Source organism: Rhinopithecus roxellana, chromosome 17 (assembly GCF_007565055.1).
Source record: "Rhinopithecus roxellana isolate Shanxi Qingling chromosome 17, ASM756505v1, whole genome shotgun sequence".
Taxonomy (NCBI): domain Eukaryota; kingdom Metazoa; phylum Chordata; class Mammalia; order Primates; family Cercopithecidae; genus Rhinopithecus; species Rhinopithecus roxellana.
In genome coordinates this window covers 58,660,361-58,732,449 of record NC_044565.1, presented here as the reverse complement: position 1 = coordinate 58,732,449, position 72,089 = coordinate 58,660,361, and positions in this window count along the sequence as shown.

Genomic DNA, 72,089 nt, shown 5'->3' with positions numbered 1-72,089 from the left:
ATATAACAGGTGGTGAAGACATCGCTAGAGGCATGCACACAGACAACGCCCAAAGGGACAGAAACATCACACCTGAGTCATATGAATACTAGGCAGCTTCCAGTGAAATTTTTTTATAAACGGACCAAAGAAGTACACATACACAGACACATACATGTATGTCACTACTTGGCATTTAATGTAGGGAAAAATTACTCCATATTCCTCAGTAGTATCTAAGGTTATCCACGACATTACAACTCAAAATTATATTGATCAGCAAAAATACATTGGCCACGAAGAAAAATATTCAGTATATTTTAGAAGGCCGGAAAAGTTATAATATATTCTGTTAAGTATATTTCATGCTATAGCAGTCCCTCAAAACTGAATGAAAATAAGATGGTTTTATGCCCAGATGAGGTTTTACAATACTGCATTCTATGAAAGCTTTAGGAGATTTACACTGCGTACTAGCACTAGGAGTGCTTGTGTCACCCCACCCCCAGCTCCAGGCAGCTCAGAAGAGATAGATTTTTTTGTTGTTGTTTAAAAGAAATACTTCCTTTTTTCCTATTTGAATACACTTTATTTCTTTCTCTTGCCTAATTGCCCTGGCCAGAACTTCCAATACTATGTTGAATAGGAGTGGTGAGAGGGGGCATCTTTGTCTTGTGCTGGTTTTCAAAGGGAATGGTTCAAGATTTTGCCCATTCAGTATGATATTGGCTATGGGTTTGTCAATAACAGCTCTTGTCATTTTGAGATATATTCCATCAATAACCAGTTTATAGAGAGTTTTTAACATGAAGGGATGTTGAATTTTATCAAAGGCCTTTTCTGCATCTATTGAGGTAATCATGTGGTTTTTGGGATTGGTTCTGTTTATGCAATGGATTATGTTTATTAATTTGCACATGTTCAACCAGGCTTTTGTCTCTGTTTGCAGATGATGTGATTGTATATTTACAAAACCCCATTGTCTCAGCCCCCAAACTCCTTAAGCTGATAAGGAACTTCAGCAAAGTCTCAGGATACATGTGCAAAAATTGCAAGCATTACTATACACCAACAATAGACAAGCAGAGAGACAAATCATGAGTGAATTCCCATTCACAATTGCTACAAAGAGAATAAAATACCTAGGAATACAACTTACAAGGTATGTAAAGGACTTCTTCAGAGAGAACTGAAAACCACTGCTCAAGGAAACAAGAAAGGATACAAACAAATGGAAAAACATCCCATGCTCATGGATAGGAAAAATAAATATCATGAAAATGGCCATACTGCCCAAAGTAATTTACAGATTCAATGCTATTCCCATCAAGCCACCATTGGCTTTCTTCACACAATTAGAAAAGAAAATTACTTTAAAGTTCATATGGAACCAAAAAAGAGCCTGCATAGCCAAGACAATCCTAAGCAAAAAGAACAAAGCTGGAGGCATCATACTACCTGACTTCAAACTATACTACAAAGCTACAGTTACCAAAACAGCATGGTACTGGTACCAAAATGGGCATATAGACCAATGGAATGGAACAGAGGTCTCAAAAATAACACCACACATCTACAACCATCTGATCTTTGACAAACCTGACAAAAACAAGTAATGGGGAAAGGAGTCCCTATTTAATAAATGGTGCTGGGAAAACTGGCTAGCCATATGCAGAAAAGAGAAACTGGACCCCTTCCTTACGCATTATACAAAAATTAACCCAAGATGGATTAAAGACTTAAGTGTAAAACCTAAAACCATAAAAACCCTAGAAGAAAACCTAGGCAATACCGTTCAGGTCATAGGCGTTAGCAAAGACTTCCTGACTAAAACACCAAAAGCAATTGCAACACAAGTCAAAATTGACAAATGGAATCTAATCAAACTAAAGAGCTTCCACTCAGCAAAAGAAACCATCATCAGAGTGAACAGGCATGAGAGAAAATTTTTGCAATCTTCCCATCTGACAAAGGTTTAATATTCAGAATCTACAAGGAACTTAAACAAATTTACAAGAAAAAAACAAACAACCCCATCAAAAAGTGGGCAAAGGATATGAACAGACACTTCTCAAAAGAAGACATTTATGCATTTATGCAGCCAATAAACATGAAAAAAAGCTTATCATCACTGATCATTAGAGAAAGGCAAATCAAAGCCACAATGAGCTACCATCTCACACCAGTCAGAATGGTGGTTATTAAAAAGCTAGGAAACAACAGATGCTGGTGGAGCTGTGGAGAAATAGGAATGCTTTTCACTGTTGGTGGGAGTGTAAATTAATTCAACTGTTGTGGAAGACAGTGTGACGATTCCTCAAGGATCTAGAACTAGAAATGCCATTTGACCCAGCAATCCCGTTAGTGAGTATATACCCAAAGGATTATAAATCATTTTACTATAAAGACACATGCACACGTATGTTTAATGCAGCACTATTTGCGACAGCAAAAACTTGGATCCAGCCCAAATGCCTGTCAATGATAGGCTAGATAAAGAAAATGTGGCATGTATACACCATGGAAATTATACAGCCATAAAAAAGAAAGAGTTCATGTCCTTCACAGGGACATGGATGAAGCTGGAAGACATCATCCTCAGCAAACTAACACAGGAACAGAAAACCAAATACCATCTGTTCTCAATCATAGTTGGGAGTTGAACAATGAGACTACATGGACACAGGGAGGGGAACATCACACACCAGGGCCTGTCGGGAGGTGGGGGAATAGGGGAGAGATGGCATTAGGACAAATACCTAATGCATGTGGGACTTAAAAACTAGATGATAGGTTGATAGGCGCAGCATACATGGCACATGTATACCTATGTAACAAACCTGGGTGTTCTGCACATGTATCCATAACTTAAAGAAAAATTAAAAGAAAAAAAAGGAAAGAAAGAGACTAAGAGTCTCTGACCGGAAATACAGAAAATCCTTCTGTATCTTATCCAAGAACATCAAAGTGATACTTCTAGAGTCTGCAAGAACCATAGTATTACTGGACTTGGGGTGCCCCTAATACATATATAGCTTAGATCACAGTACCCAAGTCATTTTGAATATCTGGAGAACTTTCCCAAGGAAGACAGGTACAAACAAGCCTAGACTGCAAAGACTAAAATAAATACCTAACTCTTCAATGCCCAGACACCAAAGAATGTGTACTAGCATCAATGTCATCCAGCAAATATGATCTCATCAAATCAAGTAAGTAAGGCACTCCATTCGGGACCAATCCTGGACAGAGTTATGTGACCTTTCAGTCAGAGAATTCAAAATAGCTGTTTTAAGGAAACTCAAAGAAATTCAAGATAACACAGGAAAGGAATTCAATGTAACAATTCTATCAATGTGACTTTTCAGTGGAAACTTTACAGGCCAGAAGACAGTGGCATGACATATTTAAAGTACTGATGGAAAAAAGCAAACTTTTACCCCAAAATTGTATATCTGGTGAAATTATTCTCCAAATATGAAAGAGAAATAAAGACTTTCCCAGACAAACAAAATCTAAGGTACTTCATCAATACCAGACTTGCCCTACAAGAAATGCTAAAAACAGTACTTCAATCAGAGAGAAAAGAGCAATAAGAAATCATCTGAAGGTACAAAACACACTGATAATAGTCAGTATACAGAAAAACCAGAATATTATAGCACTGTAACTGTGGTGTATTAACTACTATCATATTAAGTAGAAAGACTAAAAGATGAACCAATTAAATATAATAACTACAATACCTTTTCAAGACAGTACAATAAGGTACAAACAGAAACAGCAAAAAGTTGAAAAGCAGGGGGGATCAAGTTAAGGTGTTTTTATTGTTTATTTGTTTGTGAAAAGAACGTTGTTATCAGCTTAAAATAATAGGTTGTAAGATAATATTTGCAAGTCTCATGGAAACCTCAAATCACAAACTATACAGCAGATACACAAAAAATAAACAGCAAGAAATTAAATTATACCACCAGAGAAAATCACCTTCAATAATAACGTAGAATATAAATGGACTAAACTCTCCAATGAAAAGACGTAGAGTGACTGAATGGATATATATGCACCCAACCCTGGAGTACCCAGATATATAAAGCAAATATTCTTAGAGCTAAAGAAAGAGATAGATTTCAATACAACAATAGCTGAAGACTTCAACACCTCACTTTTAGCACTGGACAGATCTTCCAGACACAAAATCAACAAAGAAACATCAGATTAATCTGACCTGTAGGCAAAATGAACCTAAGAGATATTAACAGAATATTTCATCCAATGGCTGCAGAGTACACATTCTTCTCCTCAGCATATGGATCATTTTCAAGGACAGACCATCTGTTAGATTATAAAACAAGTGTTAAAACATTAAAAAAATGACATAATACAAAATGTCTTCTCTGATTACATTGGAATAAAACTAGAAATCAATAACAAGAGGAATTTGGGAAACTATACAAACATATGGGAATCAAATAATATATTTCTGAATGACCAGTGGGTCAATGAAGAAAGTAAGAAGCAAAATGAAAATTTCTTGAAACAGATGATAATGGAAACACAACATACCAAAAGCTATTGGATACAGTGCGAGTAGTACTAAAAGGGAAGTTTATAGCTGTAACTGCCTACATCTAAAAAGGAGAAAATCTTCAAAGGAGCAACCTAACAATGCATCCTAAAGAACTAGAAAAGCAGCAGCAAACCAAACCCAAAATTAGTAGAGAGGAAATAATAAGGATCAGAGCAGATATAAATTGAAATGAAGAAAACAATACAATATATCAATGAAACAAAAACTCTTTTTTGAAAAGACAAGCAAAAATGACAAATCTTTAGCCAGAGTAATTAAGCAAAAAAGAAAGAAGACCCAAATAAATAAAATCAGAGATGAAAAAGGAGACATCACAACTGATAATTGCAGAAGTTGAAAGGATCATGAGTGATTAGGTTGAGCAACTATATGCCAATAAATTGGAAAATCCAGAAGAAATGGACAGATTACTAGACACATACAACTTACCAAGATTGAACCCTGAAGAAATCCAGAACGTGAACAAACCAATATCAAAGATCACAGCTGTAAAAAAAAGTCTCCTAGCACAGAGAAGCCTGGAATCTGATGGCTTCACTGCTGAATTCTACCAAACCTTTCAAGAAGAACTGATACCAAACCCACTCCAACTGTTCTAAAAAGAGAGGAGGAGGGATTACTTCTAAATTCATTCTACAAAGCCAGTATTACTCTGATGCCAAAACCAGACAAAGACACATCAATCAAAGAAAACTACAGGCCAGTATCACTGATGAGTATTGACGTAAAAATCATTAACAAAATACTAGCAAACCAAATTCAACAACATTAAAAAAGGTCATTCATCATGACCAAGTGGGATTTATCTCAGGGATGCAAGGATGGCTCAATATATGTAAGTCAATTAATGTGATATTTCAACAGAATGAAAGACAAAACCATATGATCATTTCAATTGATGCTGAAAAAGATTTGATAAAATTCAACATGACTTTATGATAAAACACCCTCAAATAAAGTGGTATAGAAGAAATATACCTGAACATAACAAAAGCCATATATGACAGATGTATAACTCAAATAATACTAAATAGGGATAAACTGAAACTGAAGTCCTTCCCTCTAAGATTGGGAACACGACAATTATTCCCACTTTCACCAATGTTATTCAACATAGTACTGAAAGTCCTACCTAAGGAAATAAGACAAGAGAAAGAAATAAAGGGCATTCAAATTGGAAAGGAAGAAGTCAAATTATCCTTGCTTACAGATGATATGATCTTATATTTGGAAAAACCTAAAGACTCCACAAAAAACTGTTAGAACTAATAAGCAAATTCAGTAAGGTTATGGGATATAAAAGCAACATACAAAAATCAGTAGCATTTCTATATGCCAACAGAAAGCAATGTGAAAAAAAAAAATCAAAAAAGTAATCCCATTTACAATAGCTAAAAATAAAATAAAATACCTGGGAATTAACCAAAGAAGCAAAATATGTCTACAATGAAAACTATAAAACATTAATGCAAGAAATTAAAGAAGACACACAAAAATGGAAATACATTTCATTCTCATGGATCGAAAGAATAAATGTTGTTAAAATGTCCATACTACCGAAAGCAATCTACAGGTTTAATGCAATTCCTATCCAAATACCAATGGCATTCTTCACAGAAATAGAAAAAAAGTCTTAAAATTTATATGGAGCCACAAAAGACCCAGAATAGCCAAAGTTATCCTAGGCAAAAAGATCAAAATTGGAGGAATCGCGTTACGTGACTTCATACTACAGAGCTATAGTAACCAAAATGGCATGGTACTGACATAAAAAAACAGACACATAGATCAGTGGAACAGAATACAGAATGAAGCAATAAATCCATACAACTATTCATTTTTGAAAGTGAACTCATTTAGCAAAGCTTCCAAGAACATACAGTTGGGAAAAGAACAATCTTTTCAATAAATAGTGCTGGGAAAACTGGATATCCAAATGCAAAAGAATGAAGACAGACTTCTATTTCACTATATACAAAAATAAAATCAAATAAAATGGTTTAGATTTAAGTCTAAGACCTCAAACTGTGAAACTCATAAAAGAAAACATTGGAGAAACTCTCCATGAAATTGTACTGGGTGAAAATTTCTTGCATAATACCACATAAGCATAGGCAATCAAAGAAAAAATGGACAAATAGAAACACATCAAGTTAAACGACATCTGCACAGCAAAGGAAACAATCAACAAAGTAAAGAAACAAACCACAGAATGGGAGAAAATATTTGCAAATGACCCATCTAACAAGGGATTAATAACCAGAATATATAAGAAAATCAAACAACTCTATAGGAAAAAAAATCTAACAATCTGATTTAAAAATGGGTGAAATATCTGAATAGACATTTCTCAAAAGAAGATGTACAAATGGCAACAGGTATATGAAAAAGTTCCCAACATCATTGATCATCAGAGAAATGCAAATCAAAACCACAAGGAGCTATCATCTCACCTCAGTTAAAATGGTTTTTATCCAAAAATCAGGCAACAACAAAAGCTGACAAGGATGTTGAGTAAAGGAAACCTTCATACACCATTAACAGGAATCTAAATTAATACAATCACAAAGGAGGACAATTTGGAGATTCCTCAAAAAACTATAAAAAGAGCTACCATACGATTCAACAATCTTATTCCAAGTTTATACCCAAAAGAAAGGAAATCGGTATACTGAAGAGATATCTGTATTCCCATGTTTGCTGCAGCACTATTCACAATAGCCAAGATTTGGAAGCAACCTAAGTGTCCATCAACAGATGAAAAGATAAAGAAAATGTGGTCCATATGCACAATGAAGTGCTTTCCGGCCATAAAAAAGAATGGGATCTCATCACTTGCAACAACGTAGTTAGAACTAGAGGTCATTATGTTAAGAGAAATAAGCCAGGCACAGGAAGACAAATGTCACATGCTTTCACTTATTTGTGGGAGCTAAAAATTAAAACAATTGAACTCATGGAACTAGAGAGTAGAAGGACAGTTACCAGAGGCTGGGAAGGGTAGCTGGGGGGTGGGGATTTGGTGGGGTGGAGATAAGTGGGAATGGTTAATCAGCACAAAAATAATAGTTAGAAAGAATAAATAAAACTTAGTATTTGCTAGCACACAAGGTGACTACAATCAAAAATACTTTTCTTTCTTGTTTTTTTTTTTTTAGATGGAGTAACACCCTTTCGCCCAGGCTGGTGTGCAATGGCACAATGTTGGTTCACTGCAATCTCCACCTCCTGGGTTCAAATGATTCTCCTACCTCAGCCTCTGGAGTAGCTGGGATTACAGGCACCCGCCACCATGCCCAGCTAATTTTTGTGTTTTTAGTACAGACGGTCTCTGCCCACCTAGGCCTCCCAAAGTGCTGGGATTGCAGGCATGAGCCACCGTGCCTGGCCCAAAAATACTTTAATTGTACATTTTAAACTAAGAGTATAATTGCATTGTTTGTAACACAGAGGATAAATGCCCATTTACCCTGATGTGATGATTTTGCATTGCATGCCTGTATCAAAATGTCTCATGTAACCCATAAATATATACACCTACTGTGTACCCACAGACACCCAAAAAAGTCATGGGACCTAATGGGGTAAATTCTACTCCCTAGATGACATGGTTCATTCAGTGAATAAACTGAGCTTTACTTTATTATCCTACAGGATTGTCAGAACAATTCAAATATTTTTAAGATGAAATTATTGTTTTGGGTCTAAAGGTTGAATTGATCTATTTGCCAATAATCCTACAACCAAGTACAAGATTTCAGAAAATTCTAGAGCTTTTCCTTATCAAGATAACCAAATGTGATCAATGATTAAAATACAATTGATTTTGCAGTAATTGATCCAGAGCCTCATAAACTTGACCTTAGATTAACTTAAACCTGCTTACTCAGAGAGAATACTTTTTACCCCTTCGAAGTATTATTTTTTAAAATTGAGTCACTCACAGGAAATGGCACATTTCTTCTTAGGCTAGTTGAAAATAAGACCTGCAACTATTTTACCATCTCACTTTCAGGAGGAAAACAGACAAAAGAAACACAAATTATGATGAACAATAGCATTGATCACTTCATGCATCTTGTATTTTCTCATTGACTCCCAGATAAAATTCTTATAGAAACCATCTTTATTATACATGTCTGTCTGTTCTTTCTTTCAAAATACGTATGTTTAGCCTCGGTGCTCTGACCTGCTCCTCAGACATAGGAGGACTGACTGACTTGCCTGATGTGGTAATTATCATGTCAAAAACAAAGAAAAAAAAGAACTTGAAGTCCAAACCACAGTGAAATTCAATCAGAAAACAGACGCTATTTTCTGCATTTTAAACCAATTCCACATCAGGAAATCTAATAGGCCATCACAAGCTCAGCAATCAAGGAACAGGTACCTTTTTGTAAGATAGATTCAGTCCTCTCTGTTGTGAATGGATGCAATGAAGCATTTAAAACTGCCAAAGGACAATACAGAGAATACTTGAAGTCTTTTTTATTTCTCTCTACAGCAAATCAACGGACTATGTCCTCCTCTTCTACATCCTTCATGACAAACCGCATTTTTATATAAAAGACTGATAAATGAATACATGAAAGCTGTACAGTACAGTACACATAGTTACCTGCTGGCTATTTTGGGACTAGGGAGAAATCAAATAGTCAGGATATGAGTAGTCCTTAAAACTCCTGAGGGTTTTGAAATTGTAACTATTGTTTTATGTCTGATAGCAGAAGATCTCAGTGATTCTTCATTGTTAACAAATGGCAGTAACCCCTGAATAAACCTATGAAAGAACTACCAAGCCCCTTGTGACTGGGACTTTTTCTCCTACAGGACACTAAAGTCTGGTGGGGAGTCCTGCCTCTGGCCTCCGGGACGTAGATGGCATTGTGCATAGGCTGGAGTTAGAGCCCATCAGACACTTGCCGATGTACTTGTTCCTGCCATGCCTTATCTCAGGACTGAATTCTTTTCTTATTTTTCTATGTCCTATTTTAGACGAATTTTCTAGGGCATCTCAACTCTCTCTCTGACACCTCCACCACTCTGCATTTCTAAAATTGTCACTGGTCTGTTACCTGGGGATCCTTTGATTCTTCATCCCTGGCCCAGAGCTTGGAAAAATCTGATACAGTGTATGGTAAGATCTGATGTACTTCCCCAGGGCCTGCAATTCTGTGCCTATGATTTGTCAACATCTTCTTCCCCCGAGTATGACACTGAATTGATGGTACACTGTATGGTGTCCCAACCTCCTGAGACAAGCCAGTGCAGAGAGCTGGGGGAGGAGGACAGAGAGAGCAAGACTGGGATTGGGCACTGAATATAGAGATCAGATCACGGTATAGGAAAGCAAACTTTTCAGGTAACGTTCAAAAGGAGGTGTGAGAGGGGGTAAAATCCTGAGATCAGCAACTAAGAGGAGGTCACAGCCAAATAGATGTAGGCTATGATTAGACTAAGGGAGTGTTGGGGAATTATATAGAGTGGTCCTGGTGTACTGAGATTTATTGGCCAGTTGAAATCATACTTGCACCATGTACTGGCTTTAAGATATAATGCCCATAGTACACTTATCAAACAAAGATTAAAAGACAAGAATGATATTCTGGGAAGCCGTGAAAAGATGATACAGCACAGGAAAGTTAATAATCTGAAGAACTCAGGATAAAGAATGACCCAAAAAAATACCTGTTCCCTAGGACCTGAGCATCTAGATGGAATGTCAGCAACTGTACAAGTTATTTCAATACTGTGGGATAAACCCTACACTAGAAATCAGTCAAGTGTCTGAGAGAACACAACTAAGTGGGTGAAAGGACCTAAGAAGATCTCAGAAAGGAAGCAACAATTAGGGTAGTTCTTTGAGCAGAGATTGAGGCTCGCACCGGGTTATAAAAGAAGGGAGGCATTACTGGCCGAGGCATCAGTATGCTAAGAACAGAGATGTGCAAGATATGGTCAAGGAATGACAGAATTTGGACAAGAATTAATAGCTCAGCATGTTTGCAATAACAGAAAAAGTGGAAATCATACAAGTATCCTTTAATAGTAAATGGGAAATATTTTGTAGTATTAAAATAATAAAATATTCAATAATTAAACACTTCTAGGATGCCAGAGTGAAGACTTGTAAAAATCCACTCCTGTATAAAAGCAACTAGCATATTGACCCCAAAATGCCAATATCATCTTTGTCATTATTCTGTAAATAAACTAAAAGCTGCCATTAATCCAAAAAGTGTTTATCCAAGAAAAACAACTGGATCTCCATAAGAACAGTGAGCTTTTTGGTGATTTAACTTATCCTATTCCTGCCCACGCTATGACTTCTTCAGCTCTGTGGTAGCCTTAAAAACCAACGACCTCAAAACTTCAATAGCTGTGAAAAACAGCAGCATGTCAGCCGCTGAAATGGACAGGACAGAACCTGAAAGCCAGATCCCCAGAGGATGGTCACTTCTTGGCCAGAAAAACATCTCCCTGAAAGTCTCCATTCTCAGGGCATGTCTTTCCTCCATTCTCAGGAAAGTCTCCATTCTCAGGGCATTTGCCCTGTGAAAATAGCTGTATTCCTAGGGTCTTTATTGAAAACATTCAGTGTAAATTTAACATTGCAGACACTCAATGACCATAACAGTGGGGACCAACAAGAGACTAACCAAAAAACTTAAAGGAAAAAGTAGGGAATGAGATGTCCATAGGGGGTGTTGGAAAGCTCTGCTATTGTTGGGAATATTAGGCATTCCTGAGAATATCAGATTCCAGGGAATCTGGAAATATATGTGTATGTAAAGGACTGTGTACGCGCCCAGAAACAACACAAAATTGCCTTTATCTCTCACTTCTTGTTGACCTGGAAGATTTGCAGAAGCAGGAAGTGAATGCTAAAGCAGAGCTAGAAACTGCTTGCTGAAGCTTTGAAGACACGTCCCAACACACACAGAGCCTTTAGGAGAAGACTGTTAGATTTATTGGCCAAAGAAATATAAGGAAATCTCTGCCCAATTATTAGCTGCCCACTAAGCTGAGCAAAGACTTCAGTTGTCACATCCATCAAACAATATAGGCACTAAGCACAGCAACAACAACAGAAACAAAAGCAACAACAACAAAAACAACAAATAAATAAAAATAAACATTCCAGGGGGAAGAAGATGTCTGATTTACAGTATATTTTTAAATGTCCAAATTTTTAACAAAATTTACATTATAAGACATTCAAAAATAGGAGCCGGTAACAGTGGCTCACACCTGTAATCCCAGAATTTTGGGAGGTTGAGGTGGGCAGATCACTTGAGGTCAGGAGTTTGAGACCAGCCTGGCCAACATGGTGAAACCCCATCTCTACTAAAAATGCAAAAATTAGCCAGGCATGGTGACAAGCACCTGTAATTCCAGCTACTCAGGAGGCTAAGGCACAAGAATCACTTGAACCCTGGAGGCAGAGGTTGCAGTGAGCCGAGATCATGCCACTGCCCTCCAGCCTGGGCGACAGAGCGAGATTCTGTCTCTAAATAAATAAATAAATGGAATATGCAACCCATATACAAGAAAAAAATTCACACAAATCTGTCCCTGAGGTAACCTAGATGCTGGGCTTAGTAGAAAAAAGATTAATTTATGTAATATAAATATATTCAAATAACTAAAATAAAGCATGCTAGAGAACTAAAGAAAAGTATGGGTTCAATATCTTACCAAATAAAGAATATCATGGAAGTGATAGAAATTATAAAATAAGATGTAATAGAAGTTATCTATTTGAAGAATGTAATTACTGAAACAAAAATTTAGAGAACTCAACAGCAAATTTGACCAGGAGCAGGGAAAAAAAAGAACTTGGAGATAGTTTAATTGAGATTTTCCACTCTGAGGAACAGAAAGAAAGAAAAAAATGGAGAATGAATGGAAACCTATGGAACATCATCAAGCATACACTTAATAGGAGTCCCAGAAGGAGAAAAGAAAGAAAAATGAAGAGAAAGAATGAAGAAATGATGTCCAGAATCTTTCATATGCATTTATGAAATGTAGAAAGTTTCCAGCATATGTGTGTGTTCATATTTTATATATATATAATCTATATCTATATCTATATGCTCTGAATGTGCAAGAGACTCAACAAACTCCAAGTAGGATAAATTCAAAAATAGTCACAGTAGACATATCACAAGTGATTGCCAAACTGCCAAACACATAATATAAACAGAAAACCTGCAAAACAGCAAGACAAAAATGATTCATAATGTGAAAGTGTTCTTCAGTCTCTTCAATGGGACTAATAGCCTACTTCTCATCAGAAATCATAAAGTCCAGAAGGTAGTGTGATTACATAGTCAAAATGCTGAAAGAGAAATATACTGACCAAAAATTCTATATAAAGAAAAACTATTTCTCAAGATTGAAGACAGTAACAGTTTGACAAAATCTAAGAGAGTTGATTGCAAGCAGAGCTGTCCCACAGAAATAAGGAGTCTTTCAGACTGAAGGAAGGTATCAGACAGAAACTCCAATCCACATCAAGAAATAAAGATCAATGGTAAAGTAACTACATAAGTAAATGTATTTTTTTTAAAAGGTACAAATACATTTCTTTTGTTATCAGATTTGAAATAAATTTGAATAAAGCAATAATTATAAAATAACATTGATCTGATTATAAAGATATAATATGTATGAAACAATAGCACAAAGAAGGGGAGAAGGATTGAAGCTATATCAAAATAAAAGTTTTGTATAATTTTGAAATATAGTTTGTTTTAACTAAATTGTTTTAAAGATATTAGTTGTAATCTTCAGATAAAGACTAAGAAATAAATATAAAAATATAGTGAAATGGTAATACACTAAAATATCTAACACAAAAACAGATAGTAATGGAGAAACAGAAAAAGAAATAAAATATAAAGAAAATAAATAGGAAAATGGCAAGTATATATCTTACCTTATCAATAATGTATGTAGACAAAATAGATTTTAAATCAAAATATATTACTACAGATGAATAGAAACCTAGAAAGGTCAACACATTAGGAAGACATAACAATTTTAAACACACACACATGCACACACACACACACACACACACACATAAATCTCCAATAACAAGTCACCAAAATACACGAAACAAAAACTGACAGATATTAAAAGAGAGATACAAAATTCAACAATAATAGTCAGAGATGTCAATATCCCACTTTCAAGAATGGCTAGAACAACTAGGCAGATCAACAGTGGAGTGGAAAAGTTGAGTAACATTGTAAACTAAGCAGATCTAGCAGATTTCTACAGTATATGACAAACAACTGTGTGGTGCATATTTTTCTCAATCACAGATGATACATTCTCCAGGATCAAACATGCAGGGTTACAAAACAAGCTTCATTGCATTTAAAAAGATTCATATCATACAAGGTGTGCTATCCAAACACAATGGAATAAAATTAAAATTAAATAACAGGAAAATTTAGAAAATGTATGAATACATATATGTTGTACAACACACTTCAGAATTAGTCAAAAAATAAACCTCAGGAAAAATTCAAAAATCTTTTGAGAAGAAACAGAAGGGAAGCTCAACAAATCAAAATGTATGGGATTCTGCTAAAGCAGTACTTAGAGAAAAGTTTGTGGATCTAAATGCCCATATTAAGAAAAAAAGTTTGAAATTAATAATCTATCTTTACACCTTAAAAAAAAGATCAAAAGGCCGGGCGTGGTGGCTCACGCCTTTAATCTCAGCACTTTGGGAGTCCGAGATAGACGGATCACCTGAGGTCAGGCGTTCGAGACCATCCTGGCCAACACGGTGAAACCCTGTCTCTACTAAAAATACAAAAAATTAGCTGGGCATGGGGGTGCATGCCTGTAATCCCAGCTACTCAGGAGGCTGAAGTAGGAGAATCAGTTGAACCCAGGAGGCTGAGGTTCAAGTGAGAGGAGATCATGCCATTGCACTCCAGCCTGGGAACCAGGGCGAGACTCCATCTCAAATACAAAGACCAAAAGAAGGAAACGAAAGCCAAATTAAGAAGAAGGAAGGAAATAATAAAGATTAGAGTGGAAATATGCAAAATAGACACTGGCTAAGGAAAAGAGAAGTCTCAAATGTTTAACATCAGGAATAAAAGAGGTGACATCAATATTGAAATCATAAAAATAAGAAGAATTTGAATAGCATACTATGAACAATTATAAGCCAACAAATTAGTAGCCTATAGGAAATGGACAAATTCTTAGAAAGACACAAACTACTGAAGGAGTCTCAAAAAAAAAAAAAAAAAAAAAGAACGTCTTAGAAGACCCACAACAAGAAAGGAGATTAAATTGGGAATCAAAAAACTTCCCAAATACAAAAGCATTGACCCAAATGACCTCTGGTAAATTCCATCAAATGTTTAAAGAATTAGCATAAATTCTTCACAAACCCTTCCAAAAATCAAAAGATGAAAGAATACTTCACAACTCATTTTATGAGATCATTATTTACCTGATATCAAAACCGGGCAAAGACATCACAAGAAACGAAAACTCCACACTAATATCTCTTACAAATATTGACACAATTTACTCAACACAAATTGTATCAGTAACATGTAAAAAGTGTTATATCTTTAATCCTTTTTATATGTTACTGATATGTAAAAATGTATCAGTAGAAATTTATATTCTGTATTTCTATATATCTAAGTAGAAATTTATATAAATTCCTATATTTCTACAGATACACTTAAATGTATCAGTAACATATAGAAAGGATAGAAATTTATAAAAAAGGATAGTAACATAAAAATATAGAAATTTATATCTATAGATATAAATTTATCAATAGAAATAGCTAGAATTTCTCTCAAGAATGCAAGTTTGTTTAACATCTGAAAGTCAGTGAATGTAGCGTACCATATTAGTAGAATAAATGACAAAATCTACATGATCATCTCGATAGACACAACGTTACTAAATGAGTTAAGCAAGATGACAAGATACGAGATCAATATAAATGAACCAATTATAGTTTAATATATTAGCAACAAGCAACCTGAAAATAAAACGGAAAATGGTTTCTATTTACTACAGCAGTGAAATGAATGAAATTGCTAGTAATCAGTTTAACAAAAGTAGGACAAGACATATATACTTGTACAATGAAAACTGTAAAACATTATTTAAAGGAATTAAGGAAAACCTAAATAATAGAAAAGACATTCCATATTCATGAATCAAAACATAAGTTTAAACAAAACTTTTGTTGAATATTCATTGTAGCATTATTCATAGTAGCCAAGAAGTGGAAACAACCCAAATGTCCAGTAACAAATGAATAAACAAAATGTAGTATATCCACATAAATAAATACTATATGGCCACAAAAAGGAAGAAGTCATGATGTATGCTATACCATTGATGAACCCTGCAGGCATCATAGTAAGTGCAAGAAGTGAGACACAAAAGTCACAGATTATTTGACTCTATTTACAAGAACTTTCAGAATAGGAAAATTCATAGACAAACAGTAAATTAGTAGGTGCCTGGGACAGAGAAGGGGAAATGGTAAATGACAGCTAATTGGCATATGGTTTCTTTTTGAGGTGAAGAAAATGTTGTAAAATTAGATAGTTGTGGTGATGGCACAGATTCTATGACTGAAAAATACCACTGAATTCTCCACTTTAAACTGGTAAATGTTACAGTATTCAAGTTATATCTCAATAAGGCTATCATTAATAATATTCAGCAGGTAATACGAAAACAAATTTACATGTGTCAATAAATATATTTTTAAATATATAATTAAGCAAGTTGAAGAGTGATACTGTATTAGTCGAGTCCTCTACAGGGACAGAAATAATAGGATAGACATATATGTGAAGGGGAGTTTATTAAGGAGTATTGAGTCACACAATCACAAGATAAAGTCCCACAAAAGGCAATCTGTAATCTGAGGAGCAGAAAAGCCAGTCTGAGTTCCAAAACCTCAGAAGTAGGAAAGCCGACAGCGCAGCCTTCAGTCTGTGGTCTAAGGCCTGAGAGCACCTGGCAAACCACTGGTGTAAGTCCAAGAGTCCAAAAGCTGAAGAACTTGGAGTCTGATGTTTGAGGGCAGGGAGAATCCAGCACAGGAGAATGATGAAGGTCGGAAGACTCAGCAAGTCAGCTCCTCCCCATTCTTCTGCTTGCTTTATTCTAGCAGTGCTGGCAGCTGATTAGACGGTACCCACCCAGATCAAGGGTGGGACAGCCTGTCCCAGTTCACTGATTCAAATGTTAATATCCTTTGGCAACACCCTCACAAACATACCTAGGCACAATACTTCGCGTCCTTCAGTCCAACCAAGTTGACGCTCAACATTAACCATCAGAGATATGTATTTGATGATAATGTATAAATATATTTAAAACACACATATTTTTATGTATACATTCATAAAGACTAAAAATATAAATAAAGAAAAACTACTGATCAATTTAGGATAGTGGTTGCCTCATGGGAAGGGGAAGGATAGATGTCACCAGGGAGTGGAAAAAAGGGGGCCTTCCACTGTTTTAATTCTTGTAACCAAAAGTTGTGAGTCATATTAATCAGGTTTATATTGATTTAGCGAATTCATATATGTTCATTTTTTTAAATGTTGTATGTTTGAAAGATTTAATCTTTTAAAAACTAAAGCTAACCTGCCATCATGCATGCTAATTTTCACATGACTGCCCCTTCCCCCATGTTCCTTGTGGGGCTGTACTTGTCCCACACTTTACCCATTCCAATTCACTAGTCCTTTGGGGTAGTGCAGTCCACCTGGAGACTGACTTCAGCTACACTAAAATTCTCATGTGATCCTTTGGTACTGGGCATATCTTGCCTTGTAACACTGCCTAGACAATAAATCTTGGATGATGGATCCACATTTATTGATTTTTGTTACCCTGGCATGTTTGCATGGTGACAAACACATAGTGCAATCTAAATTGTTATTTGTTAAAGTGCCAAGTTGGTATGAATAAGTTGGTATAACCTCTTGCCAAAGTTTAGATTGAGTTTTGGGGTATATGGAAATTTTTCTTGTTAGATACACTACACAGAGGACCAGAATCAGAATTGCAACCATGGAATAAACATGTTTGCTGAAGACAAGGCCTTGTCATGGTTACAAATTACCTTAAGCACATTTTTGGGGGGAGTCTCATCTAACAATATCAACGGGAATAATAATGATAATAAATCAAATATTTAATATTTATTTTGCTGGCACCAAGTCCTATGGTAAATATTTTACATACATTTTATCCCCGTAAAAATTCTTTGAGCTACATTTATCTAAGTATCAATGAGAAAATGGAGACCCAGAAGGATTAAGTAATTTGCCCCTTGCTTCAGAACCCATGCTCTTGGTGTCTCTACGTATACACCTCTCTGTGTAATTGTGAAATTGCTGTCATCGAGGAAACCTCATTTCCACTTCCCAAGGTCCCCATTTCCCCACTTGGCTATTTCTGAGCTTCTCTTGTTTTCTTCATTTGGTTTATTCTTCAGGCAAATTGGAAATAACTTCTCTACTGTCCCAATGTAGCCAAGAATGTTTTTTTTGAATCCTGGAGTTTCTTGTGTTTCTGAATGAATTTTCCTGTGTGTGGAGACAAATTCTGAAAATGTGGGGTGAAAAGTAGCTGCTTGGCTCACATGGAGGGACTTCTTAAGTACTTTGTCAGGGGAGGAGAAATGTAGAATGACATTTCTAGGCAGGCCGTGCAGAACATCTATAAGCCTTTTAGATTTTCATTTCCAGATTGGAAAATGATTCAAGTTAGCTGTTAAGGCTATCGACATAAAATGGGTTTCAAAGACCTGGTTTTATTTTAAAATATCAGACTCTGGAAACTAATTTGTGAAAGGAAATTGGTGTGAATGACAAACTCTAATCTTATCAGCATCTGGATGAGGTATGCCTTCATCTCGCCCTCCTCACTGTTTTCTATTAAAGTCTGTTGACAAATGTCTTGCTCTGCATTCATGCACACATATTTCACATTGCTTTGGTAAGAAATGCCATGGCTTTTTATAAATCTCTTCTTTATGAGACCTGAATTCACTTAAGCCTCAATGTGGTAGTCTGGGCTACCCTAATGTACTGTGTCGAAAGAGGTAATATTTGTTTTTTGTCATCGTTGTTGTTTTTGAGGTGGAGTTTTTACTCTTGTTGCCCAGGCTGGAGTGCAATGGCGAGATCTCAGCTTACTGCAACCTCCGCCTCCTGGGTTCAAGCGGTTCTCCTGCCTCAGCCTCCTGAGTAGCTGGGATTACATGTGCCCGCCACCACACCTGGCTAATTTTTGTATTTTTAATAGAGATGAGGTTTCACCATGTTGGCCAGGCTGGTCTTGAACTGTTGACTTCAGGTGATCCATCTGTCTCAGCCTCTAGAAGTCCAAGGATTACAAGCGTGAGCCACTGCTCCTGGCCAAGGGGTAATATTTGACCAATACAATATTACTGGGCCTCCAGCTTCTCCATGTAAAAGCATACAAAGAACTGGGAACACAGTTTTGTGCTTTCAGGCTTTTTTGTTTTGTTTTGTTTTGTTTTGTTTGAGACAGGGTCTTGCTGTATCGCCCAGGATAGAGTACAGTACCATGATCATGGCTCACTGCAGCCTTGACCTCCTGGCCTCAAGCAATCCTACCATCTCTCAGACTCCAGAGTAGCTGGGACTACAGACATGCACCACCACACCTGGCTGGCTTATTCTTTGATGTTTTATAGAGACAGGGTTTCACTATGTTGCCCAGGGTAGTCTTGAACTCCTAGGCTCAAACAACTTGCCCATCTCTGCCTCCCAAAGTATTGAGATTACAGGTGTGAACCACCATGTCCAACCACTTTTAGGCTTTTTGTGAACAGGAAAGGGAAACTGCATCAGCACTGTTTACTGTGCAGACTCTTGAGATTCCAGAGAGACTTTTCTGGTGGGCCAACTATCCTGGGCATTTTGGACATTGAAGGAAAGGATTGCAAGTTCCTTGTCATTTCTGTGTTCCACACTCATGACATCATAACAGCTGTGAGGTCACCTTTCCTGATGTTAGCCTCGATTATGAGAGGAAAACATTGCTCCTCTCCTATGGCTGTAACTCCTGACCCTTTCCTCTCATCTCTTACTCTCATCCTCCCCTATTTCCAGTGGCCAAGACTGTCCCTTGAAAAGCAGCTGCAACATGTCCAATTTTCTGGTTTTCCAACATTTTTCCTGCTATATCTATGACAGTCTTGAGTATTCTCTTTCCAGGAGGAATATTTATAGCTTTTGTTTCTGCCCCACTGGTATTTTTCCAGTCTTGGAACCATTCCATTTATTTAGTTGAATGAATTGTCTTTTTCAACTCTTGGAATGTTTCCTTTGATTCTGAGTCTGTTTGTGTTGCTAAAATTTCTTAACAACCTGTTGGCCAAGGCCTCTTCTTTCTCTTCTGCAGAGGGAACCTGAAGCTGTCCTCTATGAGAAAGAAATGACCATGGAATTCATTCTTTTGGTCTTCCGGCTGGGTCATCTCTGCTTATCAATCCACACAGTGGAATGGACTAGACGTGACTCCTTCATACCAGAGTAGAAGTGACCTTATTTTCCATTATAAACTTATCATCTTTACTAGACTGAAAACATACTGACCTTGGATAGAAATTAACCAAAATCATCATCATCTCCTCCTCCTCCTCCTCCATCTCATTCTTCCTCTCCTTCTTCCTCTCCCTCTCCCTCTCCCCATCCCTCTTCCCCTCCATCTCCCTGCCATCTCCCCCTCCCCCTCCTCCTTCTCCTTAATTTTTGAGACAGAGCCTTGCTCTGTTACTCAGGCTGGAGTGCAGTGATGCAATCTCGGCTCACTGCAACCTCCGCCTCCCGGATTCAAGCTATTCTCCTGCCTCAGCCTCCTGAGTAGCCGGTATTACAGGTGCCTGCCACCATGTCCTACTGATTTTTGTGTTTTTAGTAAAGACAGTGTTTCACTATATTGGCCAGGCTGGTCTCGAACTCCTGTCCTCAAGTGATCCTCCCGCCTCAGTCTCTCAACGTGCTGGGATTATAGGCGTTAGCCAATGTGCCCAGCTCTTTTTATTTTTCTTGGTGGGTTTGTTTGTTTGTTACTGTAAGTTAAAGTAAGAGTCTTCAGAGAATGTGAAACAATCCAGTGATTAATGGAATTAATTGTTTAGCAGTGATCCAGTTGTAGCTAAAAGAATAAAGTGTGGAATCCCTTTTTGCATCTTATAAACTCTGCCACTGTATATTCATATGCCATTAAATTCTCATCTGTTCTAACCTTGCAGCCAATGTGGGAAGTGGGCTCTGATCTGTGGGAGGTCAAGGGTCAGGATCGGTGCTGTTTCAGCCTACTTTAGAATCTCTTCAGCAGTGTTACAGCAAGGTTTTATCCTAAAACATGCTTCACCATTAAAAAACAGTAAAGAATCATTTGGGTCTTTATTTTTCTTCCAGTATACCATAGTGCAATCTTCATGAGTAATACTTCATCTTTTGAGCATGAAGAGAATATACTTCTTCCACAATACAATGTTTTGACTCCTCAGAAAATTATAACTTTTTCTTGGTTTGTTGTTTTTAACTTTGTCATTCTCAAGGGTCACTAAGTGATGCTTCTTCCAAAGGTGGCACTCTTCCCCCAGATACCTGCATGCAACCATCACTCCCTTAATTCACATCTCTGCTCAGATCCTACCTTATCAGAGAGACTTCCCAAGACCCAGTAATTGAAGCTGCCATCTCCAAGTGTCACCTGTTCCTTTGATAATAGTAGGTGACCCAAGAGAGAAGAGTAGATGGATGACGATAAGGGTAAAGCTGTTTTCCCTTTTGTGTTTTTTTGAAATTTTTGAACGATGTAAACATATTACACATTCTAAAAAATTTTTTTTAGTTAATAAAAAACTAGATCTAATGTGGATTGCCTGTGTTCCCATAGTTTTTTTTTTTTCTTTTTTTTTCTAGTTTCCATTTTCTCTTGTGTTAATGAGATGGGGCAGTCTCACTTCGTTCTACAGCTAAGCCTTGCAGAACTGCCTAACTCCATTCTAGAGGAGGTTGCACAGCCCAAGCTCTAAGGGCAGGTGATCTGGTGACTGCAGTTTGCGTTTGGTTGTGTTGTAGGAAGAGGGAAAGAGGCTGTCTAGGCTAAGAGTGTACTGGTTTCCTACCGCCCACTTTAACAAACTAATCCAAATATAGTGGCTAACAACAACAGAAATTTCCCTTATAGTTCTGGAAAACAAAAATCCAAAATGGGTCTCACTGGGTTAAAATCAAAGTGTCAGCAGGGATGTGTCCCTTTAGAGGCTCCTGGGAGACTACGTATTATTATTAGCACACAAGCTAACATATCACACCCAGAATCTCAGGTTCATGCACCGATGTCAATCAATTCAACCCAATTCAATGATATATCCCTCTTAGTTTAAAATCCTTAGAATTCCCATGTATATCACTTAGTTTTCTGCCAATACAAATTTTAGAATCTTGCATGTCCTTAGGAGAATGAGTCTTCTCCCAGGCCAGCCTCTGCCTTTATTCCCCTGAGTATGTTGAGATCCAACTCTATTTTAATCTTTAGATGTCTGCAGGGATGGGTGTAGATCTTGAGAAAAGTAAAATCCTCCTCACAAAGCTATTGGCTTAAGTGACCTTATTACAAGCAAGAGAAGACTGGTCTATTCTGTTATGGAAGAAAGGGCTGCATCTGCTGGTAAGAAAGCTTCCGAAAGATGTGGGGATTTGGCCAGGCGCAGTGGCTCACGCCTGTAATCCCAGCACTTTGGGAGGCCGAGGCTGGAGGGTCTCGAGGTCAGGAGTTTGAGGCCAGCCTGGCCAACATGGTGAAACCCCGTCTCTCCTAAAGATAGAAAAAATTACCTGGGCATGGTGGCACACACCAGTAATCCCAGCTGCTCGGGAGGCTGAGGCAGGAGAATCGCTTGAACCCGGGAGGCGAAGGTTGCAGTGAGCCGAGATTGTGCCATTGCACTCCAGCCTGGGAGACAGGGTAAGACCCTGTCTCAAAAAAAAAAAAAAAAAAAAAAATGTGGAAATCAGTATTCTCAGCTTCACTCAGGTTTATCTAGATACCCCATTCAAAGTCTCAGGAACCCAATCTTTTCACAGAAGTTCTGGGTTTCATTTGTAAAATATAATGAATCTCTAAATCCAGGGGTGTTTGTTGTTGTTGTTGTTGTTGTTGTTTTTTGGTAATTGTGCAATGTATAGAATTAAATTATACTTTACTAATTATTTTATAAGGATTTTAGAAGCTTTTTATGACTAAGATTTGCAGTAAGAATTTAAAGCCTAATGAACTTGGCATTTATTTATTTATTTTTTTCAAGAACTCCAGTGCAAGCAACCCTGTTTTTAACATCAAGGATATGGATGCTGGCAGCTTCTCTGAAGAGGTACAATGAGGCTGGTTCTGAGAATGCTAAAATAAGCTGGATGCTGGACCAAACCTCTTCTTCTGGGTGGTGTTAATAACAAGACACAGGAAAGAAGTGTCTTGTTCTCCTCTGCCTGCAGTCTCCCTTTATTACTTCCTACTGGCAAAACCTAAGAAACCTAAGAGAACACTGTTGAAAAAGGTGTCTTGGTAGGCCAGGAGGATGGCTCTTAGGTCATAATGTGGAATGGTGAGCTTGGAACAGAAAACCATTAGGCAAACATTTGGAACAGAATATACCATAAAACTGTGTATCCTTCATTCACAGGATTTAGTATCTAATGTCAGTATCCCCTACTTTGGTCTCTAAGTTCCAATAAGACAAGAACACTGACCTGGTTTGTTTATTTTTATATTACCTAATACACTGCCTGGCTTAGAGTATGTAATTCAGTAATACTTGTAGAATGAATAGAGATAGTCTTAAATATAATAAAGGGTTAATTTTTAAATACCCTTAGGATTTCTACTAATAGCCTTCCACAAACACAATACATTCCTATAAAACTTCTTAATCTACTTTCTCCCATGTATCATGTCAAAGTTGAGTGTAGCAAGAATCTAGTCTGCCTCTAAGGCGCATGCACATGAGTCAACCTTAGTATCATCAAAACTCAATATTCTGAGGGTTATTGAATCCATCAGGAAACACGAACAGTGGTTGACTGCTTTCTTCTTGTTCTCCTTAGAATATTCTCTTTAGACATGTATTAAAGCATATGGGAGGAAGAGAAGAAAAGAGTTGATGAGATTGCCATCTATCTCACTCTCGTGTTAGTTAACTACAACTTGTTTGAAATTAGTTATATACAAATCACTTGATAGGCACAGCACAACCTGAATAAACTGATCATATTAAGGAGTAAGACTTTGACAAAATGTGCATTCTTAGATATTCCTGCTCCTCTCTAGACCTCAGTTTACTTATATATTCTGCAAGAAGCTTGAACTAGGAGTGGCCCATTTCCATGGCTGAAGCATGCTTGTGAATAGAAGCAAATGTGGTGAGAGAGAGTCGGAGACCAGAGTGGAAGATCTGAAATGCTAAGATAATGAAGACAGAGAAAATGTTACTGTCGAAATTGTGTGTTGAGGAAATGAATGTGGGAATAGGTGTCACACAGAAGAGCGAGGAAACAAACAATAGGAGACCGCAGAGCACAGTCATTTAAGTTTGAATCTCTAAGAGTCAACACAAGAATAAACAGAAAAAATTAATTCGTAGGATAGAAGTTTAAGCATTCAGTTTCCCTTACTTATAGGAACATATGAACTTGTTTTTTCTTGTTGTGGCACAACTAATGGGCCTGACTAATGCAAAATAAGTTTGGATGTTAATTTTTCATGCATTGTCAGCATATTTCTGAAGCAATCTTACCACCTGATTATATATTTAGAACGTTTCCATCTAATGTGCTCAAAGGAATCTGTTCTCTCTTCCCTCTTGAGACTCCTCTTAGGACTTGGGATCAGTGTAGCCAGGCGGCAGTCGTCTCAGTCCCTTGGCACACCTAGCTGGCTCAAGGTGGGTTTCTTGATGCAATTCTCATTTGAATTGTCCACAGCAGCATCTTTTGACTGCTGGCTTATTTCTCCATGGCATTTCTTTTCTTCATCTCATACAGCTTTGGAAATCATCCAGGGCTTTGTGGTCAGTGCGTTTCTCAGCTCTGTGGGGAGGCAGAAAGGACTGAGAAGTAATCAGATTCCTTTTCCTCTCAATCCTTGATTAAACCAATGAGCTTCTATGTTTCCCTCAGGAGTTAAAGCCAATGATGAGGGATCTGTCCTCGAGGGAAGTAATGTCCAATAAAATTCTCTGTAAGAATAGAAATATATTTGTGTTGTCCTATTTGGCAGCCACTAGCCACCTATGGCTGTTTAAATTTTCATTTAAGTTAATTAAAATTAAATATTATTGAAAATCATATTTCAAGTGCATAATAGCTGTATTGGCTAGTGGCTCTCATATGCAGCTTAGGGGATCCAGATTGTTGATACATTCTGTCCTCTATGGCTGCCTACAAAGTAATATTACCCTCAAGCAAAGTTTACCTTTCCTCTTAGAAACATAATTGGTGCCCTACACCTGGGGAAGGTCTGAGGACACATGCCAGTTTCAAACACTGCACTGTCCTGAGTTTTCCTGAGTGCAATGCTTCTGTCTATCTCTGGCTTTCTAAATATATCCACCACTCAAGACTCTATTCAAATATCATCTGCTTCGACAATTTGGTCTGTACTGATATGCTTCTAAACTATTACAGAGTTTAGCATTCAATTATTCTCTTGCTATTTTTTATCTTTAGTCATGGTATCTCTAATTGTATCATAACAATTATTCCATGTAGGACTTGGACCCCATCACTCCAAAGAACTTTCTTGTGATGGTCACCAAAGTCAGTGAGCTTAACATTGCCAAATCCTGTGATCGTTTCCTTACTCTTACTCAAACTCTCAGCAAGATCCTACATTGATCATTCTACTTTTTAAAAAATCCATCATTTTGCTAGCTTTTGAGACACTAAACTTACTCTTCTGATTCTATCCTATCTCCTTATCAGCACTATTCTGTTTTTCTTCCCTTTTCTTTTTCTTTAAATCTCTTTTCTCAGTTGCAATCCAGAAGTATCTTCTTTAATTATCTTTCCCTAGGTGACCTCCACAGTTCACCTAGCATTAAATAATATCTATATGCCACTGACCTAATACTGATATTTCCAGCTTTGGCCTCTGCCAGAAAGCACAGACTCAGATGCCTATATATAAGGCTTCCTTGATGAATTCATTTAAATGTCAAATATGTATCTAAAATTAACATATTTGAAAGAAAAATCTTGATTCTTTCCCAAATACTATTTCTACCCATTCCAGAACAATATGTCTACCCACTCTGTTTTGTCACATCCCAGTAAACGGTTTCACCATCTTTCTAATTTCCTAAGCCAAAACCTTGGAGTTATTCTTGATGACTCACTTTACATAATTCCTCATAAGCAATGCATTGGCAAGTCCTCTTGGATCTCACTTCAAAACATTAATTTTGCTAATAAAACCTCTTCTCTTCATTTTCACTCCTATCATCCTCATCTAAGACACAACCATTTCTCCATTCTCTTCCCCCATTTCTTAGCTGAACTATTACCTAGGTGATATCTTTTCTCTTATGTTATTTTACCATTTCTTACCTGGACTATTAAAATAATTTCCTAAGGGCTTAACTGTTCCATAGTTTATAACTTTATCTTAAAAAAATCCAATCCTCCAGAGTATAAAGCCCTTCACAATCCAGTTTCCAGCTTCCTCTACCACATCGTCTCCTACCAGTTCCTCACTCTCTCATGCAACTCCTGCCACACTCAACTGCTTTCTGCTCCTTGGTCATATAGAACTCATTAACCAGGTATTTCTCTGGTTGCAACACTCAACAGCCTCATTGCTGCCTGGATGATTGCTTTATTATTATTATTATTATTATTTTTTTTTTTTTTTGAGATGGAGTCTCGCTGTGTCGCCCAGGCTGGAGTGCAGTGGCCGGATCTCAGCTCACTGCAAGCTCTGCCTCCCGGGTTTACACCATTCTCCTGCCTCAGCCTCCCAAGTAGCTGGGACTACAGGTGCCCGCCACCTCGCCCGGCTAGTTTTTTGTATTTTTTAGTAGAGACGGGGTTTCACCGGGTTAGCCAGTATGGTCTCGATCTCTTGACCTTGTGATCCGCCTGACTCGGCCTCCCAAAATGCTGGGATTACAGGCTTGAGCCACCACACCCGGCCAAATAGATAAAGAGTCTGCCTGAACAGGGACATGAATTCTTTTTATTATTGAGGTCTCAGGGGGAAAAAAGTCCTCGTCATGGTCGTCTATGACCACTCAGTCTAAAAAGTACCTTGGTTTCTCTCAGCCACATCTTCCTGTTTCAAATGCCTCATAGTACTTATCATCCATAACCTGAGATCTTTTCGTCATGTGTTTGTTTAAAATCAGCCTTCTCCCACAGGACACTATCTTCATAGAAGTTAGAAACTTGTCTTTGTCACTGGCTCTATCCCACAAAACTAAAATTAAGCCTGACATACGGTAGTGTCTTAGTCTGTTTGTCCTGCTATAACAGAATATCTGAGACTGGGCAATTTATAATAAAAGTTTGGGATGCTGAGAAGTCCATGTATTAGTCTCTTCTTGCATTGCTCTAAAGAACTACCTGAGAATAGGCAATTTATAAAGAAGAGGTTTAATTGACCACAGTTCAGCATGGTTTGGGAAGCCTCGCAATCATGATGAAAGAGGAAACTTGCAATCATGATGAAAGAGGAGTCAAACACATCGTTCTTCACATGGCAGCAGGAAGGAGAAGAATGAGAACTGAGGAAAGAGGGAAGCCACTTATAAAATCATAAGATCTTGTGAGAACTTACTATCACAAGAATAACATGGGGAAACAGTCCCTGTGATTCAATTACCTCCCACCAGTTCCCTCCCATGACATGTGGGGATTATGGGAACTACAATTCAAGATGAGATTTGTGGGAGGACACAGTCAAACCATATCAGAGGCCTTGAGAAATTTACAACTATGGCAGAAGAGTGAAGGGGAAGCAAGCATGTTTCCACATAATGGCAGGAGAGAGAGCTAAAAGGGAAGTGCTACACACTTTTCAACAACCAGATCTCATGAGAACTCACTATCACAAGAACAGCAAGGGGGAAATCCGCCCCCATGATCCCATCACCTCCCTTCAGGACCCTCCTTCAACACTGAAGATCATAATTCTACATGATATTTAGAGCCAAACCATAGCAGTCCAAGATCAAGGGGCTTGTACAGTTCTGAATGCTGGAAAGTCCACGATCAAGAGGCCTGAATCTGGTGAAGGCCTTCTTGCTATTTCATCCCATGGTGAAAAGAGGAAGGGCAAGAAAGGAAGAAAGGGCGTCACATTTCCCTTTGATAATTCCACAAATTCCGTTCATGAGAGTGCAGCTTCATGGCTCAATTGCCTCTTAATTAATTAATTTTTAACATGAGTTTTGGAGAAGACAAACATTCAAACCATAGCAGTGGGTACTCAATATTTATTAAATGAAAAAATTCATGAATTTTTCATGTAGAAAGCACTTAAGAAATTACAAGAAGCTTTGTGAACTGTTATATAATTGAATTTTTGTAAACAACCTGTAGAAAAACAGTACTACTAGGAACACGTTGAAGATAGAGTTCATATAAATCTCTTGATGTCCCCAAGGTCATGGATCTTAATGGAAGGAAGGTGTCCATAGATTGTTTACATCCAGTATAAATCTAGAGCAACACTTAGTGCAAAACATGACATATAGTATACACCAGCAAGATGTGCTGAATGGCTTAATTATATCATAGTAAGAAGTTGGGCTCATGCCTTCTTTATGTGTTACTCTAATTTGTAACACAGTATCTGTAGTTAGTAGACAGTCTGGTACATTTATTAAACAATTAATTGGCAAGTGAATTAATAAATAAGTTACTTAATTTTTATTTGTCTTTGATATTCAGTGATTCTACATCATGCATAAAATGGGCACTTATTACTTATAATTGGATAGCCATGATATATGCCAATTATAACTACTCATTGCTTATATAATTACTTACAATTGGTTAACTATTAATATTTGAAGAAATTTTTAAAAATAATTTCAAGATACCTTTTGAGACATGGGAGTATCAGGGTTACAGATTTGGTATTCACTGATCCAATATTTCCATAACATCAGCAATGATGCCTGAATATGAAGCAAAAATTAGATTAATTCAAGGGAGTTCTAGAAAGGTGCTGTAGCTACAACATATTTTTTAAGATTTATCTGAATAAAAACTAACAGAAAAATTGGATAGAGAAATCAAAACTCATGAACAACACTTACAACAAAATCTAGCGACAGGTATCCCCACGAGTTCCAAATACAAGCGTGTGAGGGCCGCCTCCCAACAGCGACACAGCTAAACAACATTAGTATCTGTGCTGGCAGAAGCAGAAAGAAGCAACAGATGTCTGAAGTACCTGAGACTACAACTTAAAAATAGTCAATATTTATTTACTTAAAAATTCTTATACACCAGTAACAGTCAAACAGAGAGCCAAATCATGAATGAACTTCCATTCACAATTGCTTCAAAGAGAATAAAATACCTAGGAATCCAACTTACAAGGGATGTAAAGGTCCTCTTCAAGAACTATAAACCACTGCTCAGTGAAATAAAAGAGGACACAAACAAATGGAAGAACATACCATGCTCATGGATAGGAAGAATCAATATCGTGAAAATGGCCATACTGCCCAAGGTCATTTATAGATTCAATGCCATCCCCATCAAGCTACCAATGAGTTTCTTCACAGAATTGGAAAAAACTGCTTTAAAGTTCACATGGAACCAAAAAAGAGCCCGCATTGCCAAGACAATCCTAAGTCAAAAGAACAAAGCTGGAGGCATCACGCTACCTGACTTCAAACTATACTACAAGGCTACAGTAACCAAAATAGCATGGTACTGGTACCAAAACGGAGATATAGACCAATGGAACAGAACAGAGCCCTCAGAAATAATACCACACATCTACAGCCATCTGATCTTTGACAAACCTGACAAAAACAAGAAATGGGGAAAGGATTCCCTATTTAATAAATGGTGCTGGGAAAATTGGCTAGCCATATGTGGAAAGCTGAAACTGATCCTTTCCTTACTACTTATACGAAAATTAATTCAAGATGGATTAGAGACTTAAATGTTAGACCTAATACCATAAAAACCCTAGAAGTAAACCTAGGTAATACCATTCAGGACATAGGCATGGGCAAGGACTTCATGTCTAAAACACCAAAAGCAACGGCAACAAAAGCAAAAATTGACAAATGGGATCTAATTAAACTAAAGAGCTTCTGCACAGCAAAAGAAACTATCATCAGAGTGAACAGGCAACCCACAGAGTAGGAGAACATTTTTGCAATCTACTCATCCGACAAAGGGCTAATATCCAGAACCCACAAAGAACTCAAACAAATTTACAAGAAAAAAACAAACAACCCCATCAAAGTGGGCAAAGGATATGAACAGACATTTCTCAAAAGAAGACATTCATACAGCCAACAGACACATGAAAAAATGCTCATCATCACTGGCCATCAGAGAAATGCAAATCAAAACCACAATGAGATACCATCTCACACCAATTAGAATGGCAATCATTCAAAAGTCAGGAAACAACAGGTACTGGAGAGGATGTGGAGAAATAGGAACACTTTTACACTGTTGGTGGGATTGTAAACTAGTTCAACCATTATGGAAAACAGTATGGTGATTCCTCAAGGATCTAGAACTAGAAGTACCATATGACCCAGCCATGCCATTACTGGGTATATACCCAAAGGATTATAAATCATGCTGCTATAAAGACACATGCACACGTATGTTTATTGCAGCACTATTCACAATAGCAAAGACTTGGAATCAACCCAAATATCCATCTGTGAGAGACTGGATTAAGAAAATGTGACACATATACACCATGGAATACTATGCAGCCATAAAAAAGGATGAGTTTGCGTCCTTTGTAGGGACATGGATGCAGCTGGAAACCATCATTCTTAGCCAACTATCACAAGAACACAAAACCAAACACCGCATGTTCTTACTCATAGGTGGGAACTGAACAATGAGATCACTTGGACTCCGGAAGGGGAACATCACACACCAGGGCCTATCATGGGGAGGGGGGAGGAGGGAGGGATTGCATTGGGAGTTACACCTGATGTTAATGACGAGTTGATGGGTGCTGACGAGTTGATGGGTGCAGCACACCAACATGGCACAAGTATACATATGTAACAAACCTGCATGTTATGCACATGTACCCTAGAACTTAAAGTATAATAATAATAAAATAATAACAAAAAACAAAACAAAACAAAAAATGCTGTGGACTAATTTTAGAATAGCAGCTGAAACTAGGAATAATTTTGTCCATTCCAGAAAAAGAAGGTACAATAATGCTTGAAGGAGCTGTTCTATATTGGCTACCATGAAAATTTAAAACTAAGCTGCCAACACATCCCTTTCCAAACAGAAGTTCACACTGAGAAGAAACTGCCAAGGGGAGATTTGGCCTTGAGCAGATTAGAAATAAGAGGAGAAGGTAAAAGAATTCTAAATAAATTGCAGGGGAACAAAACAGAGAAGTTTCAGAAAGAAGGCCACGGTATCTTTGAACATATGTGAAAATTAGAGAGGAGGGAGCTCTGTGCGCCTATATACTGAAAGTCAGCTTCTTCTAAAAGTTGAAAGTTTTTATCCTATCTGTTCTATATGAACTGTACCACCAAATATACAAAAAGCATGAGAGAAACATTGTCTCTTTGTAAATGTAGTCTATAATACATACTTTTAGAAAAATAAAAAGAAATAAAGAATTAGAATGTCACCGTTTTTTCAACCTTCAGTGAAGTAATGGACCCAGGCACTGGGCACCAATATCTCTTGGCACGAAAAGAGCAACAGTCAGACATCATGTGCCTTATGACAAAGATGACAAAGGGACATCACACAACTTCTAGTGTTGCCAAAGGGATTAAACATGAGTCTGATTAGGCTTCTGGATTCAGCTGCTGGTTGCAAAAAATACACAGGGCAGAAGAAGACGTTGAGCTGTGCCATGAGTATACAATCAGCAAAGTCTAGACTGTGGAAAAATCTGTAAGCCAAGTGATTCAGTTTGTTCAACAGATACAAAAAATAAAACCGTATGAGTTTTATAAGAGGGGAAACCTACAGATAGAATTACAAGGCTATAATATATTTTTAAACTGGAAGATTAAACTGCAGAGTGCAAAGATGCCCACCTTGATGATAAATACAAAGAAGTGATTAGTATAATATAAAGATTGAATTAGTGTTCATTTTGAGGAAGAGGATTGGCCATGACTGGGATGAAGAGGTGTCTGGATTGGTCAGCAAAGTTCTCTTTCTTGAACTGGGTTGCAGTGAGTGTTTAACAATACCTCATTAAGTTACACATTTTATAATTGTTGTGTGTATATATTTTATCTTATAGTAAAAAAAGATGTTACAAATAGAATAATCAATGTCTTTGATTTCACTGAGAAATTATGAGTTACTTGGGAACTACAGAAAGGTTTGTAGAGACATGATGTGGCATTTGGATTCTTAGGAATCTTGAACAATTAGGGAGAATCCTGGAGGCCTGGGTAGAGATATAGGCCACAAGAAGGGCTCAAAGCACTGCTGTGTCTTAACTTACTATCTCCTCTGGGTCAAGAGGAGAGAGATCTGTCTGACACTGTATGACAAAGATTGTGAGTGAGCATTAAGTAAAGCTCTGCTTGAAAAAGATACTGGGGGCTAATCACTGTGCTTTTCTAAATAAAAGTCAGCAGGTATTCAAAAGGTAGAGTCTGCAGATATCCAGGGAAAGGCTGAGTCAGTGTAAAAATGCTCCTAATTAGTGTGCCAAGCTCTCTACTAGAACCTGAGGTGAGCAACGCTCTGTGCCACACAATCAAACCATGCCTTAGAGAAATGTAAAAACCAAAGCCTCTGTGTATGTAATGGTTTCTTTTCCTTAGGCATAAACAAGTTACAGAAAAGACTCTCAGAAAGCATTAATTATGTAATATTTCAGTGTTGGAGAGAGGGAAAAGTACAGCAGTGAGTAAACTGGCCTTCTCGGAAGTATCTACCTATTACTAATCAAGTAGAAAAATCCTGCAAATAATCACTGGCCCAAAATCAGTAGTATTGATCAACCCCATAAAAGAGTGCCACCATTTATTAACTTGTTTTAAATTCATCCACTTCTCTCTATTACTCCAGGCCACTATCATCTGTCTTATAGGTTACTGGAAATAACCTCCTGACTGGTCTCCCTGTTCTTGGTATTGTTACCCAATTAAATCCATTCAATATGGTGCAATCTTTTGTGTAAAACTTTTCAGTGACTTTTAGTGACACTTGGGGGAAAAAACTCAAACCCTGTACCACAGCCTAAAATGCTCTAACTGCCTTCCTGAACTCATTTACTATCTATCTTGCCTTTTCTGCTTCTTTTCTTTCTAGAACATGGCAAGTTCAGACTTACCTTATGGCTTTGCACTTCTTGTTTTCCATACCTGGGATTATGTGCTCCTGAGGTTTCGTGTTCCTGGTTCTTTCAAATCAGTCAGATCCTAGTTCAAATATTACCACTTCAGAAGGCCTCATAGAATCCAGTTTAACCCATTTATTCCAGAGGTTGCAATTTTTTGAATTGCAGACATGTGTGAAAAATCAGACCTTGGCGACGACCTTGAGCAGTAAGATATAAATAACTCCCATATGCGTAGCATTCCAATAATGGAACACTAGGCATAAATGGAAAGAGTTCTTAGTTTTCTCATATATCATCATTTTATTGTCATCATTATATTTTGACTATATGAAATTATCTTGTTTACTTTTGTTTATTTGTTTACCTGTTCTTTGTCTTGTCTGTTTCTACCTCCTGGGAGCTAAACTCAATGCAGACAAGGATGTTGCTTGTCTTGCTCTGCATTGTGCCTTCTCCACTGAAGCCCCATGCCTTTCATCACAGAAAATCCTTGAATATTTGCAAATAAATAAATGAAATAGATTACACTCTGGTTTTTGGAATTTCACAGACTGTTTTTGGGGTGCCATTCACTCAACAAGTTCATGTTTTAATCTGTATTATTATCAATTCTATTTTTTTACAAACTATTTGTTTTGGAAAAATGACCTACTTACAATTCTCTAAACACACCATTCTGTCTTATTCTTCCATGTGTTTCTATATTGTCTTCCATCTCTGGGCTATGCCCTCCATTTAATTCCTTAGTGTCCGAGGTAACTTCTGCTCAGGTGCATATCTTAGTTCATTTTGTGTGCTATAATGGAGTACCTGAGACTGGGAAATTTATAAAGAACAGGAATTTGTTTCTTACAGTTCTGGAGGCAAGGAAGTCCTAGGTTGAGGGCCAGCATCTGGCAAAGGCCTTCTTGCCGTATCATCCCATGGGAGAAGGCAGGAGGGTAAGAGAATACATACGCAAGACAGGGAAGGAGTCAAACTCATCCTTTAATCAGGAACCCATTCCTGCAATAACTAATGCACTTCCAAGATAACAGCATTAAGCCATTCATGAGGACAGAACCCTCACGACCTAATCACATTTTAAAGATTCCACTTCTTAATACTGTTGTATTGGGCATCACTTTTCTAATACATGACCTTTGAGGGACATATTCAAACCATATAACTCATGCTTTGTAATATTGATTAGCCCTATCTTCCAGTTTATTATCCCGTCTTCTCCACTACTTTGGAAGTTTGTGCATTATCATACTCTATTTTAATACATTTCATGGCATTATGTACTCATTTTTTACAAATCAATATCCATTAAATAGTAAAGTTATTGAGAGCAGAAATGAAACAATATTTATTAATATATTTCCAGTACGTGGCATATGATAAGGACTATGACTTAATATGTGAATAAACTCAGGTTCTAATTTTGCATGGGTTAACTTGGGCAAGGATAGGATATATGGCTTGATACTAGTTTAAGGTTTTAGACTGTTAATGTTTTTTTCTAATATAAAGTATTAAGAAAATGGTTATGTTTTCTAGCTTTAATGTGTATATATATGCCAGTGGAACAACCCAAAAGTGACTCTAGGAAGACTTTTTCTATTCTATAGAATCAAATTGAATTTAGGATTAGGAATGTGGGCTTCATGTCCCACAAATTGTTTCAAATCACAGTTTAATTTCTATTGGCATTGCTTTCATTTTGGCATCTATATAAACTTTATTTCATTCACTGCATGTTCATTTTATAGACTGAAGCATCAGCTTTTGAGGGTTCTGTCATCATGTCTACATAGTTTTCCTATGTGTAAAATAAGAGTATATCATGGGAATTTCTGTACAGCAGAATAGTTAAGACCAAAGCTTTTGAACCTAGACTGAGTTGAAATACTAGCTCTGCCACTAGTCAGCTCTGTGTCCTTGAGCAGGGTAATTAACCTTGTTTATTGCTAGATTTTCTTTTCTGTAAAATGGGGGCTAATATCAGTACCCATCCTCTGGCCAGGAGCAGTGGTTCATGCCTATAATTCCAGCACTTTGGGAGGCCAAGGTAGGCAGATCACTTTAGATCAGGAGTTCAAGACCAGCCTGGCCAACATGGTGAAATCCCATGTCTACTAAAAATACAAAAATTAGCCAGGTATGGTGGTGAGCACCTGTAGTCGTCCCAGCTACCTGGGAGGCTGAGGCAGCAGAATCGCTTGAACCTGGGAGGTGAAGGTTGCAGTGAGCCAGGATCATGCCCCCGTACTTCACCCTGGGCAACAGAGCAAGACTGTCTCAAAAAACCAAACAAACAAAACAACAACAAAGCAGTACTCATAATATTAGCTTATGATGAGAATCAATAACCGACACGTAAAAAGTCCTTAAACAGGGCAATGAACACAGAAAGCACTCAACATATTGTTATTAGCATTGTTTCAGAAGGTATAGGAAACCAGTGTTTTCATACCATGCTGATCTTGGACCCTGAGAACTTTTTTTTTTTTTTTTTTTTTTGAGACAGGGTCTCACTTTGTCATCCAGCCTGGAATGCGGTGGCACAAAGACAGCTCACTGCATAGTTGAACTCCTGGGCTCAAGAAATCCTCCCACCTCAGCCTGTCTAGTAGCTGGAACCACAGGCATGTGCCACCATGCTCAGCTAAATTTAAAAATTTTTTTGTAGAGACAGTGTCTCACCTTGTTGCCCAAGCTAGTCTTGAATTTCTGGGCTCAGGTGACCCTCCTATCTTGGCCTCCCAACCTGAGAACTTTTATATTTCTTAGAAAGTTTGTGGTAATCTGAATCACATATTTTCACACTTTGGCCTACTAATTATCTCTAGAACTATTTTCAAAGAGATATGAACATGATCAATGAGATCTTACAATAAAAATTGGAGCCATGATTAATTGTATTAGGTCATTCTTGCACTGCTATAAAGAAATATGGTTTTCCTGCAGATTAGTTCTTGTCTGGTAAACGTGTATGTGTGTGTGTGTGTGTGCATGTGTATATGTGTATCTGTGTGTGTGTATGTGCATGCATGTGTATTTGACCACTATTCTATACAGTAAAATGTAACTCTAGACAGAAAGTCTCTATATATCTCCCCTTTATTGCCTAAATAGCTCACTGTGGAGAAGTCTGTCATTACCTGAGACTGGGTAATTTATATATATATTTATTTTATATATATATAAATTTATATATTTATATTAAATTTATTAATTTACATTATATACAAATATATATATTTATATATAAAATATATATATATATAAAGGAGTTTGACTGGCTCATGGTTCTGCAGGCTATACAGGGAGCTTGATGCTGGCATCTTCTTGGCTTCTGGGGAGGCCTCAGGAAACTAGCAATCATGGCAGAAGGGGAAGGGGAAGCAAGACTGTCACATGGCCGGAGCAGAAGCGAGAGAGAGAATGAGGCGTCACACTTTCAAATAGCCAGAGCTTGTGAGAAGTCACTCACTATTGTAAGTACAGCACCAAGGGGATGATTCTAAACCATTCATGAGAAATCCATCCCCATGATCCAATCATCCCTCACTAGGACCCACCTTAATACTGGGGATGACAATTTAACATGAAATTTGGGGCAGGGATCCAAACCATATTATTAATATTTTAAAATAGACCAACCATTAGTCATTATTTAATGGAATATCATGTGGTGATTCTTAAAATAAGAATTACATAGACTGTATGAAAACATGAAAAAATTCTAATAATGAATAAAATATTCAATATTTAATATGCTAAAAATTACATAGTTTTATGTAGATTACAAACTTGTAAAACTCGATTCATACTTGGAGATAGTTGATTTACTTATATAAAATATTCTTCAAGAACCAAATGCAGAAAATATAAATGTACACAATGTCTTTAACCTTTTAAATGCTCAATATATATTTGATTAAAAAAAAGTGACTCAAGTAATGGGAGCAATAGCTCAGCTTTTAAACTTGCATTTTAATGAAGCAGTGGTTCTTAACTGGGGGTAACTCCTCCCAACTCCATCTCCAACCCCAGGAACATTTTCAAGTGTCGCAACTAGAAAACCGCAAGACAAGAGCTACTACTTGCATCTAGTTAAAAGATGCCAGAGATGGTGCTAAATATCATTCAGTGCACAGGATAGCTCCATACAACAAAGAATCACTCAGCCCAAAACGTCCACTGTGCTGCCGTTGAGAAACTTTGCAATATGGCTATACTGCTCTTTGTCAGAGTACACCAGCAGTCAGGTCATCACAGAAAAGGAAAACACAATATTGTTAAACTTAAATCTAGTTCTTTGGAGGAACCTACAGAAATTCAGAAGTTTTTAGCATTTATTTGATGGATTGCCTATAATTTAATTTGCATATATCACAGTGATCTTGACATGGGAATGTGTAATTCAAGTCTTGAATGTTCCCTTAAATTTTATCTTGATAAGACAGATGAACTAGGCCATCTTTTCCAGGTGTACCACTGTAAGCCATAAGTGTGCATGTCCTCAAGGAAATCGATGGAGAGAACATTTCTTTAGATATCTAGACACTTTGCTTCTTATCACTCCCATTCTCTTCACTTTGAAACATACACACACAATTTAGTGATCGTTGAAAAGTTGCTTCACTTCTCTCTGCCTCACTAATCTCATCTGTGAAGTGGAGATTATAGTAGTTTTCCTGCAGATTAGTTCTTGTCTATTAAACGTGCGTGTGTGTGTGTGCATGTGTGTGTATCTGTGTGTGTATGTGCATGCATGTGTATTTGACCACTATTCTCTAGAGTACAATGTAACTTTAGACACAAAGTCTCTATGTATCTCCCCTTTATTGCCTAAATAGCTCACCGTGGAGAAGTCTGTCAGTAACAACATAAGATTATTTGTTCTACTCTAAGGATCTTTCTTTGCCCTTTGTCTATGAACGGGAATCAGTCTGAACTGAGCTTCAGGAGCTCCATAGACTCTGAGCTGATACTGTTCATTCCGAATCTGCATCTTCAGACTACAAAGGGGCCCATCAATTTTATCTCAGACCTGGAACAGCCGTATTCAATTAAGACTGTATCACACAATCACCCATTCCGGGACCAACCCCCCTCCTTTGTCTCCACAGAGACTTGCCCTCACTTGGAGAAAGGCCTGCAAACTCGTCATTTATCAAACAGACTCAACTTTGATAGAAAACTTTAGCTACAGAATTTGCCATCATATCTGTAAGAAATGTTCCAACATAAAGATTCATGGGCTGATTAAAATTTTTATTATCCCTTAAAAACTGAAGATTGGGCGCGGTGGCTCAAGCTTGTAATCCCAGAACTTTGGGAGGTCGAGACGGGCGGATCACGAGGTCAGGAGATTGAGACCATCCTGGCTAACACGGTGAAACCCCGTCTCTACTAAAAAATACAAAAAACTAGCCGGGCGAGGTGCCGGGCGCCTGTAGTCCCAGCTACTCGGGAGGCTGAGGCAGGAGAGTGGCGTAAACTCGGGGGGCGGAGCTTGCAGTGAGCTGAGATCCGGCCACTGCACTCTAGCCTGGGCGACAGAGTGAGACTCCGTCTCAAAAAACAAACAAACAAACAAACAAACAAACAAAAAAACTGAAGATTGAAGTTAGTACATATAGAAACGGAGGGTATCTATTTGGTTTTAAATTTGACTTACGAAGACCTCTAGCTTCTAAGCTCCTAGTTTTTTGGATTAACTTTTTGTACCATAAAACCACTTAATCATGAAAATGGCAGAGCTAATATTCACACTCTTAGTTCAGATGCTGTGAAGAAAAAGGGTATTTCAGCCACAGGATTACAGGGGCAAGTAAGTGGACTAGGAGTGCACACATTCTTCTTGCTTCCTGAGGACTCACTGAAAATCTCTTTCGGGAAGAGATTCCAAATCCAAATTCCCAAGCAGAGCCTGTCTCCTCTGGGTAATAAAGGGTGAGGTTAACTCTAGCCCCTCAACCTTTCCCCTTTTCTCTTATCTTTGGTAGCCTGTGGCTCTTGTTACCCTCACTCACTAAGTCTGCTTTTCATTAAGAAATATGCTGTCAAACAATTATACCCAAGATAGAGAAATATTTGAACCAAAGAACCAAGGAGCTAAAAGAAAAAGCTAGTAGTAAGATATTCAATATATTAAAAAGAACTAGAAACTCAGTGATATGTGGTTCTGTTCCCTGAGAATACTCAACATGTCAGTTTAGGACAGAATTGTGATAAAAAAGCAAATTTCTGCCGGGCACGGTGGCTCACGCCTGTAATCCCAGCACTCTGGGAGGCTGAGGTGGGAGGATCACAAGGTCAGGAGATTGAGACCATTCTGGCTAATAAGGTGAAACCCCATCTCTACTAAAAATATAACGAATTAGCCAGGTGTGGTGGTGGGCACCTATAGTCCCAGCTACTCTAGAGGCTGAGGCAGGAGAATGGTGTGAACCTGGGAGGCAGAGCTTTCAGTGAGCCGAGATTGCACCACTGCACTCCAGCCTGGGTGACAGAGCAAGACTCTGTCTCAAAAAATAATGATGATAATAATAATAATAAATTAAATTAACTTTAAAAAAACAAATTTCCTGAGTTCCAGACTAGAACTCTATATTAAAGCTATGATTTACAGCAATGAGAAGTAGGGTTAATTTAGTCCATATACTAAGCCTAATGTAATTTGCATGATGAAGGAAACATTTTTTTAAAAGAATTCGTGTGAGAATGAAATGGAGAAATGTACTGGGCCTTTAAACTTGTTTAAACATCTTTTCAGGTTTTGTATAAAGAATTCTTAGATGTCTCCTGAGATTTCTGTTCCCTCCCCCTGGTGTACTCTTCTGTATAATCCTTAATCTTTGAATGTGGGTGTGGACATGATGTGACACAACTGCCATAATTTGCTTACCTTATATGACAAAGCTTAATGGATCTTGCAGATATAATTAAGGTTCTAATCAATTGACTTTGTGTTCATCAAAAAGGATATTTTCTTAGTTGAGCACAACCTAATCAGATAAATTGTTAAAGGGTGTCAGATAAACCTAAAGGGGAATTCTCCTGCTGGTCTTGAAGGAGCAACCACAATGAGTTCTACAGATTCAAGAAAAATAATTCCTCCAACAACCATGTGAGGCGTGATGAAGACCCAGAATATCAGAAGAGCCCTAGCCGATACTTTGTGAGAACTGGAGCAAAGGTCCCAGGCAAGCCTTGCCCAGACACTTGACTCACCTAAGCAACAAGATAATTAATGGATGTTGTTTTAACCACTAAATTTATGACAATGTATTATACAGAAATAGGCAACTAATGCAGATTTTGGTAACTGGAAGTGGGATGCTACTATAATGAAAACCTAAAAATGTAGGAGGAGCTTTGGAATTACACAGTGGGGAGAGACTGGAGGAATTTTCAAGAGTATAACAGGGAAAGCCTTAACTGTCTTGAACAGATTGTCAGGAGAAATGTGAACTTTGAGGGTGCTGTTGGTGAAGGCTTAGGAGGAGGTGGTGAACATGCATCTGGAAACTAGAGGAAGGGTCCTCGTCATTAGGTGGTGAAAGAATGCTTAGTGAAATTATCTCCTGCATGTATGTGGAAAGGAGAAGCTGAAAGTGATGAGCCTGGTTTTTAGCAAGGGGATTTCCAAGCTGCTTGGTGGTTTCTTGCTGCTCATAGTAAAATGTGAGAAGAGAGAGATAAATTGAGAGAAGAACTGTTAAAAAAAAAAAAGTAGGACTTTACCATTTTGAAAATTTGGCCTGTAGCAGGTTTTGTACAACCCTGAGCTAAAAATGTTCTTTGTGTTTTTACAGAGCTTACAGAGTAGGTTCACTAATTACCAATCCCGAGGGAGGAATCCCACTGCATGGAGAAGAGCTAAGATCATCACTATGCCAACCGTCACCAATAGGAGTCCAAAGGTGTCTGCCCGGTGCATCTTGGGTTACAGTTTGTCCAATGGCCTGAGTTTGGCGAGAGAGAACACATTCACACACAACAAGTTATATGAAGTGGGTTGATTACTTACAAATAGGCATCAAGGGACAAAAGGAGTCTCAGATCCATTGTGAGCCAGTCCCTTCCCCACCAGCTTCAAGAAAGCTGCTGGGGTGGATAGAGGATCAATTGCATGTGCCCCTCTTGCACCACAGCTGAAGGACCCTGACAAAGAGCCAGTCCTGGGTTATACACTTCAGGGGCAACATGAATCACTGGGCAAAGCTTTTTTTTTTTTTTTTTTTTTTTTTTTTGAGATGGAGTCTGGCTCTGTTGCCCAGGCTGGAGTGCAGTGGCACGATCTTGGCTCATTGCAAGCTCCACCTCCCGGGTTCACGCCATTCTCCTGCCTCAGCCTCCCGACTAGCTGGGACTACAGGCGCCCATCACCACGCCCAGCTAATTTTTTTGGTTTTTGTTTTTAGTAGAGATGGGGTTTCACTGTGTTAGCCAGGATGCTCTCCATCTCCTGACCTCGTGATCTGCCCGTCTCGGCCTCCCAAAGTGCTGGGATTACAGGCGTGAGCCACCGCGCCCGGCCGAATCACTGGGCAAAGCTTTAAAGAATATGCTGCTTCTAAGATAGGGAGGAACAAATGATGGGCCATCCCAGTCAGTTCCTCCTTAAATCAAGATGTTGTATTCCGCCAGGCACGGTGGCTCATGCCTGTAATCCCAGCACTTTGAGAGGCCAAGACGGGTGGATCACAAGGTCACGAGTTCGAGACCAGCCTGGCCACCATGGTGAAACCCTGCCTCTACTAAAAATACAAAAATTAGCTGGGCGCTGTGGCGGATGCCTGTAATCCTAGCTACTTGGGAAGCTGAGGCAGGAGAATCATTTGAACCTGGGAGGCAAAGGTTGCAGTGAGCCGAGATCACGCCAGTACACTCCAGCCTGGGTGACAGGGCAAGACGGGAACAAGGCCAGGCCCAGGCTGCTTCAGGCAGTCTCTATGTTAGGACATTACATCCCAACACAGTTATTCTAAAATCTACACACAGGAAAGGGTGGGTGGGGAAAACTGGGTTTGTCCAAGGCCAGCCGAAGAACTGTACCACAGAACTGACTAAAAGAGAAAAGAAAAAAAATACTATGTAACGGAGATTGTATATGACTTGCAAAGTCCAAAATAATTACCATCTTTACAGAAAAGATTTGGCTGCCTTTGTTCTAGAAAATAAAAGCAGAACTTCTCAAAGTGAGTCTGTAGGACTCTAGGATGCTTTTATAGTCAGTACAGGATATTTTGTCATGGTGGACACAGACCAGTGGGGTAGATGATGGGTGAGCCATTCTTAACAAAGGAGAAGCAACCAGAATCTTAACAGCATCAACTCTAATGATGGGAAGGTGATGTAGGTGACTCTGTGGTCTGTTCCTCATCAGCCTTAACTTAGACACCCTCTTCCTAATGTATTGAAGAGGGGTGTCAGGTAAAACAATATCACTGCTCATTAAAATGAACTTTGATGACCTTGTGGCTATATTTGGGGGCTTGGATTCTACTGACTTTAGAAAATTCATGGATAAAAATACATATCTAAAGGAACTTACTTTTTTTCCAAGTTACCTGTTACTTGAGCAAGTTTGCTGAGTCTCAGTGTACCATAGGTATGATCAAGTTGATAAGGAAGAGGGGTTTGGCAGTTCAGTTAGTGGAAAGAACCCTGGCCTTGGAATCAGGAGGCCTGTACATGTCATTAACCCTTTCTTCATCTTAATCTTCCTGTGTGTAAATTGAAAAGGATTGGAATAGACCAGTGGTTGTGAGTCTCAGTTCAGAAAAGCATAGCATAGCTAGGAGGTGTTTCAGGAACCGTCGTGAAACATGGTTCACGATGTTACAAGGAGAAAGAATAACATATGTCTCTAGGTCTCTACCTCCTGTTTAACCCGAGGAGCTCTGCTGTTATATCTTATATGTATGATATTTTACATAAACTTTCTTATGTTAAAAAGTCCACTGTTTAAAAATAAAGTTTCTTAAATTTCTGTCACTTGTACTTTAAAATTCTGTGGTCTGTTATTCTTTTGGCATGAAGGGCCAATTGATGGTGCTGGTGGTGGGGCCCAGGATGACTGGGGTGATGGTCAGAAAGGTGGGAGGGAAGGAGGAGACAGGACAAGTCTCCACAACTGACATTAGAGGTTAAGGTAAAGCTGTGAGTCTGGAGCCATGGAGGAGGCAGATGTCTCTAAGGGAACTTCTTTATCTGAACCTCTAGGACTCTGAGTCTACGTGCTATGCAAATCAGAGCTCTCCGTGTGGTTAAAAACAGGAAAGCAGCACTCAAGAGTTCAGTCTCCAAGGACAAAAGGTGTCCCTCTCCAAGTCAGGAATATTTAGGATTCTAGACTAGCAATCTGGACAGTGGTAAAGTAAGAGGCCCAGACAGCAATCATGCTATTGTTCTTTATCAGGATGCTCTTTATGTTCTTTCTGTTGGGTTCAGTGGTAAATCTCAGGGGAAGAGAACTTATCACACAACATTTCCTCATACCTGCCAGGTTCCAGGACATAAATCTTACAGTGTTAATCTGGAGACACCTTGAAAGATTCTATGTTTAAATCATTTCATTAAATAGGTTAGAAATCTAAGGCCATGATCAGAACACATAACAATTTAGGAATTTATTGTATTTGTTATTACTCAGGCTAAGTTGCCATAATAAAAATACCAGAATTGACTTAAACAAAACACACGCGATATCTATTTTATGGGAGTCCAAAACTGAGCAGCCCAGGGCTGGAGGGACCTCATTGCTGCTATCTTCAAATGTGACTTCTGTCTCTAGGGCCAAGGCAGACAATGTGAATAAACTGCACCAGGTGGACAAGATTTGGTCACATAAGTCAAGGTGAAGGATCAAAAGCTCCAACACAGAGGGAGGAATAGCTGATAGGCCTGGGTCAGGAATGCAGGCAGCTTTGATGAGCATTTGTTTTTTGAGACTGATCGGGCCAATGAGGAAGCTTAACCATTGCTAACTAGCTGTCATCCGAGAATCTTCTGGAAAAAAAGGGGCCATGTCTACTGAATGTGCCAGATTCCCACTTATAGTTAAAACTCAGAAAGGTCAGGACATGTGAAGTTTGACTGAAGATAACTCACAACTCAATAAATCCATTCCTTCTTTCCACCTCACTCCTATATGTAGATCCTATACTGGGCCCCAGATTCTGGGTTTTATAGGATTCAGATATGTGCAGAGGAGAAGAGAGGTTATTTTGCTCTAAGGAGACAGAAGAAGGTGTGATGTAATAAAGGCTTTGACATTTATTTATTTATTTATTTATTTATTTATTTATTTATTTGGAAAACTTTGGTGATCCCAGGAGAAAACTAATTTTTTTTTTTTTTTTTTGAGACGGAGTCTCACTCTCACCCAGGCTAGAGTGCAGCAGTGCAGTCTCAGCTCATTGCAACCTCTGCCTCCCAGGTTCAAGTTATTCTCCTGCCTCAGTCTCCCAAGTAGCTGGGATTACAGACACCCACCACCATGTCCGGCAAATTTTTATATTTTTTGTAGAAGTGGGGTTTCACCATGTTGGCCAAGCTGGTCTTAAACTCCTGACCTCAAGTGATCTGCCTGCCTTAGACTCCCAAAGTACTGGATTACAGACGTTCGTCATCGTACCTGGCCAGAACTAATCTTTGGACAGTCCTCTACCGGGAGACTACACTGGGGAGGTCACAGGGAGACTACACTGGGGAGGCCATGGGGAGACTACACTGGGGAGGTCATGGGGAGACTACAGTGGCAGTGGCGAAGCACAGCTCCTAGATTTCAGACCAGTGGTCTTGATGTTCCAGAACAGATCATGCTCAAGAAATCAATATTCCTCTGGTAACTGTAAATCCTAACAGGAAGATAATGAGACAGCAAGAATATTTGATGAGAGAAAGTGATCAACCAAACTAAGAGTCCTTCTAGACATAAGTTGCCCCTAATAATAACCAATATTCATTCCTGGTCTCATTCTAGCCACTGTGCTAAGCACTTCATATATGCCACATTAAAATACTCTTATTATCCTCATATTTTAAATGAGGAAGTTGCAGAATGGTTAGGTAACCTACCTAGAGCTATTCAGCTTTGAAGTGGTGAAGCTGGGATTTTAATCCAAGGTTTTTGGCTCCACAGCTTGCCTGACTGACCACTAAACCCTTCTGCTTGTCATTACTATTATTTTTCTGTTCTGGGTTCTTCTTATCTATTAATCATTTTCTTTGGGCTATTTTTGCTTTCACAGTGAAAATATAAGCCTTTTAAAGGTACAGACTTATATTTATTTCCCTCCAGTCTTTACCCAATTCCAAGCATATAGTCAGTATTTTGACAATGCCTGATTGACAACTTATTGAAGTTATAGCCTTACAATCCTATTAAAAATTAACTGCACATTATCATTAAAGTTAAATATAAAAGCAGTCTCATCAATTTCCTCTTCTACTTACAAGTAAATTTCCCATACATTATATTAAGAGTTAACAGCAACAGCTTCATCACACCTTCCTAGCTGAAGTGGCCGGATAGCACCATCTGTAACCACTGCAGCACTATTCTGACCTGAGTTGACACCAGTGAACAATCCTTGAAAAGTGTGTTTCTTTTTGGCTTCTTCTGTTGGCAGCATTTCACCTTTCAGTCAGTTTCATCCTCTACTCACTGGGATATTGCATTGCTGAGACCTAAGATTAGTTGCTTATGGAAGAAAGAGTGGGCGTTTGCAGCAGGCTCTGTTAAAATCATTACCCGTTCTTTTCCCATCATTGCCTGGACCAAATGCCTGGATTCGTGACTGTGTGTGAAAAGCAGTGCTCAAATTCATAATCCTGTCCTTTAAAATAGATCTTTCTAGATGGAGAAGAAAAAGTGGAAAACATTTTCTTTGCAGTTATTTTGGGAAAGTGACCTGAGATCATAAGGGGCACTCAGTAAGTATTTGTTTTATGAATGTGTGAATTGAAAATGTTTGCAGAATTCTCCATTAAGAAGATGCTATTCCCAGGGGATTGGCTTTCTACCAAAGGTAGTTTCCTTGCACTTAATAACTGCCACCTTTCTTTTGCAAAAGCCACCAATTTCAGCAGGTATTTCTCTTCATCTCGCCTTTTGTTTCATCCATGTATCACTTACTAACTGCCTTCTATTGATCAAGATCATGTGAAATTTGGATGCAGAGATGATATAAATATGGTTCTTGAACACACAATTATTTGTCAGCTTTTAATCCTTGATTTGATGTCTCAGTGTGCAATCGTTACATGCATTCTTATTTTAGGCAGGCCTTGAAAACTCCTCTAGTAAAACACAGGTGCCTCGTCAAAAACTTCTCTGCCTAATGGCAGAAGTGATCACAGGAATCCCTTTCTCATTTTATGAGCCTGATACCCTGGCCACAGCAAATTGGACTAAAGATGAGTGGCTGTCTGTACATCAGAAAATTCATAAGATTGTATCTCTTGGGAAACCTAAGAGTTAGTCAGGGGAAAAAAAATGGGTTGCTAACTCCATCAGAAACTTTTTTTTTTTTTGAGTAGGCACCCTTTATTAGTCAGGAGAGTCTATGCTTTTCTGCAGTAACATTATCTCGGCAACTTGTCCTAACAAAGCTTTATTTCTTACATACTCTTATGCAGTACCAATGAGAGCTCTGCTCCGTATGGTGACACAGGAACTCAGACTGACAAATAGCTTTACTACCTTATGGCCACATCAAGTGGAACATACAGGCTCTCCTGTCATGTTCAGGGACAAGAGAGGCCGGACAGTCATACATGGGCTTTACATGACCTTAACCTGGAAATATACGTAACTTTTTCTCAAGTTCTATTCCCCAGGACTAGTCACATGAATCCAGTGAATTGCACAGGGCTGAGAAATGTAAAAAAGCAATATTTGGTAAGCATTCTCTGTGTCATACATGACTAATATTTTATATTCATGTATATTTAACTTAGATGTCTATCTTAATTTATGATATGTATTATCAGAAAGCCATTCAATGTAAAAAGAGTAAATAATAAAAATAAATGGAAATAAATCCTCTATTTTCTTCCTGCACTCTGTCTAGTCTTGCACACTCAGTGGAGAACTCCACTGGAGAGTTCCTAATATATCATGACATTCTGCTTCCCTCTGAGGAATGACTGTATCGCTGCTGACAGAATTCTCTTTCTTTTCCTCTGCCCTTGTGCCATTACCATGAATCTCTATTTATTGAGATAACCTAAACTCACCTTTGTTCCAACAATCTGAAAGAGCTTACCTAACAAGGTTCCCCTCTGTCCATCATCTCTAGGACCCATGGAACATTCCGGTCTAGAAATGCCATCCAGGTGTTTTCTGTTGGAGCAAAACAGCAATGTTGAGGTCCCTTGTTCTTTCTTGGATGCTTCCCTAAGTCCACGTGAATCCCTCCTGCATGCATTTCTTATGGTCCTTTCTACTACAGTGCCCATCACAGAATAATTATTCAAGGGTAATTCAATGATAATCATTCAGCCTTAAGGCAAAGTTGATCGACAGCATAGTAGTTCTCCCTATCTGGTGGTCCCTCATACATAGAATCATAGATTTTTAGGAGAAAAAAAGAACTTTGAATATAATTCAGTACAACACTTTTATTACCTAGATGAGGAAATTAGGAAGTTGAGACCCAGCTATCTTGACTAGCTTAAAACAGCTATGTGGCATCAAAACCCACTATGAAGTCAAATTATTTTGATTCTTAGGACTTCCCAGGAAGAGTAGGGGCAGGGGACACATAAATAGAAAACATAAAAAATTAACAAATCCTCAATTTCACTTAACTTTTGTTTAGCACTTTCTTTTGTCTTCTGTGATAATTGAAATCAAAGATACAATGGCAATTAGGACTCAGTATAAAAATAAAGGCAGATAATTTTTGGTGACAGAATGGAAAAGAAAACACTGTTTGAAACAACTCTTCCATCTGCTCCAAAGAAGTCCAACATAACAAACCCACCAACATCTTCGTGCAACATAACTTAGACAGTAACCAGACAGTAACTCAGATGGTAACCTTGGTATTTATAGAGAAGTCCACTGGGAAAGAGTAATTTCATTTCCAAGGACTTCACCAAAGTGAGACTTGACTTTGCAAACAATGTAATTTTTTTCTGGAAGATTCTTGAGAATTTTTTTAGTATTTCATAATCTGATAATATTTGTAATTCTTGTTATGTCTTAAGTCATACCTTTATTTAATGGACTTCCCCACTTTCATTGAAAGACCCAAACAAGTAGAAATGATACAGTGAATTTTATAATTCATTCATTCAAGGGTTTATTGGACACTTACTCTGCAAGCTTTGTGCTAGCTGCTGAGGACAAAACAAGGAACAAGGAAGATCTGTTTCTGTCCTCATTGAGCTTACAATGTTAGTTCCTAGGGAATCCACATGTCTATTTTTCTGCATCTCTGGAATGCTGGAGAAACCTTTGCTTTGTACCTAAGATGAACTTCAAGTACAAATTGTATTTCACATTATAGTCTAGTGTCCTAGTACAGAGGTTAAAAAAAAAAAAAAAAAAAACAGTCATTGAGGTGAAAACATCTGAATGTGAATCCCAGCTCTGCCACTCACTAGCTTTATTACTTTAGCCAAATTACTTTGATTATTAAATGATGATTGACAAACTTCTACATCAATTAGCTATTGCTGCACAATAAGCCACCTCACAACTCTATGACCTAGCGCAAGGGTCATTTATTATTGATTATTTCTCAGCAGCCTGTGGCTTAGCAGTGGGATCAGCTTATCTGGGAACACCTGCTACCCTGGGCATGTTCTCAAGGAAACAGTCAACATACAAGAGCTCCTAATCCACAAAACTAAATAATGGATGTAAAGTGCTTACTACATGTTCTCCATAAACAGCAGTTATTATCATCACTCCAAGTTTCCCCTTTGATATTTGAACAGCTTTCTTAAACATTACCTTGGTCTACTGACTCCCTCGCCTCTTACCTTCTAACACACCATTGAAGGTCCACTTCCTCCAATCAGGCCACCTCTTACCTCTTGAGAAGAATCTAGACTTGGTTTGTGATTTTGGGAGATTCTCTGAACCACCTCTGGAAGACCGTCTTGCCCAGAACTCTACAGCTGCCTTTCTTAGGCTCTGCCTTCTAGCTGGGACAGTACTGCAATGACAACTTCTCCCTCTGGCAGCCACACTGACTAGTGGAATTCTGAGCAGTGTATGCTAAAGAGGATGCTAGCACTCCTATTGAGAATACACTGTATATGTTATTACAATTAATTCTCATAACAGTGTGTAGGTCATGTTCGTTACTCCTCCTCCAACAGATGAAAAAAGTTTTGACATACTTTATAATATTTGGCTATTAAATTAAAACAAAATTCTATTTCTGGGTTTTATAGGAGTTAAAAAGTAACATCCCTCTTTTCCCCACTGAAGGTTCCTTCTTGAGTATCAACCGAGATAAAGAAGTCAGACAAACTCTGGAGATCAAAACGCCAACATTAAAACTAATAAAGATGAGAAAGTTATAAACTTAGCACTAATAATTTGCTAATACTGAGCTGTAAAATTAGACAGAATTATTACCTGGTAAAGTCAGTTCTGGAATATTTCAAGTCTCCCTTTTGGGGGCAGGCTCTTAAACCTATGATGAAGAGGGAACCTGTGACAGGAATATCTCCCAACAAATAAAAAGGGTTGAGAATTTTGTGCAGTTTCTGCTTTCAAATTTGCCAAACAGACAATTGACTCCAGTAAGGAGATGAAGGAGAAGGTATTGAGAGATGCAAGAGGTTTTACTAACTGAAGCCTCTTCAGGTGGACCTGAAGCAGAGAAAAGGAGGCTCCCATCATGCTTATTACAACAGTAAATGCAGATTACGGCACTTCAGAAATCTTCCCTATTTCCTACTGATTCCTGGGAGTTTGACAATTACCCCAAGATGGAAGGCTTAAATGTTCCAGCATTTGCATATTGTCATGCACTCTTATTCCATTAATAAAGGTGATATACTCTGTAGGCATACATTCCTATCCTATAAGGATAGGAATAGATTACTATTTCAAAGGCAAGGGTAATATTATTCTCCACCTCTAAATTTTGAGGATTATTAGAAAACATGGATACTTAAGATAATACATGGCTATAGGAAAGATAATCATTTACACCTTCTCCCCTGCTATGCTGTGGGGGAAGGCATTCTGATTCCTACATTTCTTTGAGCCAAACTGTACTCTGTCTTGAACATGAGAAGTGGTGTTCTTCTCCCCTATAGAAACTCTTGAATTCATAAGGAAATAAAACATTTCTTGAACGATGTTCTGCCAATGTCTTTGTTTTTTTTAAATAATCATATAATCTTCAGATAGCCATGACTTTCAGGGAGGAGAGACTGGGCATATTAGAGATTGAGGCTTAGAGAGGGAATATGGCTTACCCAAGGTCATACCATAGGTAAATTCCAGAGTTTGGATTAAAATCCACAACAATCTGTTCCTAAATCAGTGAAGCTCTTAGAAATGGCATATTTTAATACTTATAATTGCATCATTGAAATCCTCCATTTTGATGCTTCAAGCAAGAAATAAATTGGAAATAAACATGGACCCACAATTATATAAGACATGCATTCAGCTCTTGTTAGACTTGTCTCCTTAGGATGAGGGAGGCATCCCTAGGAAGTAGATGAAAAGGACATTATTTAGCAAAATCAAACAAACATCAGTCGAGCAACAGCTTTCCCTTTCTGGAAGCCTCAGTGTGAGTTTTCAAAGCAGAGGGCTGCAGTTTTCTTCACAAACGGGCGTTTGGGTCATCAGTTTCTCAGCTGTATTAACTGGAATTACTGGAGTGAGAAGAAAACATGGAAATTAATCGACCTCCTGGTGGTAGCCTCCCACCACGGCCCTAGACTATTCTGCCCACTATGTTGGGCGGAAGATGATTGTGTGCACACTTTGTGAATCACTCAATATCAGACCAGCATGAGCACTGTTATCAGATCTTGTGCGGACAGAAGACATAGGGAAAGCACCAAACACTGTCTTCTTGGCCCTTGTTAGATGCAGTGCATTTGAGCTTTTCTTATCTTTACAAGTTGTTTGGGTTGCATTTGGTAGCTAAGATCTGAAGCAATCTGCTCAAACATCCCACAAGTAGGCATGGATCGTCAGTAATATGTGCTATTTATACACACATGCACATACACACATATACACAATTCTTCTCCATCTTCGAAATCTTCATCTTTTTACTTATTTATCATGGCTTCTTTGGGGCTCACAAAGACCTAGCACATGCCTGACTTAGACTGACCGCATAGCAACTCCGTGGGACACATAACGTTATCCCATGTTACTGGCAGAGGGACCAAGGTTTAAAGAGTTGCACCTGGCCTGGGTAAGTGGAGCAATAAGTGGCAGGCATCCGTCAGGGCCAGAGTCTTCACTCTCTAACTCCTGTGTGTTTGAGCTTCACCCCAGAGTCTGCAAAGTGAAAAACTATTGAGGTAGGATAATGTGTTATACTCCCTAGCCTTCCCTCCTCTCTAACTCACAAATGTCTCAAGGCTCCAGAGAGGACTAAGGAAAGCTTGAGCCCTGGCAGGAAGCCAGCTAACCAATGCTGAATTGCCATTGAGAATGGAACTCCTGGGAAGAGGTGAAGCCTCAGTGTAGTACCTCCATGACAAAACAAAACAAAACAAAACACAAAAATACAAAGACAAAAAAGAAATGGGTGATCACTGTTTCTTTTCTGAAAAGGGAGATCAAAATGAAAAAGGATAAACTCAACTTTTAGTAAAATAGTGAAATACCCTGTAAGCTATTGCTCACACCCAGTAAGTTGAGTAGATTGTCAAAATTGCTTTCTTAAGAAAACCTTGTTTTGCACTTTCAGAATCAAAATAATCTTATCTTTAGTTGCAGAGAAACAGGACACTTTGTTCCAAACAAATCCTTCTTTCTGGTGCTTCACAACACAATTGTGATAACAGGGGACCAAACACTTAATCTTGACTCTCTTATTTCATCCTTCCTTTTTTCTTTCTTCTTTCCCTCCCTTCCTCTCTTCCATCAACAACCCAGTGAGAAATCTTTACTCGGTGTCAGATTCTACACAGAGTACCAAGTCTTGGAAAATGAAATACATATGACTTTAAATAAATTACTATGTTTTTACTCATGGCCCTTTTTTTATCTCATCTAAAATGCTGCCCTCACATCTCCACTAATGAACTTTCCATTGCTCCCTTAATAGCCCTTCCCACTGTCCTCTACCTGGGAAAGTAGATGTTCAATGTCTTAGCAAGAGGGTTTCCATTGTTGACATCTTCAAAGAATACAAACATGTTTACTTAGTAGACAACAGCTAGGCAAATAACAGGTTGCCATTTGAGAATGGTAGGAGTATGTTCTCAGTTGTTTTATTGATTTACATCAATAAATAATGGTCATTATAGACCATTCACATCTTAGTGTGAATTTTTATGGCCAAACATAAGTTGGCTCACAGGATCCTGAGAAGGTAGGGGTGTGTGTGTGTGTGTGTGTATGCGTGTGTAAGACAACCTGGTATGAGAAATTTAGCTGCTTAGAGAAATCAGACATTCCAAATGGGGACTAAGAAAAATATTTCTCAAAGAGCACCCATGTATCAAGTAACAAGAATAAAGAAAGCTTTTAAAATAAAGTGGGTCACGAATATGATGATGATGATGATGATGATGATGATGATGAAGATGATGATGACAATGTGTGTCTGTACAGGAGTGTTGGGGGATCCTTATGCCCCCAAAGTCAGAGTTCCACTTCCTATAGCATTAAAGTACCAGAAAATACCTTCAACTCACCAATTTATTTGAGTTAATTTTATTTTGATTCATAAAGTAGCCAAACTTTCCCAGAATCTCAGGATCTTCCTTCTAAGGAAAACGCTTGTATTGGCTGATTTTCTTTTATAGGCAAGAAATGGCATTAAATGTAGACAGATTCTAGGACAACCTATAGAAACTGTGGTTCGCGATATGTTCCCAGTAGGAGTTAATTCTCTTAACCTTTCCCAATTTATTTTTAAACAGAAAAGACAAAACCCATATGTTTGTCTCTGATTGTTTAGCTCTCGAATAAACATGAGCTTCCTTCACAAGCTGCCTGGGTTTAGACAGATAAAATCTTCCATAGCTTAACTTATTCCATGAAACCAAGAATGCTTTGAAGTAGATAATTAGTATTATGCCTATTTTACAGCTAAAGAAACTGAAACACACAGTTCAAATTAATTCACCCAAAGTCTGACAGGTGGCAAGCAGCAAAGTTGGGATTCAACTTAACCGTGACACTGCACTTCCTCTCAGTAAGAAGCAGACAAGATGGCACCAGTCAAGAGGAAAATTCATTTGCACAATAAGAATAGGGTGGGGAGACTAGGCTTCCCCTCATGCTATGTAAATGTCTCACCTGGTTGAACCAATCTGTGGGCCCTACATAAATCAAACACCTCCTCCTCAAGCCTGCCTTTAAAATCTTCTGTGGTCTGCTGCTTTTCCCTTTCTGGATGTTTCTCTCTCCAGAGCTGCTCTCCTTTCTTCTTTGTGTTAAGCTTCGCACTCCTTAACCCACTCCATGTGTGTGTGTCTGTGTGGTTAATCTTCTCTGTACAAGATCATGAACCCCGGGTATTTAACCCAGACAATGATGCCGCTTCAGACTTACATATAAAGGGGCGTTTACTAAGGAGTATTGACTCACATGATCACAAAGTGAAGTTCCACAATAGGCCATCTGCAAGCTGGGGAGCAAGGAAGCCAGTCTGAGTCCCAATACCTCAAAAGTGGGAAAACCAACAGTGCAGCTTTCAGTCCTTGGTCGAAGGTCCAAGAGCCCCTGGCAAACCACTGCTGTAAGTCCAAAAGTCCAAAAGCCGAAGAACTTGGAGTCCGGCGTTCGAGGGCACGAGGTATCCAGCATGGGAGAAAGGTGGAGGCCAGAAAACTCTTTAAATCTGCCCTTTCCATCCCTGCTTTTATGCTGGGAGCTGATTAGATGGTGCCCACCTAGATTGAGGGTGGGTCTGCCTCTCCCAGTCCACTGGCTCAAATGCTAATCTCCTTTGGCAACATCCTCACAGACACACCCAGGAACAATACTTTGCATCCTTCAATCCAACCAAGTTGACACTCAATATTAACTGTCACATGGGTAAATCAAAAAGCATATGTCAGGGAGGTGTGGGGGATGTTTAAGTAGTAATACAGCATGAAATAGTACCGTCAATAACAATAAGGTTTTTATTGTGCCTAAAGCAAATATTTAACATTTGCCAGGTGGTTAAATATCGCTCACTATCACCAGATGCAGTTTTATCTACGGGAAAACTGAGAAACAAGGTAATACCTGGTCAATAAAGAAGGTAATATGGACTCCATTGTTCTGATTATCGGTACAGTGATGATGATAACAAATGCCAATCCCACCCAGAATATTCACTCCTACAAAGGAGTAAACTGAGTCATATTTGTTCAGAAATGGTGGTTCATGGGCCAATTTTTTACCTTAAGAAATTCTTTTTCAGGTCCTCTCAGATAACATAATTACGTGAAGAGAGGCCCTTTTGTTATTTTTTTGTGTGTATTGCAAAAAAAAAGGCCAATTTGCCAACTAATTGTCTATTTGGAAAATTGACATGCAGCTACTTCTACAGATACCTAATCATAATTACTAATAGGAAAGTAATTTTAACATTACCAAGTATCCCAATTGCTAAAATTTTCTGAACACCTGTTAGTTTGGTATGTGTTTCATCATTAAATGGTCTAGAAATGCACTGTGTTAACATAAAATGAAATGACTAAAAGTTCAGGCTTTATATTATAGGAAATTTAATAATATTTCATCACTACCCCGTAAAAGCACACTTAGATTTGAAAGTGATTCCAAGAAGACCCAGCTCTAAAAATAGATAAAGGAAGTAAAAAGAGGCACAAATAGGGTGTGTGTGTCAGTGTGTTGTGTTTCTCTATAGGCACATATGCTTAGTTAATTCAGAGTATATTCACACTTAAAAGTCTGAGACATTTAAGAATCATTATATGAGTGTATTAGTTGGAAAAAGTTATAGAATATTATAGTTGTTACCACAGTATGTGGTTCTTTATGAAACACATGTAAAGGGGGATTTATGAATATTCAGCATAGAGTTAGGTACATAGAAACCTGAATTAGATCTGATAATTTTCCGTATATGAGTAACTATGTAAATATGAGCAAGTTTCTCTTCTAAAATTTTTCTGTATCTTATGTTTCCTTTCTATAGAAGCCAGATAATAAGTGTTTTACCCTTTAAGATCAAAATAAAATAATATGTGGGGATGCATGTTCAAAAGTTAAATGTCTTCCTTACATTCAGGGGAATATTATTATGTATCATAATAATGCCATGAGATAATAGAGCATAAAGCACTCATCCCTAATTGACCCCAAACACACACTCTCACTTGATCTTCACACAGATAAACCTGTTCCACTTTGGAGTATCTGAACAAGGGCTGCTGCTGATAGAGCTCATTCTCCTAAGGAGAATCTAGAAAGAATCAAATTGTACCCTATCTTGTTTCGACCCTCAGAAGTTGGAAGAAATGAGTTGGTTCTAGGTGTCTGGCCAGCTAGGGCGAAGCGAGAGTTCATACGTGAGGCTTAATATCACACTCCAAAATGTTAAAAGCATAAGTGTGAATTACTGGAAGTACATGGATTTCATCCTCCAGAAAGCATGTACTGGAAAGAGAATGAGGATGTAATTCCACTGTTAAAAAATAAGTTAGTTCCTACTTATACAGTACAGTCAATTAGATAATTCTTCAAGTTGATATCTAAATGTATCAAAATATGTATATACAAGTACAAACTTGTTTTCCAGGACATGTAGATTGTTAGAATTGAGAGAAAACTTTGATTACCTGTGTTTAAAACTTCACTATACAGAAGAAAAGCAGATGCCTATCTCCACAGCAAGGTAAAAATCAATTTCTATTCATTCAATCTTTATTAAAGGCTTAATAAAGCATTTACATTTTGTTAAAAGAGAAGTGAGAAAACCATCGAATAAGATGTTAGGAGGTTTACCAAATCGGAGACGAAATTTGAATACATTTGGAAAAGATATTTGTATAATTAGTCTATTTCATCCAGTATCTATGGAAACAAACATATATTAATACCTAGAATAGATCATTGTTTCTTTAGTATTAGTTTAGGACAGATCCCATCTTTCTTGACACCATCACATTGCCAGAGCCTAAAACCTAGGCCTCTTTTCCACAGATTAGCCCCAGACGTGTAGGAAGATGGAGCAGTGCTAGCATTTGATCAATCTGAGCTCCCCCTTTCCAAACCATGTGAATTTACCACACTGTGTGCCTGTTCCCAAAGGTTAAAATATAAATTTCAACTACATGCTTTTCAAAAACCCAAAGAACCAAAGGTTACAACAGGAATCTGCTATCAGTATGGGTAAGTTAAAGCTCAGTTCTAAGTTAGGTAAACTTGGAGTGGGTCTTCCTGCTAGTCCCTATTTCAGTCACCAGCACACAGGAGATGGAGCAGGAATTCAGCTCCAGCAGGCATTCAGCTTCCAGGGAAGGGATGGGAAAATTACAAGGTACTCTGCTGGTGAGGGAGATTTACCCCACTACAGTTCTTTACCCTACTGTGTCCAACCAGTTTGTGTGCGTTTTTCTTTGCACGTACTTTACAATTTCTTCAGTACCAGAAGGTTGCTACTTAGACCAGCCCCTGACCGCTTAACCACTGGTAAGTCTAAATATGAGGTATGATATTTTCTTTCAATTATTAGTAGCAAGCAAAGAAAAGATGGTGAATTCAGCTTGGCTTCCAGTAGCAAAGAGATTATGATGTTTTTTGCTGCCAGTTTCACTTTATTTAGACTTTGACTGGTGAGAACAAGGAGGATCCTAAGGAATTTAGAATACACTAATTATTCAAAGAAAATGAGAAACAGCTCATTTATCTGTCTTTTCTTAAAAATGTCATTTGGGCCTTTCCATGATTATAAAACACCATTCTAAGTCCAAAAACTAGATACTATTAATATATGCCACCCTGGAGATTCACAATACTAAATAACAAAATTGTATACATACCTATACACACATATATATTTGTGTGTGTATATATATGTGTGTGTGTATATATGTGTGTATATATATGTGTGTGTATATATATATATATATATATATATATATATATACACACACACACATGGTGGGGGTCCTATCATCAGATGCTTGCATTTAGGGTTACTATAACTGGATATGATTCATTATTTTAGGGTTACTATAACTGGCTATAACTGGCTATGATTCATTATTTTACACTTTGAAAAATATTTATTGACCACCTCCTCAGTACTAGGCATTGGGGCACAGTTCTAAGCATTGGGGATATAATAATGATATAAATAAACACATTCTCTGCTCTTAGAAAGTTTACATTCCAGTGGAAGTTCCCAGATAATAAATAAGTAAATAAATAAATATACCAGATGCTAGGTGGTGCTATGAAGGAATATAAAGTGGACAAAGGACTAGAAACTGACTAGGGAGTCTATTTTATAAGGGTCGCCAACAAAGGCCTCTCTAATAAGGTGCCATTTGAACAGAGACCTGAGTGAATTGAGAGCACCAGCCACATAAGTGTCTCAGAGAAGACGTTTCTAGGCAGAGAATAGTACGTGTAAAAGGATGCGAGGAAACTCTTGTGGGTGGCTTGTTATTAATCCTGTCAGATTGAAAGTAAGTTGGTTCAGGAAAGTCTGCTCTCTGCTGAAGACTGGCAGTTCTGTAAAGGAATTAGAACAGACTGACTCAATATTCTTTAACTGGGGACACATACTGGGTCTCCGTTCTGCCAGCTGGCAATGCATTTCCTACCCTTTACTCTTCACTCCCATGTCCAGATTTATGTGGTCCAAGTACAGTGTAAACAGAAAAACAAGTCTATGTGTGTGTGTATATATATATGTGTGTATATATATATATCTGTCTAATAATATAGTTCTAAACAAAAAATGGACACAACAAGAGGCTTTGTCAAAAAAAGATTGTGCAGTTCAAAATTGAGCAATCATAGGAGGTAAATTACACAAGTCGTTGCACACAGGTGGCGACTTTGGAATATGGCACAGGGTCTGTCAGACTTGGAAATGTGCAATAGGATTACTGAGCACTTCCCAAATACAAGGCACTAAGTCCAGTGCTATGAAGGAGAAAAAACGAAATGAATGCGTAATCCATCTCCCTGCAGAGCTACTGCCTGGTTAGAATGATAGCATTCCTGACCAGGTCTCCATGAGGCTTCCAAGAAGAATAGGCCATCGCAAGTTTTGATCTTAGACATAAAACAGTGGAGAGCACAATTCTACCATCTAAAAGCTGTGAAACCACAAGTGAGCTATTTAACATTGCAGAAACTTAGATTTAACAGGGGCATTATATCTACCCCAAAGGTTTGTTGTGAGAAGTAAATTAATGTTCAACAAGAAACTAACATTGTGTTAGGTGTCTCCTTCTGTGGTAGGAAGGCTATTTACTCCTAGAAACCTAGGAATATCCCTCAAAATGGTCCTTTTATAACAGACAAATTATCCAAAATAGTGCCATCACTCAGTATAGTCATCCAAATACCTCAATATATTGGTGCAATACACATGAATTTGGCACGACTTGTGACCTTTATTTATAGCTATTATAGTGCCTATATTGTGTGCATTTTTACATTTTAAATAGGAGTTATTGTCATGGCTCTCTGTGAATTTTGCTCCTTAAATATGTCCATTTTCACCTAGAATACATAACCATCAAATCTTTTATTTGCCAAAGAAAGCTTAGAACATATGAATACAATAAACTTACATACTCAGCTAACCCGCTCTACGTTAAAGAAACCTTGCTGTGTGCTAGATCCTGAACATTTCCTATTTTCCAGAAAAACATACGCTAGTGATGGGCAAGAGATAAAAACAATATTTGTGACACAATGCTATAATCACTAACACAGCGATACCCACACTTACGAGGAAAGAACTAGGGTGTTATTAACCTCTTTCAGGTACTGAGAGTCTCTGAGACATTCTGGAGCTCTTAAGGAAAGTGGGAGTAGAAATAGTATTTAAAAATCTAAGTGTATATGCTAGCTAGATGAGATTAGCCCACAAGGTTTTGTAAAATGAACGTGGAGAAAGAGATAGATTCAAAACACTAAAAACCAATTGACACTTAAAAGACCAGAAGGAAAAGTTGAGGAGGAGCCTAAAGAAAGGTTAAAAATGGAGAATAATGAAAGAGAGATTAACTCATGCAAACATTGAAGCCATCATATCCATTAATTCCACAGAATTTCATTGAGGACCCTCTATGTCTCTTACATTGCTTGATGCTGGAGATGCAGAACTGAATGACGTATGATCACAGAGATAAATGCCAATGGCTTCCTTCCGTATTTTTCCTTGAACAGATTGCCACAGGTTTTCAAGCAGGAGTTTTTCTCTAATTTCTCTTACTGATAACAAACATTTGTTGTGGTCTTTGATTTTTCACAGGGAAGAATAAATGAGGTGGAAAAGGTTGAGAACAATGGCCCAAACGTTGTTGTAAGCCAGAAAATGGACATAGTAGCAACATACTTTAGAAAGTGAGATGCTAAGGAAGTGGATGTAGAAGCAACATGCTACAGTAAGTGACATGCTATGGGAAGTAAATGTAGCAGCAAAATATCATAGAAAGTGAGATGCTATAGGAAGTAGATGTAGCAGTAAGAGGTTACAGGGAGTGAGATGTCACAGGAAGTGGATGTAGCAGGAAGATGCTACAGGAAGTGAGATACTGTATCTGTTATTGCTAATGAGATGATATTTTGAGCATCAAAATAAGAACACATACTCACTATGCCTCTTTTGTCAAAAACGTACATCGGTATTGTAATAGTAAAGGACTTTCAGAGAGATAGAACCAACAGAAATTGGAGTAGGGGAAAAAGAGAGAGAGAGTGGTTTTAAGAAACTGGTTTACATTATTTTGGGGGTTGATTAAGTCCAAATTTGGTAAGTCAAGAGGCTGGAGACCCAGGGAAGAGTTGATTTTGCAGTTTCTCTCTGAAAGCTGTCTGGAGATAGAATTCCTTCCCTCTTGGGGGACCTCAGACTTTGCTCTTAAGGTCATCAATTTGTTAAAAGACTTTCTTCTTAGTTCAGCTATAAACAGGGTCCTTGTCACATGACCATGAAATATTAGGCTTGCAGGCACTTTGAAGGGTGAGAAGGGCAGGGTTTATTGGAGGAAAAGGAAAAACTAGGGAAACAGGGACTCTCAGCAAAGCCAAAATCCTGCTCATAGACTTCTCACCTGATGGATTGAACCCCAGGTTCCACCCCAGAACAGGAAAGGCCAGGATCCTCCCCCTTGCAAAGGGAGTGAACTTCTGAGGCTCCACCCCATTCTCCCGGTGTGCAGGCCAGTTGGAGTTTCTCCAGGGACCCCTTTATACTTGGCTATTTCATATTGATTAGATTAGGGACACTCACATTATGGAGGATGCTCTGCTTTCATCAAAACCTACTGATTTAAATGTTAATCACATCTAAACAAAAAAATACCTTCACAGCAGTATCTAGACAGGTGTTTGACCAAACAAGTGAGCACCACAAATTAATCAAGCTGACCCAAAAAATTAACCATCACAGTTCTCTGTAAAGTTTTAACCCCTGGAAGAGCTTACAAAGAACAAGGAATGAAAACAATTTTCTAGACTGGCATGATATTTTAAGCCAATAGGCCATAGGTTACTAATGAGGTAATTAATACTAACAATAAGCACTTAAATTGTTTAGCTATCCATCCATCTATCCATCCATCCATGCATTCATCCATCCACACATCTGTTCTTCTGATGAATATTTATTGTGAGCATCTTGTTTGTCAGATCCTGTCATTTGAGAGAAATGACCAAGTTGTGAACTTATCCCAAATATATTACAACTAGAAATCATTCTTAAGCCTGGAAGAACTGTTAGAAATAATCCAATCTAGCCTCTTCATTTTAGAGAAATGGGGAGCCCTAACTCCTGAAGAGACAGTGTATTAATCCTAGAGCTGAAGTTATGCCTCAGAAAATCTGGTTCCCACTCAATACTCTTTTCCCTAAAAGAAAATTCAGACACTTCTCATATTTCTGGGCTTGACTTCATTTGCCAACAATGGTGCAAGCCTCCTGAGAGTGTCTGAGTTTCATTGTGCTATGAAATGAGTCACATCCAAATCTTAAGAAGCATGATACTGTGTAGAATGGTCCAGAAAAGCAGTGAGACCCCTTTATCTGCTTCTATGTGAACTGGATAGCAGATTTTAAAAACAAATAACAGATCAAACTTTAATCTTCATATCTCAATGAGAAAGAAGACAGAGAAGGGAGAGTTGAGAAAGCAGATTTGTGACTCCAGAATACTATTTTGAGAAGGTGGAGCTGAGGAAAGAGGGTCACTCTTGGCGGGGGTGGGGGGGGAGCCTTCTATGTAAGTCGCATTGGTGGGTGTGAACTTTTGTTTCCCATTCATAACCAAGCAAAAAATCAGCTCAGCAATTTTTTAAAAGACAATTGTTATTTATTTATTTATTTATTCATTCATTCATTTTTATATTAGAGACAGCATATTGCTATGCTGCCCAAGTTGTTCTGAAATCCCTGAACTCAAGCAATCCTCCCACCTCAGCCTTCACAATGACTGGAATTATAGGCATGAGCCACAACACCCTGCTAGCTCAGACTTTTGAAAATGTCTATCCTGACTGCGTTGCTGAACAGCTCATTAAAATGAAAATAACAATAATAAAGGACATTCATAATAAGACTTCCATCTAGAATTTAGCTTCTTCTGAGAAATAAATGTAATTAAACTAAACCAAAAAGCCTAGTGCTGTTTTACTAATTCCTCATCTTTTTCTTGTGAATCTATTTAGAGGAGGTTTTATTTATCTCTGAACAAAGCAAGACAAATTGTCACTTCCTTAGAAAGTAGTCCAGGTGTGTCTGACCCACTGAAGCAACTGCAAGTGTTCTACCAAGGTGGACAGTGAATTGTGACAGGGAAGTGGCACTGCCTGAAAGGCAACTTCTTTTGGGAGTCAATCTTTGTGAAGTTCCTTAATGAAGAGTTTCTTCAAGCATAGTTGAGCAACATAAATAGAAAGGCAAGATGTCATTGAAATATGCACTGGATTGAATTTTCAAGTTGCCATTGCACGTTGCAGTTCTCTGGATTAATACAAAGACGAGACACCGATAATGCTAGCACGTAGAATGATGGCTTGGCACTGAAGAATATCTTCTTGAGCAAAGCTGATAAAAGCTAGGAGCAAACATTATCTTACTGCATTCTCTCACAGTCCTCTCAATTTCAGCCACCTTTTACCATCCTGTCAACTAAAGACATTATCAGTAGACAAGTCAGCCTGCCACTGTGACCTTATTCTCTAACAGTATTTCTCTTGAGCAATATTTTCCAATCTTTGGAAGACTTATCAGTATCTTGTGACATTCTGCCTGCTATCTTGGCACTTAGCATGCTCCTCACATGCAGGCTTAATAAATCACATTTTATTTTAAAAATGTGCCAATTGTGTTAGTTCCTGAAAAATAATTAAGAATTAGACATAAGGAAATGGTACATTTCAAATAGAAAAAAAGTACCATTATAATGCAATTATAGCAATTAACTCACCCCTTCCTCCATTCTAGTTCAATGGCTGGAAACAGATAAGTGCTATGATGTTTACAAAGAGATAATAACTTACAAGTTAAGATAGGTATTAATCTGATAGGAAAATTTGGGCTTCTTTGGGAATTTGTTTGACTTAACTACGTGTAAAACAAAAGCAAACCGAAAACAAAACAAGAGTCATGAGTTACATAGTGTATTATAATATCTTCCACTGGTGATTATTGTGCTTTTTCGCAGGAAAGGGGAGGAGAAACCTTTAAGATTAGCAAAGACCTATTTTGAGTGGTTCTGTGAAAACCAGGAATATGCTTCCTGCTATTAGCAAGTGGAACTGTTTTAGTAGAAACCAAAATGAGATTTTATCCATTGAAGAATGTATTTCCAATTATTCCTGTCAGAAATCTCACTCCCCACCCACCTACGATACAAACAAATAACAAAAAAATCCAACTTAAGTAACTTAAAATAACAAAAAATAACTTAAATAACTTAAAATAAGAAAAAAAAAACCAACAACAGTCCATATGCCTAGGTGAGAATTTTACTTAGTCCTGAATTCTCAGAAAATGAACTAAAAAGAGATGAGTGTGAAGTGCTGAAAACAAGGACTGTGGTAAAGACACCTCCTTTCAAAATAAGTTCAGAGTTGTTCATTTGTTTGTTTTGCTTTGTTTTGGAACACCTCTATCTGAGGAGCTCTTTTCCTGGAATAATGAACCATATTTGCTTGTTTTCTTATATTGTTTGTGTATGTGTGACTATGTGTGCACACACGTGTGCACTTATTTTTCATTTTGATGTATGTGCTTCCTGTGGGAAAGTCATCATTTTTCAAAATACTCAATATGCAGAACAATTGTCAATAGGAAGATGGAGAACATGGTCATTTGCTCTAAAAACTCTGAAATGTTTAATCTCCATTTATCTGTGTAATGACTTGAGATTTTGATTTCCACAAACTCAAATTTGTGATGTTATCTAGGGATTTTGCCCATGAACTTTAATACAGCATTCTTTGATTTAGCTTTCTCTGCTCACTTCCTGGTTCAAACTTCACTTCATGACCCCACGTTCGCATTTTGAATGATGCCTACTAAAACTCCTGCACAAACCAAGTCCCTGATTACTCAGACAGGGTCTTTCTATTGCCTCCGCCCTGCTTCCGTTTCCCAGTACCTTGGGGTGACAAATCAGTGGGCATAATTGTATATAGAAGCAGCTGCAAATAATAGGAAGACTGCGTTCTTTGAGCTTCCATGCCAGATTCCTGTCCAAGGTGATTCAAAAAGAGTTTTCAACCCATAAGGAAAAGTAGTAGGATTTCATTTGCATTACAATAGCTAGATCAAGACTAGGATTATATCCCAAAATTAAGCTTCAAGCTAACCCATCTCACAAAAGATTGCTTCATATCTATAACTGCATCTGCACCTTACACACCTGAGTGGAAAGCAACCTACCTTCTGAGTGTGTCACTTATTTTCGCAAATGGTTCCTTTGTAAAGCCATGGGAGACACATATTTAGTGTAGGGGTAGTTACATGACTAGAGTAATTTTAACCTAATTGCTTTCAAAATTTCTTCATTTCAGCAATCCTGTAAAACCAGTAAGTGTTACAGAGAATTATTTTGCCCATGTAGTACTAGAATGGACCAGGTACCTATATCGATAGCTTTAAAACATGGGCCCTAAAGAATGTCAAAATATGCCTAGAGTCAAGCCTTCCCCTCCCTCCCTCCCTCCCTTCCTTCCATCTCTCCTTCCCTCCTCCCATCCTTGCCTCCTTCCTTCCTTCTTTCCATCCCTTCCCTTTCTTCCTTTTTTCCTTCCTTCTTTTTCTTCTTCTTCTTCCTCCTCCCCCTCCCCTCTCTCTTTCTTTCCATGGCTACAGTATAGAAAAGTGCCAGATAAAATTTCAAGTGGTAGAGGAGAAAGTGCTGCTCCAAGAGATACAAGACTAGCCAAAGAGAAGAGAAGATAATTGACGAAGGAAAAGAAAACTTAGTCACCTCCCATTCTGTCAGCAAGAAAAGTATTCTGTAAATTACCTATTTTTGCAAAGAGACAGAAAAGACTGCATATAGCCAATGGCTGCTGTTGGTAGAAGAGACCCAGAAGGGCGGAGTAGAGACAGCAGTGCTGTCCCTGAGATGTCGTCATGGCAGGGGAGTAGGCATGGAACAAACTCAAAGTCAGCTAAGCTAGCACTGTGGGGAAGGACAGTAAGGTTTTGTAACCCTGGAAAAATAACCATTGAGTTAAAGTTAAACCTTGTCTTTCAATTAAAATTTTTTATCTAGTTCTGCTTGTATTTCTAGCATCCTGAGAATGCTGAGGTCAATTGGGGGATATCATCCTAGCCACATGAAACTAAAATATCATCTTGGTAGATTGATTGGAAGTTGTACTAAGAGACATTCTATAGTTTTATAAAACTCAGAACTCACTATGAGTCATGCAGACTCACTTATCTGAGGTAGAATTCTATCAAGGGTGACAGGCTGGATTGCACTCAGGCCACAGATATAAAAATATTTTATTCAGACACGGCATGGCTTACTCTTGAATTTAAAATTTTAATTTGAATGTTCCTTTTGCAATGAATAAATGTCCCAAATCTAGTGTGTACAAGCATATGGCAATGTCTCTCACACAAGTTTTCAGTCTCTCGCAGGCTGTGAGAGTTAATAGCAATAAAAACAACAACTTCTTGGTGTTTTTAATGGTTTACACAATTCTTTCACATATATTATTTCTTAAGACTTTTATAACAACCCTATGTGGTAGGCAGAGCAGGGAATATAATTATCCCCCTTTCACGCTTGTGGGAAATGTGGCCCAGGCTGGTTAATCAGACAGCCCAATGTCATGTCATGGGTTGTTGATGGGGCCAGACAACAGATCCAGATTGCAGCTGTCGGTTCCAGTGTTCAAATCATTCCACCATGTTGCTGTGACAGGCCTCTGTTGCTCAGCCTCCTCTTGAGAGTAAATTTAAAATTCTTTAAATCACAAAGACCATATGTACTTATCTTCAGTAATAACATCAGACCAGGAGACTAGAGAAAATGTGAAAGACTATACTGCCAGGCTTTAGAAGTGATTGCAGTGAAAGAAGCTCGAAAGACACAAGGAAAACAAGTTGAAACTCTCACCTGGCATGGAGAGAAAGGAAAGTTCTGGTGCCTGCCTGAGCTGAAATCACTGAATCATCTGCATACATTTAATTAGAAGACAGAAAAAAAGAGTTTTAATGGTTATGATTGGCTAGCAAGTGGTATCATCAAGCAAACATCTAGACTACCCTATTCTCTACCCAGTGCCATCTCCTCTCGGTTATGTTCCCAGTTTCTATTATCTCATACAGGTTTGAGGTTGCTTCCGCACCAGAAGTGGCTGTTGCCTTAACAGAAACACCAGATTCCTTCCCAGAATGAGTATGATGTCTGTTCATGAGGTCATGACTTAGTTTGTTCTTTCAAGTTTTTGTATTGGTAGGCTGACATAATTGGGGTTGTGGAAGTCAGTCTCCTAGTGTAGGAACACCGAAGAACTTCTGTGCCAAGGTTCTCTTACTTGCTTACCGCTCTTGGTTGCCACCCAGCAAAATAACTCATGGTCCTAAGATTGCTGAACTACTGAAATAATAATAAGTGATTACATTTTTTTCCAGCAAGTATTTACTGAGTGCTTTCTATGTTACAAGCACTGTTCAAAGGGCATTACGTGTATTTGTTCATTTAATTTTCACAACAGAATGAGACAGTTTCAGTTATTATGATCCCCATTCTATAAATGGAGAAACTGAAGCACAGAGAAGTTAATTTGCCAAGGTTACCTGCTGTATTGGAGAATTCAGGATTCCAAAACCAGGCAGTCTGAATCCAAAGGATCCGAATAACAACAGGACAAAGAAACCTATCTCAGGTATTACTGGAGAACCTAGAACAAGAGTTTTCAACCTTCTGGGACAGGAGAATTCCCTCAGCAAATGTAATCTGATTTCCTAAATGAAAATACAGGATTCTCTGTTAAATTTGAATTTCAGGTAAACAACTCTTTTATTTTTCTAGAATAAGTATGCCCCTTGCAATACTTGGGACTTATCTGAAAAAGTATTATTTATCTGAAACCCAAATTTAACTGGGTGTTCTGTACTTTGGCAAGCAAGCCACCACTGCCTCCTTGGTTCACAAGTCTATTCTCCTTACGTTCTTAGAGTTTGGCTGTTGGAGTGTTCTGGTTACAGTTAGATTATCTCAGAGGTGTTTTCTTATCAATTTAGATAGGTAAGGCCCACTAAATTGAATCCTCTTGGGTTTCTTTATAAACCTTCATGGTGAGCTTGAGATGTCCTGACAACTCCTCCTTCCCCTTCCCCTCCCCCAAGTAAGCTTCCTGAGAGATGGGACGTCTTCACACTCAGGCAAGGAAATACCTCGAAGGGGGTGCCTTGGACAAACTTGTCTTTGTTCCTCATCTCATATGCAATTTTCCCTAAAATGAGATTCATCACAGGCCAAAGTTTCAAAGTGTTGAGCCTCTTTTTCTACTCAGTAGCTATCAATGTTTAGAATCTTACCCAAGTCCAGTTTCCTTTCTGTCTCTTTAGAAGTTGCTGTGAGCTCTGAGAATATGATCTCAGCCTCTGGTCCATTTTTGATCACTCCACAGTCAACTTCGTGTCATGTGTGTAATTTTCCAGAAAGTTTTCACCCTCCAACCCAGTTGGTGGGTTCTGCACTCCACTTCCTGACAAGTAAATTCCCTGTGACCCTTCTTAGAAAACGGTGTATTATGTGCCAACAGAGACTTATGCCATTGCCACCGTTTTAGTAAGAATTTCTAAATTCTAAAGAATTTCTGAGTTTCTACCCTTCACTTTTAGGCCAAGACCACCCAAGGTTTTTACATTGAGCATGCAGTGAGCACCAGGAACTGCTTAGAATCACAAGGAAAGAGCTCTTGTGTGGAAGAACTTGGCTGATGTTTAAGTTTCTTGACAGGCAGTGGCAATTAGGGAAAAATAATCTCCAGACATGTTCCTATGGAATAATTGGTAGAAAGGTTGGCATCTTACTGGCACACTTCTGGGGTGATTTTTGCTATCATAAGGAGGCAAAGTAGGAACTAGGGATAGCAAAGTAGGAACTAGGGAAAGCTCTTCTAAAAGTATAAGGCCCAAGATCTGCATCCTTGGATGTGCCAACAGATCTGAATACTTAAAAACTTTATTCGGAAACTATTTCTCTCTTTTCTGAGGGAAAGAGGGCAATGAAACTGCAGAAGTAGAATTTTAACTTTCTGTCACATTAAAAACCTTTTCAAGTTGGCTAATTAAATTATACCTTCCAACAGAGAATGCAAACACAATTTCAGGTTCTAATCTCTCGGTAATCAACTGTTCTATTATTAATGTCCTCTTCCTTTTTCAGGGCTTAATTGCTCATTGTACTACATGTGGCATTGATTAGCAGTAGGAAGAGTGTGTTCTGTTTTGTTGGCTTGTGAGAAAAGGGACTATAAAAAGGCACTGAATCAGAAAGCAAGCTCTATCCAGCTGTGATATGGTGTGCGGGGGGTCTATGTCTGAGGAAGCAAAGCCAGCTAGCTTGTTAAGTTAGAAATAACAGCATAAAGTTCTATATTTGCCTGTAAAATAAATATTCTTAATCAAACCTAACCCAAAAGTCACAGAGAGGTTTTCACATCAATGATTTGTGCAGAGATTTAGTTTACAAAACACTTTTCTGCAGGTATCATTTTGGTTAAACTGGACCATGAATCTGTGAGTTAAACATTTTTATCCAGATTTTACATATAAAAAGGCTGATGTTGAGTAAGGTTAAGTGACCTTTGTCAGGTCACATAGTTGACGTGAAGAAGCTGGGATTTGAACACAGGCATTGCAATTTCAAACTTTGTGCTCTTTCCATTATATTACACTGTCTTCCAGCAACAATGAGTCCATTCAATGTAATTCAAACATTTACTGGGTCAATACCATGTTCCATAAATTAAGCTGGGCACTACAAAGGACTAGTAAAATATTGATAAACACAGACGGCTTTAACAAGACACATGTTTGACCATGATGTGTTGTGTTACAAATACGAGGTACCAAAGATTCAATGAGGAAAAAAGTACTCAAGAAGGAATAAACCTTCAGAGGAAGACATATTTCAGTGAGCCTTTGAAAGATAAAACAGAAGAGGGACGGTTCAGTGAGGGATCTAATAAAGCTTGGTGGTAAGAAATTTTGTGTTGGGGAAAAAGTGACTTAACATAATTTACGAGATTGTAAAGTACAGTAGGAAAAAAGATTGACATGCAAATTTGATTCACAAAAAGAAATTTAACTTTATTATGTAAACAACAAAACTTTGATTAGTTCTCCCGAAATATCACTAGCACAAAGAGTTTTCAAAATGACTTTTTTTTTTTCTTTCTAAATGTAAGGAGAAGAGGGCCATGAAACACAAGTGTCAGCCACTAAGACACACTAGGGGTATGATTTTGTGCTTAAACGAAACTCCTCTAACAGGAATGTCTATTGTATGAGCAGAGATACAATAACAAGACCACAATCACTTTGTCACCAGTACCTGGAACTTCCCATTCTGCTTAGAATTTCCTTTCCAAGATCTGGATCTGGACCAGATAATCTCCATGATTACCTCCAACTCCAAACTTCTGTTTCATATTTTAATAACTTAAGTCAGCTTTTGGGAAGGCAAAGTTAATTAATTCACTTTGTTTCTGACTCCTCAGGACTCACTGAGTTTTGAAGGAAGAAAGGCATTAAGACCCAGAAAATAATTTCTCAGGAGAAGGCCCATTAGCTACAGCTCTGCTTATATATACATTACCAGATTGACACACCTTCCTGGGCCATCTGTGCTCCACTCTCTTTCAGTGATGAGCCTGGTATAATTAAAAGCACTTTCCATTTTTATGATTTTGGGTAGATGATCAAGCTGATAGAGAATAGTATCTTTTTACCAACTTTTCTTAACAATTTTCTATTCCTGTTTTCATTTCTTCCCCAGATGCAAATGAGTTCCACACTTTGTATATTCCAACTCCAAATATGTATCAGAAGGAAACCAGGAGAGAGATCAAAACCTAGAGATCTACAGGTTCCAGGCTGTTGTAATCTTTTTCTCTGATCCCTGCAGGTGTTCCCCTATTGTGGATAGGACAGACTCCACAATTTCTGGCATTTGCTGGTTACTAAGTTATTAATTAAATGTTTCTTTCTCCTAAGCATTTATTGTTACAGTAGGTAGCTAGCCAGGCATGGGCAGGGCAAGAGAGGGCTCTCCCTGACTGACATACACACCAGTAATGCCCAGTGACAATCAGGTGATGGTCAGGTGGTTGTTAACTGTCTCTCTGGTCACAGCCAGTGCCAGGGAAATGCAGTCTCCCAATAGACAGACACACCTGAAACTGGTGATCAGCAGCTTCCTAATGAGATCTCACGAGATTGGCAAGCAAGTGGGCTCATGCATGCACACTAAGAGACAGAATGGTGGAGTTTAACTGGTATCTGACCTTCTGGGAACATTTGACTGTTAAAGGAAGAATGTCTCAAGTGAGTATGTGCACAACTCCAGTAAACACACTGCATGTGGTCCCTCCCAAGTGTTGGTAGGCTACTGTGCTTGCAGACCGCCCACCACCACCACAAGGGAAGAATAGGGGAGAAGGGACACAAAACCCCGGAAGTATGCCAATGTATAAACCCCAAGTAAAAGGTTAAACAGGGCATTTTGACTCTCTCAAATTGCCAGGATGACCTTCCAAGTGTACTTTACTTCCTTTCATTCCTGCCCTAAAACTTTTTAATACTTTCTCTCCTGCTCCAAAACTTTCCTCAGTCTCTCACTCTACCTTGTGCCCCCTCGGTTGAATTCTTTCTTCTGAAGAGGTAAGAACTGAGATTGATGCAGACCTGTACAGATTTGCCACCGGTAACACCATCCCTCTCCCAAGGGTGGGAGATTACGGGTAATAAAAGGTAGCTTAAAATAGTTGTTAAATGCATAGACTCTGGATCAGACTATGTGCAAATTGTAATTAGTGTGTGATTTTGACAGGGCACTTAATTTTCCTGTGCCTGTTTCTTCATCTCCAAATAGGATGGTGATATCAGTAACTTTTTGTAGGTTTCTTATGTATTAAATAAATTAATATATATGTAAATGACTCAAAACAGTAGCTTGGCACAGAAAAAAGACTTCATACATTGTAGTCACTTTACAATTATTAGTTTACAATATCCATCTTTTTATAGAACAATTGGCCATGTATGCCAATAACTGGAATAAGAAGTAGAATATGGCAAATATAAATTGTGAATTTAGTAAATACAGCAATAAGACAATTAAATAGTTTAAAATAGGACATCAAGAAAGAGTTTACAAAGGAAAGGATACTTGAATAAATGCTTAATGGATCTGTGTTCTAATCCCTTTAATTTAAAAGTCCTGAGAATATGTCTGATGTCATTTTGTCTTGCTGCATTCATCTCATGGGTAACTAAGGTCTTCATATCATGTGCCATTATTTAGGGGTCTGTTCCTGTAGAAATCAAGGAGCTCCTGAACTTACCAAATAATTTCTGTGTTATAGCTGAAAGTTAAGAGTATTTTAATAGCTTCTACTGTACTACTGTACCTGTGCTACTATTAGGTTGGTGCAAAAGTGATTGTGGTTTTCGCCAAAATTGGATTAATTTTGCACCAATCTAATAAAATGAAAACATAGCTTAAAGAGACCAGCATATTTTTTTCCTTTCTGGGTGATGATGTATTTTTATCTGCCCTTTAAAAAGGAAAATGACTATTCATTATTTTTGTCATGCTTTTAAAAAGTCTCCCAAATTAGTGCTGGTATAGCAGTACAAGTTTTCATCCAAATATACCATGTCTTCCTATTTTCATCACTACTATGGAAACTAAAAATTCAAATTTCACTGATTTTGCTCTAAGAAAGTCATCACCCTTTTCAGTCTACAGTAAACCTATGCTAAACCCTGCATGGTCACCTCTCTATCTTCCTCTCCATTCTCCCTGCC